The sequence below is a fragment of the Hemiscyllium ocellatum genome, chromosome 13 (assembly GCF_020745735.1).
Source record: "Hemiscyllium ocellatum isolate sHemOce1 chromosome 13, sHemOce1.pat.X.cur, whole genome shotgun sequence".
Taxonomy (NCBI): Eukaryota; Metazoa; Chordata; class Chondrichthyes; order Orectolobiformes; family Hemiscylliidae; genus Hemiscyllium; species Hemiscyllium ocellatum.
Genome location: NC_083413.1, coordinates 45,668,435 through 45,729,382, shown reverse-complemented (window position 1 = coordinate 45,729,382; position 60,948 = coordinate 45,668,435). Strand labels below are relative to the sequence as shown.

The 60,948-nt window shown below is 39.0% G+C and overlaps 1 protein-coding gene across 1 annotated transcript; it reads right to left on the bottom strand.

Moving 5' to 3' along the window:
• Positions 1-10,350: 10,350 nt before the first annotated feature.
• zmat3 (zinc finger, matrin-type 3) lies at positions 10,351-48,762 on the bottom strand. The gene is made up of 7 exons (XM_060834135.1): positions 48,597-48,762; positions 46,125-46,193; positions 40,790-41,139; positions 30,720-30,839; positions 29,002-29,171; positions 15,381-15,481; positions 10,351-10,649 (listed from the first exon to the last, which is right to left on the bottom strand). Exons 3-7 carry the CDS (start codon positions 41,099-41,101, stop codon positions 10,441-10,443), a joined length of 912 nt encoding a protein of 303 aa, XP_060690118.1. The 5' UTR covers positions 41,102-41,139; positions 46,125-46,193; positions 48,597-48,762; the 3' UTR covers positions 10,351-10,440.
• Positions 48,763-60,948: the final 12,186 nt, after the last annotated feature.

Genomic DNA, 60,948 nt, shown 5'->3' with positions numbered 1-60,948 from the left:
AGCTACAGAGGGGGAGTATGGGACCTGGGCTGCTACATCAATGGAGGCAACATTGGTGAGGTAAGCCCAATGGCTAAAGTTGGCACCGGGAGAACAGCGACTTCGATGCTGGTGGGATCTGATGATGGCAGAAGCTTTATGGACTCTCTTTAGTTTTTTTTAATTAATTCTTAAGCTATTCAAAATGAAGCCAGATTATGGTCACAGTGGAAACTTTGCACCGTATTGTTTCACTATAAAATACACGCGACAATAAAATTATTCATTCATTCAAATAAAACCATTCATTACTTCTATATTTTAGGACTTGGTCCTTATTTCAAACCTATATGTGCATGTGTTGTGTTACTAATTCTTCTCACATTTAGTTATTCATGAATTGACCTTTTGTTCAGTCAAAAACACTGGTAAAATTGTCTCTTTTTAAAACATAATTTAATTTGATCTGGAAGAAAGATATCCACATGGATCCATTTTTAAATTAACCTTGTGACCAACAAAGGTGTTGGGTGAATATAAAAAGCGGAGCCTGTTCATCCCTCCTCTTCGGGCATTTCAATGATATGGGGTATCCCATCTGGAACTATAACAAATTAAGGAACCCCTCCCAAGATCTGGATATCACAAAGATAAACAGGTCTTCCAACTGAAATAGGAGTGAAGTCATCAAATTCAAACCAGACTAGTTGATCCTGATTGGTATAGGCTTTGCCATGTGGAATACTGCAGGAGATGTTTGTTCCTCACACTTTAAAAAATATTTTTAATGGATCTGCTCGGATATAACCTGTTAGGATACCTCTCTGGAGCAGATAGGACTGGAACCTGAGGTAAGGACACCTGCACTGTCCTACAAGTGGTCCTCCTAAGTTTTACTGTAAGGTGCAATTTATGGCCACACTCTTTGAATTTACAAAGGGCAGGGCAACTCTGAACTCTACCAATTCAGAGTCCACTCATCAACCAATCAACAGCCTCTTCACATGCATTGCAAATTGTTGTTCCCATTCGCAATTTGGTCTTCTTGCAACCCTGACATGATGAGTGCAAGATGAAAATGTCCAATGGCATACTTTTTTTTGTAGCGATACTCAAGTTCTATACTACCAAGTGGCTGACTATTTGAGCATTCTTTACACAATTTCTCATATCATTAAAACATGAATTAAATTGAAGTGCAACAATGATACTTGGGGTTGTTCCGTTTACAAAAGAGAAGATTATGAATCAATAGAGAGAAACTGTTCCTAATGAGGTGGCACAGTGGTTAGCACTGCTGCCTCACAGCGCCTGTAGACCTGGGTTCAATTCCCGACTCAGGCGACTGACTGTGTGGAGTTTGCAAGTTCTCCCCGTGTCTGCATGGGTTTCCTCCGGGTGCTCCGGTTTCCTCCCACTGTCACAAAGATGTGCGGGTCAGGAGAATCGGCCAAGCTAAATTGCCCGTAGTGTTAGGTAAGGGGTAAATGTAGGGGTATGGGTGGGTTGCGCTTCGGCGGGTCGGTGTGGACTTGTTGGGCCTAAGGGCCTGTTTCCACACTGTAAGTCTAAAAAAAATGTAAAGGTCAAGAAATCCAGGAACCCAAATTAAAATAATTGTTTCTAATTCATTTGGTACTGTGAAGAGAAACATGTTTTTTACAGAGAATGGATAAGATCTGGAGTACATGGCCTGTTAGTATGCTTGATTCACATTCAGTCATGATTTTCAGAAGTGAATTATATAATTACCTGAAGACAAAACATTGGAGGCATTTAGGGGAAAGAGTGAGATATTGACATACTTCAGTTGTTCAATCAAAGAGCTGGTACAAATATAATGGGCTAAAATATTGTAATTATTCTGCGTCCGTGAATTCTTTGTAAGGAGTAACAATTAAATGTAAACCTGAAAATACGTAGAGTCATAGAGATGTGCAGCATGGAAACAAACCCTTCAGTCCAACTCATCCATGCCGACTAGATATCCCAACTCAATCTGGTCCCATCTGCCAGCACCCGGCTCATATCCCTCCAAACCCTTCCTATTCATATACCCATCCAGATATTTTTTAAATGCTGCAATTGTACTAGCATCCACCACTTCCTCTGGCAGCTCATTCCATACACATACCACCCTCTGCGTGAAAAAGTTGCCCCTCAGGTCTCTTTTATATCTTTCCCCTCTCAGCTTAAACCTATGCCCTCCAGTTCTGGATTCCCGCACCCCAGGGAAAAGACTTTGTCTATTTATCCTATCCATGCCCCTCATGATTTAATAAACCTCTATAAGGTCACCCCTCAGCCTCTAACACTGTAGGGAAAATAGCCCTAGCCTATTCAACCTCGCCCTATAGCTCAAATCCATAATTCGGATTATTTTAAAACCAAACTATTGCTGAATATCTGAAATAAAAGTAGAAAGTGCTGGAAAACTCAGCAGTCTGTCAGTATATGTGTGGAATGAAACAGATTTAACATTTGAGTCCAATATTGCTTTTCTTCATTCTGACTCATCCAAAGTGTCACATTGTGTTTGATATATTAACTGTTTGTCCACAGATGCTGCTGGACATGCTGAGTTTCACCAGTATTTTCTGTTTCTATTTTAGGTTTAGATCAATTTTCAGTTAATAGTGTAAAAAAAAAGACTCTGCCAGTGTAATATTTTGAAGATGGGTTGTTGTTCTGAAACAATCCGCAATAATATTGGTTTAGTTATAAATGATATTGTTGTCTAACACTGCCATCTAATGGTGATCCTATGAATTGCAATTGTTCCTGTGAAGTTCGATTCAGAGATGCCGGTATTGGACAGGGGTGTACAAAGTTAAAAATCACACAACATCAACCACCTGATGAAGGAGCAGCTCTCAGAAAGCTAGTGCTTCCAAATAAACCTGTTAGACTATAATCTGGCATTGCATCATTTTTAACTTTGTAAAGTTCGAGTTGGTTTGCTGCTCACTTTTCACACTTGTATAATAAGTATAGTCAAAAGAAATGGAAACAATTCTGATCTAGAATATTTTCTGTGTTTAACATTTCTATTGCAATATTTTACAGGAGCAGCTCATTGGATTTCAAAGCTAATGTTATTATAAACTGATTTATTTTGACTACATAAGAAATCCTAAGCCAAGCATCTGAGTTTGAGAAAGTTATCATCACTGACTGTGCAATAATTGCAAGCAATTTCAGCATTGTCAGATCCTAGCAATTCTACTTACATTTTTGCATACAGATTAGCTACTTGTAAAGAATGAGTTCTATTTTTCCTACTCATTTAGTAATATCATGATTAGAAATTAAACTTCTTGAACAAATGGCATTCTGTTGCTCATAAAAATCATAATACATGCACATATTTAGGGCTGGGATTGATGCAGAACAAAAATAAAAATTATAATTTTTTCAGAAATCATTAGATGATAATGACACCACAGAATCATACCAACATGTGAAAATCAGAGTTGTTTGTGTACCACTTTACAAACATACCATAAAGAAACAAAAAGCACCTGTCTATCAGTACCTGACATGTTTAGTCAACTCTAAAATAAACCTTTTTCTTCCCTAAACACAGCAATCCTAATTTTAACTCTGGCCCCTGACAGGTGGGAGCTGAACTGAACACCACATTATCCTGAGCTCACCAGCACTAGGGCCTAGCAATTTTAACTCACAGGCATCATTTGCATTCCCCAATCAGCTATCTGTATAAAAACTTAAAGAGACAGCAGATTAGTGGTCTCAGATGAAATGATGGGCAGCAGGAATGGCTTATATTTGGGGAAGATGCAGTCGGGGATACATATGGAGATCTTGCGTTAGTTGTGGGAAGATCAGGCAGGATAGGTCTTTCATTTCACACTTCCTGTGACCCACCTCTTTATCCTGCTGGGTTCATCAATTAGGAATCCGCACAACTTGTTCACTCAAGCTATCTGATAAAGTAACAGTCAAGCCGCAATGACATACTGTAATCTGAATCATTCTACATTCTTGAAGCAGATCAGCGCTAGTTTGCAGCAAGAGTCCTCCCTCTTATTATCAGAGTAACATTTTAAGGTGGAAGATTGCAGAAATCGAAAAGAATGTCAGTGAATAATGTTCTGCCAGGTGGTCAAAAGTAAGAGTAGCCCTAGCTTTCCAACATTACTGAACCATTACCAAATTATATTTTTACATGGATTTGTATTGTTGAACTATTTACCATTCATTCTTAGTATACATTGTTCTAAAATTGTGGATTTCTTCTCATTCGTTCCCTTGTATTGCAACCTAATAGTTAATACCTTCTTTCAGAGTGCTTTGTTGGAAGGCACACATAAGGAAGCAGATCCCAAAGCCATCCCAGCCAGAACAGGGATTGAACTAATTGCTATCAGTACCAATGTAATTCACATAGCCACTCAGCCAACTCAGCTGATTGGCACACCAGTTTTTTGCTGTGGCAACATGTACTTTTACTTGTACACTGTAGCCTGGTATATGGATGGTGATAGTGGAGGTTCCAATTTTCTTTTTTCTATCACAAGCCTGATCAGAAAACTCTTCCCCCTCATGCCAACTGCTATTTGCACATGTTGGAAAAATTGTAAGTTGCTACTCATCCTGTTTGGCTGCATCGTGAATGTTTTCTTTACTGTCAAGTCCAAGCTGGGATTTGAACCCAGACCTTTTAGTTCGGAGGCAGGTATACTGTCATGTGATCTTCAACACTTAATAGAAGAGATTAAAAATGCATCCCCTTTTGTTTGTGGTGTTGCAACAGTAATCTGATTGTACCAATTCCTTTGGAAGTGGGCAACACCTGACCTTAGTCTCCCACCTCATTATTAAGATTTTAACATGGGGCCAAATTGCTTTTTTTTCGTACTCAACAGGGAGTGAATAGCATTGTGCTGAGAACAGTCAGCCTACTCTTCTTAAAGCAGTTGGTACTGCTTAAAGAAAAGTTGTATTGAAGAATATTGCAGGATTTTTTAAAATGGGAACTGAGACTGTGAGGATTGACATGAGAGAAGAATTCATGGTTCCAGTAGAGGCTAGGAGGCTTTCTCAGCCTAGCCTCAGGTGGAAGAGGAGGTAAGTAGGTCCGGGAAATCAACTCAAAGCCTCAATAAATTTAATTACCTCATGGAGGATGACAGGTTTCAGTGAATACATCTTTACCAGACAACTATCAACAATACCATGCTGTTCAATGCACTACACTCTCACCATTTATCCAGCAGCATTCTATGGCATTCAGAGCTCAGGCCTAACATCCAGAAGCTCCACCTCAACCACACATACCATCAGACTCTCACTCATTCCTCAGTGCATCCACATACCAAAAGCTATTCAGCTATTCAGCACATTACTCAAATGTTACACTGCAAAATCACTGACATTCCTTCACTCCTTTTGCAGAACAAGACGCTGTATAACAGACGTGAGTGGAGTGCAACTGACAAGATACAAGACGCAGCATCTTCTAAGTCCTACTTATGCTCCTTCTCAACTCAAGCTACTCTGTTAAGTTACAGTAGTTTCAGGGAGGAACAGAAAACAATAACATTCGTAGTAATCAGTTTAGATACTGCACAAAACTAAGCTGCTATTATCAGGTTGGTTCAGCACATGTGCATCCAGGTAAGAGTGGGCTGCAAGTGAAGTCGGGGAAAAGGATTATGAATTCAACAAAGAATGAAGTTGTAGATGAGTTTGACTGCAAAGGACTCTTCAATGGGAGTACATACAGGAGACCATCAATGTGTTTGCACACTGTGATACTGGGTAAATTATCTGATCTGCTAGGTAAAGACCAGTCACTGTCAAGAACAGAGGAATTGGCTCCAAGATGGGAGGGCATGTACAGAGCTTGCCCTCTCCACAGCTTTTGCTTCATCTCTGTATGCTGACATACAGGTACTGATATTACTCCCCTCATACCTTTTCTAATCACCGAGTGGATAAGCAAACTAACCTTTTGTTTTCACTGTGAAGATTCAGCAGCACTTACAAATCCAAGAACTGACCATAACAGCTCCAATATATTCTAGAATACATCCACAGTGCCAAATACAAACGTTTGCATAAATTATTTTATCTCCACGATATATGCTTGATCCTTTTCCTTAAAAAAAGGTAGCATGTGATTCATCATGCAGCTGAGTGCTTGCTTCTTGAAGAACTGTGAAAGTTTAGCTGTATTACTCTGGGGGACACAGAGCCATTAGTCACTTCCTGCAGAGCCATTAGTCACTTCCTGCAAAGCATGCACCAGAAACTATGAAAGAGGACTATCCTGATGAAACACAAGCTAATCAGCTGATGAAAGACCAGGATACCCAATTTGGATCATCTAGACAATTTCAGTATAATGAACTTAATGTTTCTGAGACTTAAGGTTCCAAGTTATGAGTTCATGAATCTAAACTTATCTTGAAAAACATTGATAGATGATATGGTTAAGATCTTTTAAATGACAAGAGCAGTAGACGACCTTATTATCTGTCTTGGATGAGTACAGAACTGGAAGATAAAAGATGAACATACAATTGTGCCAAGTTTATCAGAGTTCTTCTTTTCCTCAAGTTTTAGGTGAAACAAAGTAAGTTGAAGCAGTGCCAATTATTCCCTTAAAAATAATTTGAATACAGGTTGGATATAGAATTAGAACTGTAGGCTAGAGTGAAGAAGTTTTGATTGAATTGACCATATACTCCATCAAATAAGATTGTTCCTGTGTGGACAGGGTTAAGGAAAGTATGTATTGTCTGTAGTAGGTTCTTTACATAGACAGTGGTGGGTGCGTAGAATGCACTGCCAGCAGTGGTAATAGAGTCAGATACATTAGGGACATTTAAGCGACTCTTGGAATCGCACATGGAAAATCGTACAGTGAAGGGTATGTAGGTTAGTCTGATCTTGGAGTAGGATAAAAGGTCGGCACAACATCAAGGGCAGAAGGGCCTGTACTGTGCTGTACCGTTCTATGTCCTAATACAATTAGTCTAGGCTGAATACAAAAATGCATGAATGCCTAAAGATTCTGGACTTACACATATTTTCTTAGAGAAGGATACGCTTATGCAGTAATTTGAGGAAAAATAGTGAATGACCACTTAGGTTTAAAAGTTTTGCTTTAGTTACACAGATTGTTTTGGCATTCATACATTAGGACAAAATAGAACCACAAGTAAATGCTACTAAAAGAACAAGAAATTATTTTATTCCATAAATGTAAGTTTTATAGAAGAGTATTGTAAAATTGTCAAATAAAAGAAATTCAAAGGTACTTTCAGCAATCCATCCTTTCAAAAGAAAAATACTGTAAATGCTGGAAATTGAAAATTAAAACAGGAAATACTGTAAACATTCTGAAGATCAGTTGTGTGTGTAGAGAAAGACTAACAGTATTTATTTCAGATCAATGACCTTGTATCAGAACTGGAAAAACAGGTTTTAGCTAAGAAAGTAAAAGCACAAAGGGAAAGTGGGGGAATGACATCTCTAAAACATGAAAGGCAGGAGATTAAATGATAAAAGGGATGATGATGCAAGGCAAAAGAAAAATGATAACAGAACAAGAAACAAAAGATGGGTCAGAATGAGATGTGAATGGCAAACAGAATTATTTTGTCATCCAAAAGGAAACAAAATAGGGCAGAAGTAGTAGTTCTAAGGAGAGGCTGGACTTTTTCCTTATGGCGTAGGAGGCTGGGGAGTGACCACATAGAGGTTTATAAAATTATGAGGGGCGCAGATTGGGTGAATAGCCAAGGTCTTTTCTCCAGACTTAGGAAATCCAAAACTAGAGGGCATAGATTTAAGGTGAGAGGGAAAGATTTAAAAGGGACCTGAGGGGCAACATTTTCACACAGAGGATGGCGTATATATGGGATGAGCTTACCAGAGAAAGTGGTGGAGGAGGGTACAATTACAACATTTAAAAGACTTTGTACAGGTACATTGATAAAAAGGTTTAGACAGATATGGGCCAAATGCAGGCAAATGGGACTCAGTTCAGTCAGAAAATCTGGTCAGCATAGATGAGTTGGGCCAAAGGGCCTGTTTCTGTACTGTATGAGTCAACGTAATTGTTGAATTCAATGTTAAAACTAGAACACCGTAAAATGCCTAATTGTAAGTGTAGTTGCTGTTCCTCAAGCTTACATTGAATTCACTCAAACAGTCAGTGCATGGTGGAGCAGAGAATTAAAATGGTAGGTGACAAGAAGCTTGTGAACAAATGTGTTCTGCAATGCAGTCATGCAATCTGCATTGTGAACAGTGGGGGCATGGGCCGTGGAGAGGATGGAACAGGAAGAGATGTTACCTGCACATGCATGGACATGAGTCATTATAAAATGTCTGTTGGAGGTGACTTAGGAATTGTTCAGTATTTTAAATCTTTAAATATTTCTAATTTTGATGAAAAGTTAATTCTGTTTCTCTATCTACAGTTGTTGTTTGGTCTTCTATTTCCTGCATTTTCTGTTTTATTTTATTCTTCTAAATTAAATTTCTTATTTCTGAGATGTATGTGGTAATAAACTAAGAAAAAAAATTTTTGTGAAATATATATATCTTATAAATCAAACTGTCATCAAAATGTCACTGTATAAATTTATTTTTAGGTCTTTTCTGTGTGGCATTTTGTAACTGTTCTTGTTGAACAGAAATTATCAGTGAGGCAGAATATTAAAAATAAGACCAGAAGTGAATCCATGTTTGAAATGGAAATGCTAGCCTGCGGATTGTATCCACAGTCAACCCACAGTCCAAATAAATACACTAATGCAGTGGACACAGATTGATTTTTAAATGTAATTTCTTTTTCGTATCAATATCATTATATAAGCCTCAAAGGCACAATTTGACTATCTTTTAAAACTTAAGGCATTAAAACAGATTAATTTTCATGTAGAGAAAAATATGACAATGATTGGAAAATTTAGCAAAATTTAACCAGTGAAAAAAAAATGCCGTGGGATGGAGACTTAAATTTTTTAACCTTTTTTTTGTAAAGAAAATACAGTGACAGTAAATGACAAAAAAGTGAACTATAATTTGAGAAAGAACATTCATGAATAAATGTTGGTTTTATTAAAAGGTGGACATTGTTTTTTTCTTGAAGCCTTGGTAACTGGTGAAAGGGGCGAGGAGGTCAGAATACAAAAGGTTGCTTTGAATTAATGAAAATATTCATTTTTCATCAATAAAATGTAATCTTTGTAGCATATCTAACACAATTCACATTTTCACTCATTATTATTTTATCTTAGCTTTACTAGGTTTATTTTCCATAATGTAATTCACAAACTTACCTTTCTCAAACTCTGGCACAAACTCAGTCAGTCATCTATCTTAGGTTTGGAAAGAATTTTATCCATTAATTGCTGATATTAAACAGAGTGGCTCACTAAAGGATAGCATATATACCTTTTCCATAATTTTGGCCTTCACTTTTTATTTTTAAAGTTAGCCTTCAGTGGACTTTGTCAGATTTGGTACAGTGAAATCAGTCTTAAAAGGAACACATTATTATTAGGATCCTTTTAAATAAGACCAGGTAGTTTCAAGGTTCACAAGAACAACCACAATATTCTTTAATTTTTCTGATGGTGACTGTTTAGTAGTGCATGCATGCTAATAATGCAGCTGGTGGCTAAATTACTGAGTCCAATTGTGAAAAAGCTCAATTATATACATTTTATATGCTAATATAATAACATAAATTCTGGGATGCTTCAACTTTGTTGATTTAGCAACATCATATCAAGCTTATCAACTCTTCAAAGTTTGCATCACTCCACAAGTGTTATTGACACATTTCAAACAAAATTTTCAACAATGAATTAAAGAAAACAGAACAACAGGTATTAACATATTATTGCACTTTTCATATCTACCTTTTCCACAGGAAAACCAATGGTGAAACTCTCTATACAAAGATCATTCAACAATACATGAATGATTCAGCGTTGAACATTTATTTGTATACCACCTTTTGAATCAATTGCAGAGGGTCATTATAAGCTGCAAATCAAAAGGAAATCAAATATTAAAGAGACTGCTTAAAATTACATTAAAATTCCAAGAAAGCTGAACATTTTGTTAAAAAATATTCCATGAGCAAAACAAATGTTACATCACTTAAATGTTACCAAACCATCTGTAGAAGCAGCATGTGACCAGTTTCACAAACATCCCTTTAAGGGATAAATCTTAGCAACAGATGGAGGTTTTCTAGACACAAATTAGCATTAAACATTAAATTAAAATGTTAAGAGAATACAAAGTACATTTTGACAATTAACAACAAACCTCTGTACAATTAAAAAATGGATTCAATGATTCTTTTTCTTAATGATCAAGTCTTTACATTTTCTATACAGAAATTGTGAATGTGTCATCAACAATTATAACCATCTCATAAAGTTTCAAGATGCACTTATTTCCAAGGCTTCATGCATAGCCAAGATTTTCCATCTCATTGCGGTATCGTTGCTCTGACACCTTGCTCTTATGCAGTTTGCTTTCAAGATGAAGCCGAAATTCTTGTTCCTCACTTGCACCAATATTACACATTGAACAGTAGAACTGTCCACTTGGTGTTACACACATTGCTAGGTCACGTGGAATCCGTTGACGGGAGCGTGGATTAGAGTAAGGACCTACATAATGATAGCATAACATAAATTGATCTTCAATAATTTGGAGAAACATGTGACAACGTGCTTCCAACAACTTATGTTCTAGAATTAAAGAGTTTAAGATTCTTTAATTTGTTCTATTTCTATTAACAGTTGTGAAAAAACTAGCTAATTGTTACATAACCCTTTTTATAAGTTTTTTTGTGGAAGTATGATGCAGTTATCAAAACTGAACACTATGTGTTCACGTTGGGCCTTTGTGACATATCTGCTATTATGCTCAAATTTGAGTCTATGTCTCTGCAAAAATTCATATTATTTACCTTTTTTTGATATCCATTATTTTTTAAATACATAAAATTTTAAAGTTAGCTTTGATAGATACATAGTTTATCACCAGTCTTCCAAATTATATTCACAAACAAAAACTGCTGAAAAGCAAACTTAACATTTTGGGTCCAGTGACCCATCTTTAAAACCGGAATTACAATGACAATTCACGTCCTTTTTCAAATCCATTGTTGTGTCTTTTGTTTCTATTGCTTCCCCACTTTAATGTCATTAACAAATTTAACAAGTTTGCAGGTCCAGATCTTGAAACAGATTTAGGTGGTATGAAGCCCACTAGCATAGTAAAGTTTCTATTTGCATCAAATAACAGCATATTTTGAATCACTGCAGTGAGAAGTTCCAATCCTTTCAAACAATTATGCATCTTTTCCATGAGATACCTTGCAATAGATCAAAATAGCTCATCACAAACTTGTAATGAAGGTCAAATTCCAAGCCTAGTGCTAATAGTAAACAACTAGAAATTATATTTACTTGCATGAGACTTCCTTACTTAATAAAAAGACCACTATCTTTAAATAATGTCCTAATCCTGTCAAATTGGCATCAATGGTATAGATCTGTCAACATTACAGAAGTTATTCCAATGAAGCAATTTTGACACAAACTGACTGGTTTCAGTATAAATTATGGCTTGAACATGGAATAAAAAGCCACTCCATGACATGGATTGAAGTAAGTACAACGACAAATCGAAGGGACAAAATTCATAAGACCCAATGATAGGAAAAATATATTTTGAAGGAGAAAAATAATAAGCTTGTAAAGAAGCAATAAAAGGTACATATAGAACATTACAGCACAGTACAGGCCCTTCGGCCCTTGATGTTGCGCTGACCTGTGAAACCATCTGAAGCCCATCTAACCTACACTATTCATTTTTTTCCATCCAACGACCATTTAAATGCCCTTAAAGTTGGCGAGTCTATTACTGTTGCAGGCAGTGCGCTCCACACCCCTACTACTCTCTGAGTAAAGAAATATCTATCCTATATCTATCACCCCTCAATTTAAAACTATGTCCCCTTCTGCTAGCCATCGCCATTTGAGGAAAAAGGTTAAATGCAGAGGAGCCTCATACAGAACATAAACATAGGCATAAACAGTTAGTCCAAATGGTCTGCTTAATTTGTCAGGTGAATTGGCCATGCTAAATTGCCCATAGTGTTAGGTAAGGGGTAAATGTAGGGGTATGGGTGGATTACGCTTCGGTGGGTCGGTGTGGACTTGTTGGACCGAAGAGCCTGTTTCCACACTGTAATGTAATGTAATCTAATGTAATCTAATCTAATCTTGTATAACCAAGCAATTCTAATTATAATCCTATGTTAGGTAACTTTATCAGGAGTATAATATAAATTCCTCTCCTTCCTAAGAATTGGCAGAATTTAATACATTTCTTCTCTGAAAGAGGATAGTGAACCTGAAATTCCAGAGTGGTGTCACGGCTGGGTTGTTATGTATATTCAAGGCTGAGACAGATTTTTAATCAGCAAGGGAATCAAGGGTTGTAGAGAAAAAGCAGGAAAGTGGATTTGAGAATTATCAAATTAGTCATGACCTACTTCTGTTTCTACATCTTATGACTTCATAATCAGCATGTATTGAAGACTAGCCTTAATCATAAAATTCCTACAGTGTGGAGGCAGGCCATTCAGCCCACACGGAGCCTCCAAACAGCATTCCACTCAGACCCACCCCCTACCCTATTCCTGTAGCCATGCATTTCCCATGGCCAATCCACTTAACCTAACCATCATTGGACTGTGGGAAAAAACCAGAGTACCCAGAGGGGACCCACACAGACACAGGGAAAACATGCAAGCTCCATGCAGACAGTCCCCCAAGCGTAGAGTCAAACCCAGATCTCACAACACCAGGTTAGAGTCAAACCCAGATCACACAACACCAGGTTATAGTCCAACAGGTTTAATTGGAAGCACTAACTTTCGGAACGCCGCTAGTGCTTCCAATTAAACCAGTTGGACTATAATGTGTAAGGTGGCAAAGGCTATGGACTTGCCTTCTCTGAGGATTGAACTCAGGACCTTCAGATTATGAGACTGACGCGCTGCCTACTGCGCTGGTGTTGTGTGATTTTTAACTTTATACACCCCAGTCCAAAACCGGCATGTCCAAATCATCCACTGAAAAGGAATAGGGGACTTTGTGGAGGCAGGCCATTCAGCCCACACTGAGCCTCCAAACAGCATTCCACTCAGACCCACCCCCTACCCTATTCCCGTAGCCATGCATTTCCCATGGCCAATCCACTTAACCTAACCATCATTGGACTGTGGGAAGAAACCAGAGTACCCAGAGGGGACCCACACAGACACAGGGAAAACATGCAAACTCCATGCAGACAGTCTCCCAAGCGTAGAGTCAAACCCAGATCACACAACAGGTAGCAGTGTTAACCATTGAGCCACTGTGCCACTACAATGATAGGAAGACATAAAGGTAATACTCAATGACACATGCTGAGTTGGCTAATTTTATCTCAGATAGCAGTAGGTTACTAGAATTTATTTATCAGACCTCATTTTGGAACTGGAGGGGGAATGTAGAAAAAAGACTTAATTCCTGCTTGACAGTTAAGAAATGACTTTTTCCTTTAAAAATTACTTGATTGTAGGTGAGAACAGGATTGGGCTTCCCATTCCTATTATCAGAGACCTGCAGACATCTTTTGTCCAGGATCGCATGAAAACTATCTACTTGTGTGAAGTCCTAGAGTATTGGAAATCAATGTAGCAATCATTAAGTGAACAAGAGAAAAGGGAAGTTAATTGGGCAAGGAAAATAGGGGGATTCAAAAGAAGTGTGTTTTACAAATGTAATTTTATTGTTCCCTAATTTCTTTAGAAAATGGAAAGTTTCACAATCAATTATTTCTCTCACAATTCTTGGTCTATACCCAAATTGGTGATAGGAACTCTGCACAAAATGGGATTCAAACAGTAATTTATTCTTCACATTTGCAATTAATATTAAAAGAAACCAAAATTTTCATGACGCTGCCTTCAAAAGTATCAAATTAAAATCTATGGCTTTGTCAACTGAATTAAGCAAGTATCAGGTATCTGCCACATCCTTATGGTAGCACTTTCATCTCAAAATCAGAAGGTAAAGGATTTAAGTCATACTCCAGGGATTTGAGTACATAATCTAGGCTAACACTTCAGTGCAGCTTTAAGGGATACTGTGAGAAGTGCTATCTTTCAGATGAAACATTAAACCTAATTCCCATCTTGATTACCTACAGTGTGGAAACAGGCCCTTCAGCCCAACAAATCCACACCGACCATCCGAAGAGCAACTTATCCAGAGCTCTGTTCCATTTCCTTAAATCAGGAGTATTTCCATCCTTGGTGAACTCCCAGGAAGTTTCCCACCAACACGTGGCACATTATTGGCATTTAGATTCAGTGTAAAAACTTCCAAAAATGTCACACCTTGTTGAATGGCATGTAACTAAAATTTTAATGGCATACTTCATAATTACTGTTCAATAGCCTTACCAGTTCTGAAACATTCATTTTAAATTTGAGGAAGTTTCAAATTTTATCGTGATTAAAAGTTTTACACATTCACAAACGTTTATTCTGCTTTTAATTTTTGGTTTGATGTTTATGAATATTTCAATATGCTTGATTGTTTACCTGTTCACTGACATCCCTGCTGCTGTGTGCTGGATTTATAGTGCAGTGAAGAATCTAAGAATTTCTATCATATATTTCAGAAGATATTCATATAAAGATTTCAAGGCCACCAGAAGTTGCTAGTGACAAAATCTTAACCTCAGTCTTTTCAAAAGTCTTTTCAGCAATTAGCAGCAACACCAATGAGTACATTCTTGCTGTTGTGATGATACAAGATAGTGAAAACTGCAGCAAGTGTGTTCTTCTTATTGCAATGGTGCATAGCAATGTTGTTTTTCTCACTGATAAGTATTCTAAAATGGGAAGCAGTAGTGATTGAACCTGGACTGAAAGCCATAATTTGAGTGCATAACATGGGCCTACAGGATGCGCAAATATCCTTTCGCTGTATTAGAATCACTAAATTTCAAATTTCAAGGATTCTGATAGTGTGTGTATATAAAACATATATGGAGGAAAACCTTTCTTAGTTCATGAATTAGCTACACAAGTCAAGATAGAGAACAAATGACCTTTGATTTTGACAAATTATGGCCCAAGAGTACATTTTAGATATTTAGAACTCCAGGTCTCAGCACCAGTCTTAAGACTACCTTCTCAAGTGGATGCAAAAGAGATTTGAACAAAAAGGGAGTTCTTGGATTGTACTGAACATGACTAAAATTATTTATCTTGTTGCTGTACGTTTCTATATTGCAAACATTTAACATGTTTGGAAACAGAAAGTAGTAGATACCTAGTGTATTTTGAACTCCATGTAGATTACGACGATTTGGCACAATTTTAAATTCATTCCCTTCTTTCCTTGGTCTTCTCTTTGTGAGCTCTGTTGCCTCTCTGCAAAATTAAGATAATTGTTAGTCAAATATTTAACAAGTGCACAATTTGTTTAAATAGTTCATAGCAATCCTCTTTTTATTTTATTCTGATTAGAATATTTAGCAAGTGCAAAGCTTTGACCTTTGTTCTGTTATTAACAAGGACAGTTTATAATTTGTGTAATTGACAGCACAATTTTCAATTAAATATCTCTTCAAATGAAGGAAGATATAAAATTTGCAAATAAAAGTGCTCAATCCAAGTGGTATCTCATCAGAGTTTAATGTGGATAAACTGGAAGAATGCTAAATTTGAGAGTTTCTGCATACCATTTATGATTACAGAAAATACGTAATGGCATGCATGCTCTGAATAGCACCACTTTAAAATAAGCCTAGTAATCCATTCCAACCAGAACCAAGTTGATGACAGGAAGAATCATCACCAACATACATATCTTCAGGCTTTTTAACCAAACACAAGCCTGACAGAAAGATTGTTGTTATGTTTTGCTGTCTTCTTTATCCCAAACAATTACCTTAGTACAAATTGGAAGATTCCGGGTTTGTGAATGTATATTTACAGGCCGTTTGACCACAGATAAATTGTGATCCTGTTATTATCCATATTCTGCAGAGCATGATTAAAACTGGGTCTCTTGACTAATTCTCCCCACACTGGACAGTGTCCAGCTTGAGATCACTTAAAGAAAATTATGATTGATGTAACCAGTGAATAAGATCTCTAAGTGATCAGAAGGATTACTATATTTTTCTAATAAATGTTCTGGGCTTTAAAATGATGCAGTAGGTTACAAATACATGTTTGTCCAAAAACCTGCTCTTTATCATTTTAGCAGAGGTGTTAACCTATGTTAAGCCGGTGTTACTACTCCAGGTACTAAAGCAAAAAAGTCTAGGTTAACACTCCAGTGAAAAGCTACACTGTTAAATGTACCACCTTTCAGATATTAATTTAAATCAAAGTCCCCTATTCCTTTTCAGTGGATGATTTGGACATGCCGGTTTTGGACTGGGGTGTATAAAGTTAAAAATCACACAACACCAGCGCAGTAGGCAGCGCGTCAGTCTCATAATCTGAAGGTCCTGAGTTCAATCCTCAGAGAAGGCAAGTCCATAGCCTTTGCCACCTTACACATTATAGTCCAACTGGTTTAATTGGAAGCACTAGCTTTCGGAGCGGCGCTCCGAAAGTTAGTGCTTCCAATTAAACCTGTTGGACTATAACCTGGTGTTGTGTGATTTTTAACTTTTCAGTGGATGTAACATATTCCATGTCACTATTTTGAAAACTAGCAAAAGAATTAGTATTGATATCCTAGACAATATTATCCCTCAAAAAACACCATGGAAACAAAATATCTGACCATTATCATCTTGTTGTTTATGGAAACTTGCTGAGCACAAATTGACTGCAGATTCTCCTACTTTACAACATTCAGGAGCACTTCATTGACTGCAAAGCCCATTGGAACAGCCTAGGTTTTAAAAATACAAATAATTTCAAATATTTCTTTCTTGCTTAGATATGAGGGGTTAAGAGGAGATTATTTTAAAATAAATCAAAGCTAAGTGGCTAATTTAACACCATAAAATGTATTTGAATAAAGTACTGGCAGTTGAATCATTTCCTATAAGATTATTCCAGCCGTATTACATTCTACATTTAAAAACAATTTCTAATTGGGTTGATCACACTGATAAATCTTTGGGCAAATTTGCATTTATGTTGTTCTGATTATCTCACAATTAGCAAAATCATTTGTTTTTCGGGAATGCTGATTAAAGGTGAATTGCTGGGCAGGTAATTTGGAGCATTGGCTTCAGGCCTTTTTTATGGTCAGGTGAACAGAAGGAAACTCGGTTTCATGTTCTCTCTGAAAGATGATGCTTCCAAAAGATGCGACATTCCTTTCTTGCTGTGATGAAGTGTTGTTTATGTGTTCAGATCCTCGAAAGGGGCTTCAACCCACAAATATTTGACTCAAGAGTTAGAATGCTGTCATTAAGCCAAGCTGAGACCATAAATTTTATTTAAGCTGTTGGGTAATTCGTAAAATGATAAGATATTTAATCACATGGTCACAAAGTTTTTTTCTGCTAGAACATGTATAAAAGTACAACCTCAAAAAAGATAACAAATAACTTATTTCAATGTGCAGCACAGAATTTATCAAGCAGTTAATCAGCAAAATTTACATTCTGTTGCAATACCTTTGTCTCATTTCCCATCATCACTCATGTGTGCTTGTTGTTCAGGTTAAAATGTACTCAAACTACTTTCCTATATTCAAGAAGTCCAAAATATAGGCAATTCACCATTGACAGGTCTGGTGTGATTTCAGCTTATTAATTCTGTATCAATTTATGACATAATTGCTCTTAATTGCCATTTTCAAAAGAATAAAGGATCGATTTCATGTATTCATCAATGCAGAAATGGCAGTTCAATGTTGGAGATTACGTAGCACACTAAAGCCCATGGGGAGGAGAGCATCTCTAGGAAGCTGACTTATTGCAGTTGCACACAGAATAACACAGCTATGTTCATTGATTAACAATCAGAGTAACTGACATTTTGATGACATCATTTCACACTTTAGACGATTGCAAAGTTTCCATCTGCTACTTGAATTTACTACAAATCATGAAAAAGAAATCATCATTTTCTAACAAGATGATCAATGAATTTAACTTAAAATGCTACTATTGGAATAGTTTTTGAAATGTAAGCCTTCATAAGAATTAATATGGATGCTTCACTCATAAAATATGATAATCATTGTCAGTTTTAGCAAGCAAACTAACAAAATACCCTTTTTATTGTCTTATACCTTCAAGATGCTGAAAATAGATATAAAGTAAGATTAGTTACCTTTGATCTGGTCCTCCTTATTCTTCAAATGTAGTTTATCCACCATGTACCTTAGGATATGCCTATTTTTTTTCTGGGAGAGGGTAAAAATCAATAGACCAGTGCCCCTTGGAGGGGTTTTATGCTTATTGAAATCATAACAGCCGACTAATTTTCCTCAGTACTCTAAAACAAAAAGGTATGCCTACAGACCAATCCTCAATACTGTAAGATTGAACTGAAGGCATCACTGCTCAGAGAGGAAAACAAAAACAGTATTAAACAATAAATATACTTGAGATCGAGTTAGGAGTAGTATCGGAGGTATGTTGAAAGGTATGTTGAAAATAAAATACATTTCAAGAATGAAGAAGATTACTCAGGAGGTGTGGTCTTAACTTCTTTCTTACTTGTTTTTCCTTCACAGACCTTAGATCCTCAGCCTAACCACTTGCAGCTGCTTGATCAGTGATCTCCCCTCCATGATAATGTCAGCAATGGGGTTGTTTGCTGTTGTTCCTACTTTTTTTTTCAACTCCATTCACAATGGCTCTGTAAATGAAGCAATCCATGCCAACTACAGTATGATCTTGGATATATCCAGGCTTGACCTGACAAATGCAGGTAATGTATATCACATAAATACTAGAAATGATCACCTTCAAAACAAAATGTCAGCCATTAACCACGGCATACAGTAGCAACTATTCAATTGCCAAATGTCTACATAATCAATATCTTGAGGATTATCATTACTCAAAAAAGCTAAATGGATTGATCAGATCAATACAGTGGTAACAATAGAAGGTCAGAAGTGGGTATACTGCTTTGAATGATTAGTTTCATGATGCATCTAAAACTCATAACTACCTCAAATGAGGAGTGTGATAGAATGCCGACAATTTGCCTGGATGATTGAAGGTAGCAGCAACAGGAAATAAACTCAACGATTCAGAAGAAAACAGCCTATTTGATCAACTCCTCTGCCATTGATATTCATCACTGGATCACAGTAGTTGTGGTATGTTCTGCCATAACTCACAAAGCTTACTTTGACAGCATTTCCTAACCCTGAAAACTTTACCATCAAACAAACTCCCCTCCAAGGCACACAGTATCCTGACTTGAGCATATATCAATGTAACAGCTGAGGGAAAAAAGAGCAAGGATAGGTCATTTAGAGTCATACAGATGTACAACATGGAAAGAGACACTTTGGTCCAAACTATCCATGCTGACCAGATATCCCAACCCAATCTAGTCCCATCTGCCAGCACACGGTCCATATCCCTCCAAATCCTTTCTATTCATAAATCAATCCAGATGCCTTTTAAATGTTGCAATTGTACTAACCTCCAATACTTCCTCTGGCAGCTCATTCCACAGATGTACCACTTTCTGCGTGAAAACGTTGCCCCTCAGATCTCTTTTATATCTTTCCCCTCTCACCCTAAACCTATGCCCTTTAGTTCTGGACTCTCCCACCCCAGGGAAGAGACTTTGTTTTTTTTTATCCTATCCATGCCCCTCATGATTTTATTAACCTCTATAATGTCATCCCTCAGCCTCCGACGGTCCAGGGAATACAGCCCCAGCCTATTCAGCTTCTCCCTATAGCTCAAATTATCCAACCCTGCCAACATCCTTGAAAATCTTTTCTGAACCCTTTCAACTTTCACAACATCCTTTTGATAGGAAGACCAGAATTACATGTAATATTCTAAAAGTGACCGAACCAATGGCTTGTACAGCCTCAACATGACTTCCTAACTCCTGTAGTTGAAAAATGTGGTGCTGGAAAAACACAGCAGGCCAGGCAGCATCCAAGGAGCAAGAGACTTGATGTTTCGGGCACAAGCCCTTCTTCAGGAATGAGGAAGAAGGACTTGAAGAAGGTCTTGTGTCCGAAATGTCGATTCTCCTGCTCCTTGGATGCTGCCTGACCTGCTGTGTTTTTCCAGCAGCACATTTTTCAACTCTGGTACTCCAGCATCTGCAGTCCTCACTTTCTCCTAACTCCTGTACTCAATACTCTGACCAATAAAGGAAAGCACACCAAATGCCTTCTTCACTATCCTATCTACCTGTGACTCCACTTTCAAGGAGCTATGAGGGATGTTACCATTATGTGTATAAGTCTTACTAAGCTCTGCTTTCCCAAAATGCAGCATCTCACATTTATCTAAATTGAACTCCATTTGCTGCTACTCAGCCCATTGGCCCATCTGATCAAGATCCCATTGTAATCTGAGGTAACCTTCTTCACTGTCAACTACACCTCAGCACCTATCCTTGTGGCTCTCCACTGGTCACAGGCCTCCAATCTGAAAAACAACCCTCCACCACCACCCTCTGTCTTCTACCTTTGAGCCAGTTCTGTATTCAAATGGCTAGTTCTACCTGTATTCGATGAGATCTAACCTTGCCAACCAGTGTCCCATGGGGAGCCTTGTCAAACACCTTACGGAAGTCCATATAAATCACATCTACCACTCTGCCTTCATCAATTCTCTTTGTTACTTCTTCAAAAAACTCAATCAAGTTTGTGAGACATAATTTCCCATGCACTAAGCCATGTTGACTATCCTTAATCAGTCCTTGCCTTTCCAAATACATGTACATCCTGTCCCTCAGGATTCCCTCCAAGAACATGCCCACCACCAACATCAGACTCACTGGTCTATAGTTCCCTGGCTTGTCCTTACCACCCTTTGTAAATAGTTGCACCACGTTGGCCAACCTCCAGTCTTCTGGCACCTCACCTGTGACTATTAATGATACAAATATCTTTGCAAGGGGCCCAGCAATGAGTTCTCGATCATCCCATGGAGTTCTAGGATACACCTGATCAGGTTCTGGGGATTTATCTACTTTTATGTGTTTCAAGACATCAAGGACTTCCTCCTCTGTAATATGGACATTTTTCAAGATATCACCACCTGTTTCACTACATTCTATATCTTCCATGTCCTTTTCCACAGTAAACACTGATGCAAAATACTTGGTTAGTACCTCTTCCATTTCCCGCAGTTCCACACAAAGGCCGCCTTGCTAATCTTTGAGGGGCTGAAAATGTGTTGCTGGAAAAGCGCAGCAGGTCAGGCAGCATCCAAGGAGCAGGAGAATTGACGTTTCAGGCATGAGCCCTTCTTCAGGAATCTCCAGCATCTGCAGTCCTCACTTTCTCCTCTGATCTTTGAGGGGCCCTATTCTCTCCCTAGCTACCCTTTTGTCCTTAATGTGTTTGTAAAAACCCTTTGGATTCTCAACTCTATTTGTCAAAGCTATCACATGTCCCCTTTTTGCCCTCCTGATTTCCCTCTTAAGTATACTCCAACTTCCTTTATACTCTTCTAAGGATTCATTTGATCTATCTTGTCTATACTTGACATATGCTTCCTTCTTTTTCTTAACCAAAACCTCAATTTCTTTAGTCATCCAGAATTCCCTATACCTACCAGCCTTTCCTTTCACCCTAACAGGAGTACACTGTCTCTGGACTCTCGTTATCTCATTTCTGAAGGCTTCCTATTTTCCAGTCGTCCCTTTACCTGTGAACATCTGCCCCCAGTCAGCTTTTGAAAGTTCTTGCCTCATACTGGCAAAATTAGCCTTCCTCCAATTTAGAACTTCAACTTTTAGATTTGATCTATTATTTTCCATCACTATTTTAAAACTAATAGAATTATGGTCACTGGCCCCAAAGTGCTCCCCCACTGACACCTCAGTCACCTGCCCTGCCTTATTTCCCAAGAGTAGGTCAAGTTTTGCACCTTCTTTAGTAGGTACATCCACATATTGAATCAGAAATTTGTCTTGTAAATGCTTAACAAATTCTTCTCCATCTAAACCCTTAACACTATGGTACGTCCCAGTCTATGTTATGAAAGTTAAACCCACTCTATTATGCTTACCGATGACCGAGATGTCCTTACAAATCTGTTTCTCAATTTTTCTTAGTAAGAGGGGTATAATATAATCTCAATAAGGTGATCATCCCTTTCTTATTTCTCAGTTCCACCCAAATAACTTCCCTGGATGTATTTTCACGAATATCCTCCCTCAGTACAGCTGTAATGCTATCCCTTATCAAAAATGCCACTCCTCCTCCTCTCTTGCCTCCCTTTCTGTCCTTTCAGTAGCATTTGTATCCTGGAACATTAAATTGCCAGCCCTGTCCATCCCTGAGCCACATTTCTGTAATTGCTATGATATCCCAGTCTCATGTTCCTAACCATGCCCTGAGTTCATCCACCTTCCCTGTAATGTCTCTTGCATTGAAATAAATGCAGTTTAATTTATCAGTCCTAACTTGTTCTCTGCTTTGTCCCTGCCTATACCGACTGTTTGACTCACTTCTTTTCTCAAATCTACCAGTCTCAGATTAATCTCTTTCCTCACTATCTCCCTGGGTCCCACTACTACTCTCAAGGATCTCCTTTTTAACTTCCTGCCTAACTCTCTATATTCTCCCTTCAGAATCTCATTTTTCCCTTCCGATGTCATTGGTTCCAATGTGTACAATGACCCCCTGCTGGCCCCTCTACCCTTTGAGAACATTCTGCACCCTCTCTGAGACATCCTTGATCCTGGCATCAAGGAGGCAACATACCATTCTGATTTTTCACTGGTGGCCACAGTAACATCTGTCTGTGTCTCGGACGAGAGAGTCACCAACACAATTGATCTCTTGGAAGCCGACGTACCCCTCATTGCATTACAGCCAGTCTCAATACCAGAAACTTGACAGTTCATGCTACATTCCCCTGAGAATCCATCAACCCCTACATTTTCCAAAACAGCATACTTTATTGAAATGGGGATATAACAGAAGACTACTGCACTACCTGTCTACCTCTCTTACCTTTCCTGGAGTTAACCCATCTATGTGCTGCATCTGCAACTTTTTTCCCTTCCTATAACTGCCATCCATCACACCCCCTTGCTTTTGTAAATTCCTCATTGCCTCTAACTGTCTCTTCAACTGATCCATTCGATCTGATAAGATTCACAACCAACAGCATTTATTGCAGATACAATCCTCAGTAACACGTAAACTCTCCCTAAACTCCCACATCTGACACGAAGAGCATATCACTCTACAAAAGACCACTTTTGCTTTTTCCAGTCTACAGACCCAGAAAATAGCACTGTCTTATTCCTCTATAAAACACTGCTCCGGGTTAAGTTAATAGTTATGGTTTATGTTTTTAAGTTTAGTCAAGAGACATATCTCAATAAAACATATAATCAAGAAAGAACCAGCTCTACTCACTACTGCAGACTTTCTGTAGGCCACACACTTAAAAATATTCACTTATCTGTTTCTGTGCTGTAACCTCTCCCAAACAGGTTCCTTCAAGATTAGTTGTGAATTTCATTGTTTTTGTTAATTTTCCCAGATGCACTCTGATGTCCAGCGATACATGAATTCAAACAGCAAAGGCAGTAACTTCGCAGGTTTACTGCTCTGTCAGTTAGCAGTATGGGTTTCTTTTTCGTTCTCTCTCCTGCACTGGCCTCATCTTGTGCTGCCTTTGTCTGTTCCTTTCGCTTTTAAAAGTGCTGTTATTTTGACTTTTTTTTTCTCCAAAGTTCCAAACAATGCAACAGCATATAAAACAGTAACTGCTGCTCCTGGAATTTGAGGAAATCATCTCCAACACCTAAAATACCTCAAAAATGGCACAGCCTGTTACAGCCAGAAATATTTACCGTCCTCCATCTTGGATTACCTAGAATTCGCCCTTCAGTCATCCAATATGATCATAATTCGTCATCTACCTCAACTCCACTATCGCACAGTATCCCCACAACCCTTAACACCCAAAAATCTATTAATCTGTTTCTTGAATATATTCAATGACTGAGGACCACAGCTCTGGGGTCGGGGGTTCTCAACCTTTTGATTAGGAGAAATCTCTTCACTCACAGTCCTAAATGGTCAAAATCTTATTCTAAGACTCTCACCCATAGTTCTATACTCTCTAAACAGGGAAACATCCATCCAAAATCTGTTCTGTTAAATCCCTTAAGAATTATACACGTTCTAATTAGATTGCGTTTCATTTTCCTTAGTTTGAGGAAATGTAGGTTTACTCGACTCAATCTCTCCTCATAGAACATTTCTCTCAATTTAGCAATATCCCTTCACTGTTGTTGGGTGAAAAATCTTGATTTGCCCTAATTACCGCTCTCCTAAGAACATGCGGTAAAAAAATTACCATTCTCAAAAGGCATCAAAGGCTAGGCAATACACATCCCTTGCCAGCATTGCCTCTATGTCAATAACAAAAATTACCTTAGCAATTAGAGACAAAATTACTTTGATTTAAGGTGACAGTTTATGAATCAACTTACAACAGAGGGGCTTTGGATAAAACTTCACTGAGTAATAAAGGTGTTCACTTTAATCAAATGTATTCCCTCAAAAACAATCTAAAACATCTATACTGATGTTAAGCCATTAAGATATATGTGTTGAACAGACCTTTTCTCACAAAGATAAATTTTCTATGGTCCTTAGCTTTATGAAGTGGTAATCTCAAGTTTTATTGATAGAAAACCTAAATGACCTTCATTTAGCAATTAATCCTATAAAATGTAAAAGCAGTAAGTTTACACAGAATATGTGCCTTCAGTCATCTGTGATATTATCAGTTTTGAGGCTTGAGTGAAATAAATATTGCAAATATATTTTGTTAGAATATCATAATATATGACTGTAAGATCTCACACAATTAAACAACTATCATTTGGTGGTGAATGTTTTGAACTTATTTTCTACTTTAAAAATTATTTGACAAGCATTGATTTGAAAGTTTGTTTTCTCAACAACAAAATTATCTGTACCAGATCATGTAAAATGACAAGATTAACTGACATTCTGAGACAGTGTGCCGAGCTTACGCTAAATTAAATAGAAAAAGGACTTGGTTTTGCCTGCTAACTATCTAAAGATCTAACAGGAATTATTTATGAGAAGCAAACAATTCACGTGATGCAAGATTATATTATGTCCTCCAATGAGTTCACAATATTTGCTGCATGTAAAGTTACATAAATTTATCACAGCAAAGCTCCAAGAACAAATACCACAATTTACCATCTGGCCTGACTTGCAATTTGTTTCTTAAATCTTATATACAAGAAGTTGCTCCTGAACTCTGAAGTAAACGATGGTTCAAAGCCATTCATAAAACATTTTTTTGCAAATACCATGGGAATAATTACTGTGGTGAAGGTTCTGATTAGATCAGGAAACCTATCTATGACATGGAATAAAAATGATGAAGCAGAAGCTGGCCTTCCACTAATAGGTAAGTTTTCTTTTGCATACAATACTCCTGCATCTCTTCATATTGCTTTCCAAAGGGGTGTTTGTCAGAAAGGAAACTGATGAAAACTTATAGGTGACGGTTAATTACAATACCTTTGAAATTGAGGCATTCAGGTAGAAAAAGGCTTGTCTTTGGAGTTAAATTGCATTAAACTGGCAAAGTTTCACCCATGCAATTTCCAATATTTAGTTTAACTGATTTTAGTAGAACTAAATATGGGCTGGATACATAACACGTGCCCCATTTGATACCACTCAACACAAATCTGTAATCCATTTCATGATATTGCAAGAATATTAGACATCAATAGCATTTGCATCTACATTGGCGGTATCAAAAGGCAATTTACACTTAGCTCTTCTCATTGTTAGAAGATTACAGTGAATGACAAGGATGTCAAAACCTCTGAGCAAATCAGATTAAGCAGAATGAATACTACAAAAGTAGATATATTAGAGTAGTAGCTGAAACCAATATGAAAATTTTGAGGCCAACTTTCATCAATAAAGCATTTTTTATGACAGACGAAGAAGATTGCTGTATTTACCAGACAGTACAACATAACTAATTCTAGCTAGTTATGATCTGGGAGTTTTGAGCCTCAATCAGGACATCAATTTAAAGATTTCTCAAAGTTGACACACTAACACCTGATGGATACTGTGACAGCACCGCCTTGACCTGGGACCTCTAACACTGAGAAGCATGAAATCAAGGATCCCTTCCAGTTCACAAATCACTTATTTTAAATTATACTGCTGTTCTTTCATCTCAATGTTGGAATTACATTAAGATCATCACTATGATGCATATGAACTTCAGAGGTTCAAGGGAAAGGCCTCATCAAGGCAATAGGTGTGGTCAGCAAATACAGTCTTACCTGTGTTGTTTATATATCATTTTTTTAAAATTCCATACATGTAAGATTGATTACTACAGTTCAAAGATATGTTTAAGTCATGATCATGAATTGTGGTCATCACAGTTCCCAAATCAGATTGAGTTCTTGGGTTAGATTAGATTACTTACAGTGTAGAAACAGGCCCTTCAGCCCAACAAGTCCACATCGACCCGCCAAAGCACAACCTACCCTGACCCATTCCCTTACATTTACCCCTAACACTACGGGCAATTTAGCATGGCCAATTCACCTAATGTGCACATTTTTGGACTGTGGGAGGAAACCAGAGCACCTGGAGGAAACCCACGCAGACACAGGGAGAATGTGCAAACTCCAAACAATCGGTCACCTGAGGCAGGAATTGAACCCTGGTCTCTGGTGCTGTGAGGCAGCAGTGCTAAACACTGTGCCACCATGCCAGAGGCTCTATCTCTATTAGAAATCAAATCAAAAAAAAGCTTAGAAAGTACTGAATGCAATCGTGTGGCAGATAATCTGTAGTGACTGTAACGAAGTCAGCCAGGTGGGCCTCATAGAATATGATTTCCCTGACTGGGGCTGTTATTCTGGTCCATTCAACGACCCCTGTCTGACAGATAAGAACAAGTATCAGACATCCTGTTCTCTCTGAGGGAGCTGGATGTCAAGGACTCTCTACGTATAAAACCTGCGCCCACACCTCCCCCCTCAGTCCAAGGCCCCAAAGAATCCTTATACATCCAACAGAAATTTATCTGTACTCCATAATGTCACCTACTGTATCCATTGCACCCAATGTGGTCTCCTTTACATTCGGCAGACTTGCGGATCGTTTCAAAAAAACATCTCTGGGACACCCGCATTAACCAACCCCACCGCCCTGTGGCTGAACACTTCAACTCTCCCTCCCACTCTGCCAAGGACATGCAAGTCCTGGGCCTCCTCCATTGACAAACCCTAACCACCTGACGCCTGGAGGAAGAATGCCTCATCTTCTGCCTGGGGACCCTCCAACCACACGAGATCAATGTGGATTTCACCATTTTCCTCATTTCCCCTTCACCCACATTATCCCAGTCCCAAGCCTCCAACCTGGCACTGCCCCCTTGACCAGTCCATCGCCTTTCCCATCTAACCACTCCACCCTCCTCTTCGACCTATCACCTTCTCCTCAACCTTCATCTACCTATCGCATCCTCAGCTACCTTCCCTCCAGCCCACCCCCCTCCCATTTATCTCTCAGCGCCCCCAGCCCACAAGCCTCATTCCTGATAAAGGATTATGCCCAAAACATCGATTCTCCGGGTCCTCGGATGTTGCCTGAGCTGCTATGCTTTTCCAGCACCACACTCTTGACTTTGACCTCCAGCATCTGCAGTTCTCACTTTCTCCACGTATAAATACAAGGTGACTTGGTGACAGGATACATGCCTCTGTGAAGTTATTTCGTAGTGCAAAACTACATTGTACAAAATGTTCCATGGCTCTTCCTGATATAAGGTTCAGTTGTGGCAGAGTAGTAGTGTCCCTACCTACAGACTGGGAGGTCTGGGTTCAAGTCCCATCTACTCCAGATGTGGAGCATCTCTGAACAGGCTGACTGTAAAAATACATTAAAGACAAAAATGAATTTAGTGGACAAGTTGAAGAAAGTTGTGACAATTGGAAACAAATACTGGCTTTGTTTACAGTCATATTCATTTCTCCAAAACAAATATCCTTTAAATGGGTCAGCACCACAATTAAGTTCAATGTCTTCTATGAAAGAAAGAACTCTCTCAGCAATTAATTACCTATGCTTATTTCCAGAATTAGATTGCAGAGATCTCGATTCCTAATGAAAAGTGTTCAAACTCTTTTCTGTGATCTGGGAGAAAATTTGACTACTGCATATAAAATTTGAACCCTAGCATATTTCTCATGTGAAAAATTCTATTGAAGGTTTCTGAGATAAGACGTGAACCATAGTTCCAAAGGTTGGAAATGCCTAATATCAAAATAGAATAGTTTACAAAAGCTGTTCCTACTGACAGCGTAAAAATGCTCCAATGTTGCTGCCAAAATGAGAGAGAAATTGCTGTGGATTGGCATTATTTGTAATGTGCAATTGGGGAGTGGAGTTGGGGGTGATCAAAATACCAAAAAATTCAAAATTCCCAAGAGGGCACTGTTCCAATGATTGACTGCCAGCTGGATGATAGGCCTGTCCTAAGGTATGTAGAGGATGAACGCAAGAGGAAGAATCACCTTTGTCTGTAGACAGTAAAAGAAACAACTGATATTTAGATGCCTATCATTAAAACAAAAATTATTTAGGTTTCTATGTTTAGAGGTGAATTATCTATTTACTTGTTTCAAAAAAGATGATGCAACAAAAAGTAGATATCATATAAAAAACACATTAAATATCCTGTTAAAGAATTTTCAACTATCAGAATACATACAAAAATGAATTGGATTTCTGAGCCTCTGCTAGCCGCAGTCTCTTGGCATGGTTCTTTCCTTGATAATGTGCCTGTGCCACAGCTGGGGAGCTAAAAGAAGCATCGCAGAGTTTGCAGTAATCATTTGCTGTGGCCAGTATCACACGACCTGCCGTCTTGGAGGATCCTGACTGAACGGAAAATAACATATATCGATAAGGATAATAATGAGGATAACACAATGAGTCTACAAAGGGATATAAACAGGCTGAATTGGTGGGCAAAAACTTGGCAGATGCAATAAGCATGTTGGCAGGAAGAATAGAAGAACGGAGTATTATTTAAATGGGGAAAAACTGCAGAGGGCTTTGGGAGTCACATGAATTATGAAAAGCTAGCATTCAAGTTCAATGGGTAATAGGAAAGACATATGGATTATTGATCTTTATTTAAAAGGGAATATGCATAAAAAATGTTTTCCAAAAAATTTGCAAACTACATCTGAAACACTGAATAGTTTTGGTCTCCTTATCAAAGGAAGGGTATACTGGCATTGAAGGCAGTCTAGAGGCTCACTCAGTTGATTCCGGGTATGGAGGGATTTTCTTATGAGGAGAGATTGTGTAGATTGGTCTTGTACGTAGGGGTGTATAGATGAATGAGAGGTGACCTTATTGAAACAGACAGGATTCTTAGGTAGCTTGGCAGACTAGATACTGAGAGGCTGTTTCCCCTTGTGAGAGTGTCTTGGACCATATGGCATATGCTCTGATTAACAGATTGCCTATTTCAGATAGAGATAGGAGGGGCTTTTCTGTCCGACCGTAGTGAATCTGTGGGAATTCTTTACTGCAGCAGACTATCAAGACTGGATTGTTAATAAGTACTATGGTAGTTTTAGCTACTCAAACTAGATTTTGGATGAAACAGCCCATTATAATGGCCATACTGTGGTTCAAGTAGTGCAACCACATTATAGCTGGTCTGTGTTAATAAGAAACCTCCGAAGATAACTATTAAAATGAAGTTTTAAGTAAAGATTTATCTCTTTTGAGAGCTATGAGATATCTGTGCTAAAAGGAGGGGGATCTTGACACTCATTGTATGTTGAAAATGTGTTGCTGGAAAAGCGCAGCAGGTCAGGCAGCATCCAAGGAACAGGAAATTCGACGTTTCGGGCATAAGCCCTTCATTCCCAATGAAGGGCTTATGCCCGAAATGTCGAATTTCCTGTTCCTTGGATGCTGCCTGACCTGCTGCGCTTTTCCAGCAACACATTTTCAGCTCTGATACTCCAGCATCTGCAGACCTCACTTTCTACTCATTGTATGTTGAAGCACATAATAATGGATTTACACTGTAGTTTATCTGCAATGTGGATAACGATTAATGCAAGACAAACGTGAATGCTGCTTTATTTTTGTTGCTGAATCACACTATTCAGAATCTTTTTTGTACATGTTAGATAATTTAACACCTATTGTTGCAGTGGGTCTCTGGAGGTTTGGAACATCCTAAGTGAATGAAAGATGCTACATGTAAGGGCAAGTTCCTTGTTTTTGAAGGTGTAGCAAATGTTGGAAATTGGCTACATGATCATAGTATGAATGCATAGTTTAAATTCAATTACAGTGGTGATAAGTGACTTATACAGTTTGGCAGGGGAGAAATGACAGTTATATTTTCAGCAATTTCTCTAAATCTGGATGTTCTCTACTAATAGCATATATTTACATTACCTGGGATGCTGGTGGGTGAAGTTGTATGCCTGGTTGATCTACAAAATGAGTCAGTTTGGGAGTAGCCACACACTGATGCCCAGCGTAATAATTACGAAGTTTCTTTGAGTGGTTTTTGCCCTAAGATAAACAAATATTCACAAATTATTTGGGTTGGGGGAACATAAACACTCCACACAGGGTAATATACTGATATGATATGCCCAAAAATATCTTCACCTGTGAATAGCAAAATACTTCTCTCAAGAAATAACCAGTGTGTTGTTTCTGTCATCTTTGCCTTTCTTGCCTGTAGATCATTGACCTAAAACAACTTTACAGACCCGTTTCCCCATTTTAATATCTTCCTAGTGCTTATCTCCATTAGCTCCAAAATGAATCTGACAAGACAAGTAAAAGAAGCTATGAAGACATCTTTTACTCTTTAATAAAAAAGCATTTGTCAAGTCATAGAGTCAGAGATGTATAGCACAGAAACACACCCTTCGGTCCAACTCGACCATGCTGATTAGTTATCCTAATATAATCTAGTCCCATTTGCCAGCACTTGATACATATCCCTAATCCTTACTATTCATATACCTATCCAGGTGCCTTTTAAATGCTATAATTGTACCAGTCTCCACCACATCCTCTAGTAGCTCATTCTAAACATGCACCACCCTCTGGGTGAAAACAGAGGGTGATCCCTTTTATATACTTGCCCTCTCACCCTGAACCTATGCACTCTGGTTCTGGACTCACCCACTCCAGGGAAAAGACCTTGTCTGTTTATCCTATCCTTGCCCCTCATGATTTTATTAACCTCTATAAGGTCACCCTTCAGCCTCTGACACTCCAGGGAAAACAGCTCCAGCCTATTCAGCCTCTCCACATAGCTCAAATCCTCCAACCCTGGCGACATCCTTGTAAATCTTTTCTAAATGTTTTCAAGTTTCACAACATCCTTCCGATAGGAAGGAGACTAGAATTGCACCAGTGTCCTTTATAGCTGCAACAGTACCTCACAACTTCTATACTCAATGCTCTGACCAATAAAGGAAAGCATACTAAATGCCTTCTTGACTATCCTCTACTTTCAAGGAACTATGAACCTGCACTCCAAGGTCTCTTTGTTCAGCATCACTCCCTAGGATCTTACCATTAAGCAAATAAGTTCTGGTCTGATTTGCTTTTCCAAAATGCAGCATCTTGTATTTATCAAAATTAAACTCCATCTGCCACTCCCCAGTCCATTGGCCCATCTGATCAAGATCCCATTGTAATTTGAGATAGCTTTCTTCACTGTCCACTACACCTCCAAAGTTGATAATCAATATAACTGCTAAGCTGAGACAAAAGGCTAATCATATATTTCTCTGTCTACATATTACCTTATCTGCTGAATATTTTCAGCATTTTCTGTTTTTGCTATTAACATGAAATATAGTTTGTTTACAGGAATGTAATGCCAGTGCAATTTCCATAATTAAATATCAAAAAAAAATGTGTATCGTGCATTGTTTATTGTTATAACATCAAATTCTGACCGACATTTTCACTTGGTAAAGCTTCCTGCTTGCAGCATAGGCCGACATGGGCTCCTGGACTTAATCAGTCACAATCATTGACTGAATACCATTGATGTGCGAAATCTCATCGATAATCCATTCACGACTAACTGAGAGGTAAGGTTAGGGTAACATGAATAAAAATGGAAAGGAACCGCTAACATCAAAAACCATTTAAAAACCATTTTGAAACTGGGAATGCAATCTTGGTCACATTTTGACCTACCCTGGAGACAGTCATGGGATACAACTGATCGGGAACCCTTCATTGTCCAGTACTTCCCAGGAACGGAGAAACTACACATTGTTCCTCTAAGCCTGCAACACATTATCGATGATGATGAGCATCTCGCCAAGACCTTCACTATGCCTCCACTTCTCACCTCCACTGCCAAACCTTAAACAGGTCATTGTTCGCTGCAAACTGCCCAGGCTTCAAGCCAACATCAACCACACAACACCATACAACCCTGTCATGGCAACCACTGCAAGATGTGTTAGATGTCAGCATGGATACCACCATTACACTTGGGGACAACACCCACCATGTATGTGGCAGGTGCTCATGTGACTTGGCCAATGTTGTCTATCTCATACGCTGCAGGCAAGGATGCCCTGAGGCATAGTACGTTAGTGCGACCAAGCAGACGCTCTGACAACGGTTGAATGGACACTGCACAACAATCAACTGACAGGGGTGTTCCCTCCCAGTCGGGGAACACTTTAGTAGTCAGGGACATTCGGCCTTGGATCTTCGGGTGACCGTCCTCCAAGATAGACTTCGGGATACGCAACAACGCAGAGTGGTCAAGCAGAGGTGAAGGGCTTATGCCCGAAACATCGAATCTCCTGTTCCTTGGATGCTGCCTGACCTGCTGCGCTTTTCCAGCAACACATTTTCAGCTCAAGCAGAGGTGATAGCCAAGTTCAGTACTCATGAGGATGGCCTCAGCTGGGACATTGGGTTCATTTCACATGACAGATGACCTCACTACACCAGACACTCTCACACACACACACACACACACACACGCACACACACGCACACACACGCACACACACGCATATATACATACACTCTCACATACTTACACATACTGTCTCTCTCACACACACACATACATCCCCCACACTCACACCTTCTCACAGGCTTATACTTCATCACATTCACACACACATTTTACCAAGCATGTACACACACACTCACGTGCACACGCTCACTCTCTCTCATGCATGCACACACACATATTAGTCTATGGGATGAATTTGCATTTGAAGAATTATATTTGCAGATACATTCTATTTTGCTCAAAAAGCGCACAATCTGTAGGCAGTCAAACCACGTAATATTTTACAAATTCTACCTTGGAAACAGAACCAGTCTGGCTCAAGACTGGGATACAGACAGTCTCTAACCTCTTACCTTTAATGCATTGTCTGATCTGAGATGCCACCATTTTTTATAAAATCTTACATTATCTCAAGAATGTGACTTAAAAGAAATTCTAGGATTTACATATTAATGAACCTAAACCTGCAACCCATTCTAAAAGTTGGGAGACTGAACAGCAATCTAGGTTTATAGAACATAGAACAATACAGCGCATGTTCAACATATCATTTCAGTTGCAAGGCACTGTAATCTTCTGCTATGAATTCTGTGTCTTATGGTCCACAGCTACTCGACGAAGGAGCAGCGCTCCGAAATCTAGTGCTTCCAAATAAACCTCTTGGACTATAACCTGGTGTTGTGTGATTTTTAACTTTGTCCATCCCAATCCAACGCCAGCTCCTCCACATCATATCTTGGTATTGTTCAAGTTGCTATTCAACAGAATGTGTGCTACTTGGCCTCCTTTGTATTAATTCAGACAGAAGCCATCAGGATTTGAATTCTATAGTTCTTTCAATTGACTTGTTTAGGAAGCCTGCCACTTTTTAAAAGTACAAACAGGAACCTTCTGCTGTGCTAACAGTTATGCTTACAATGAAAATTATTTGCTTTACTTTTATAGTAGCATTTCAAGTAACTATGCACTTTTGTCACAATCAAAATAATACAGGTTTTCAGCCATAAAGGGATTTCAGATTGTGGAATGTAGTTCTTATAACAGTGAACCTACATTTTCAATCAATACTAATCTGAATTGTGCAACTGCAAAGGACTTTTATTTTTATTATCTCAAGTTTAAATGTTCACATGCTTACATAATAAAATTGCATTTTCACATTTATAACAGAACTCCATATTTGAGGTTTTCAAGCTATAACCACAGCCTACTGCCAATAATAGCATTTTAGCTATTTGGTTACGAATTCAAAGAATCTCTTATGCTGGGGCTAACTCTACTTTTTCATGTCCCTGATTAGGTAAAGATTTGCTATCTAACAATAAGCTAATCATTAACTAAGGGAATTCCAAAGGCAGAGTCAAGTTCAAGTACAGTTTTCAGCTGTAGCACAGGAAAGAGAGGAAGGCAAGATAATGGATTGAAGGCCTGTGATCAGTAATGTTCCACAGGAATTGGTGCTGGGTCCACTTTGATGGTCATTTATATAAATGATTTTGATGAGAATATAGAAGACATGATTAATAAGTTTGCAGATGACACCAAGATTGGTGGCACAGTGGACAGTGAAGAAGGTTATCTAAGATTACAAAGGGATCTTGATCAATTGGGTGAATGGGCTGAAGAGTGACAGATGGAGTTTTAATTTGGATAAGTTGCATTTTGGTAAACAAACAACGGTAAGATTTCTACAATTAAAAGTTGGGCAGTGTTGTAGAACCAATAATTATTTAAAGTTTGCATCATATATAGATAGAATGGTTAAGAAGGCGTTTAGCACACTTGCTTTCATCGCTCAGACCTCTGAGCATACGAGTTGGGATGTTATATTTGGGTTGTATGGGATGTTGATGAGGCCATTTCTGGAGAACTGGGTCCAGTTCTGGTTGCCATTTATAGGAAGGATATTATTAAGCTGGAGAGGGTTCAGAGGAGATTTACTAGGATGCTGCCAGGAATGGAGTGCTTGAATTATGGGGCGAGACTAGACAGGCTGAGACCTTTCTCACCAGAGCATAGGAGGTTCAGGAGTGACTTTATAGAAGTTTATAAAGTCATAAGGGGTATAGTTAAAGTGAATGGCAAGTGTCTTTTCCCTAGGGTGGGGAATTTCAAGACCAGGGAGCATATTTTTAAGGTGAGAGGAGAAAGACATTTAGAAAAGCATGATTATTAAATGTTTGGAGGTATATGGGCCAAGCGCAGGCTGGGGGGACTAGTTTAGATTTGAATTACAGTCAACATGGACTGGTTGGACTGAAGGGTCTGTTTCCATGCTGCATTACTGTTTGATTCTATGATAAGAAAGACAGCAGATAGGGTGGGGTAGAGATAAACAAGGAGAAAGGGAAAGCTATTTTAATAATCCCCTTTTTCATATTCATTCATGGGATCTAGGCTTCACCAGCAAAGCTAGCATTTACTGCTCACTCCTAATTGTTGTTGGACCACTTCAATCCAAATAATATGGGTACAGTGACAGTGCTGTTAGGAAGAAAGTTCCAAGTTTTGACATAGTGACACTGAAGGAAAGACAATATATTTCCACGTTACAGTGGTATGTCAGCTTGCTTTTCTATGTAATGGTAGGTAGTGTTATCAAAGCAGTCTTGACAAATTGTACTAGTGCATCCTATAGATTGAACAAAATGCTATCCCAGTGCGCTGATTGTGAAAGGAATAAATGTTTAGAGTAAGGGATGAAATTCCAATCATACAAGCTACTTTATCATAGATACTGGTTACATTCTTAGTTTCAGAAGTGCTGCTGGAAGCACACTCATTCAAGAAAGGGGATTATTCCAACACACTTCTGACTTGTTGATAGCAGACTTTTGGAATTTAGGTGGTAAATTATTTGCCACAGAATTCCCAACCTCTGACCTGATCTTACAACCAGACATTTCTAATGGCTTGTTCAGTTAAGTTTCTGGTCACAACAAGATCTTGATGGTGGGGATATCAGGGATGAATATCAAAGGAATGTGTTAAGATTCTCCTGTCAGAGATAGTCATATCTTAAAATTCCTTCTCTTATTTCATACTATTATCTCTACTCTTCAATGCCTTAAATCTCCTCAAACAATGCTCTATTTTTCTCCTCTTCTCTATCTTCTCCTCCATTTCACCCCAGGGACTGACCCTTCATTCTTCTCTCACTTTCATATTTCCCCTTTTCTCTCTCCTCCAATAAATCCTTCCTCCCCTCATTCCTCCACAATCAATCGTCTCATTATCTCTCCCTGCCTTTTTCTAAGATCCTTGCGTATTCTCTTTGTCCCACAGTCTTCTTTACTTCTTACCCAACATGGCAGAACAATATCGCATAAGGAAATCTATCAAAGGTTATCCAGCCAGCAAGGTTGTAGAGTAGAGTTAAAGTGAAGTAAAATTTTACAGTTATGAAAGGGCCAAAATCACCTGATCATTATGCTAGGAAAGGGAGACAGAAGGTGATTTAGATCTTCTTCTTTTGCTCTTGCTTTTCCCATTAAGTGGGGTCAGGACTCACATTAGCTTTTCTCCATGTCCCCCAAGTTTTAAGTTTAGTGATTGTAATGAAATCAGCTAGGTGGACCTCATAGAATATGATTTCCCTGATTGGGGCTGTCAGATAGATAGTGTAGAGGGAGCTTTACTCTGTATTTAACCCCATCCTGTCCTTGTCCTGGGCTTGTTTGATGGAGACAGGTATAAACAGAAGTGCCAGAGGTTCTGTTCATTTGAGAGCTGGCTCTGAGGGAGCTGGAGCAGTGTCTAGGTTGCTCCGCATGTAAATAAAGGGTGACTTGGTGACAAGATACTGGCCTCTGTGGAGTTATTTCATCAAGCATCTTGAAGCCCTTCTCCTCCAGAACTTTTCAGATCGCGAGCATCCGCCTTCTTGTTCTTATCTTTCCTGTAGGGTTCAGTGAATATCTTTCTTAGAATGTGATTTTCTGGTTTTTGTTAAATAAGCCCATATTATCTCAGTCTCCTCTCCTGATCCTTCCTGAACACTTCTGTAACCTGGATTTTCTGCCGGTTGCTGCAAATCTAGGCCTTCTCAAGGCATAAAAAATCCATCTTAACATCCTCAGCTCTGCCATGACTAATCATCCTTCCACTTTCAAGGAGCAGGCTTTGTATCTACAAAACAGTACAGATATACACAGCACTGAAAGACCTGCCTCATTCACCAGGGTGGTAGATTCCCAAATGCAGAGGAGATAGCTGTCAGCCTCCACTAAATCCATTCAGCAGCTAACCAGTCAGTGACTTCCCCTCTAGCAACTAGCTTGTTGGATAAATCAGAATCAAGAACCTAAAGGGAGGATGGTACACACAAAAAGAAATTCAACTGTCTATAGCTCAAAATATTCATTAAACAATTTCATCTAGTTTTTTTTGAGGTAGGTGGTTTCCAACAAAACTGTATGAAATTGCTACTTATTATTTTGAGCTCTGGCTAACTGGAGTGTTGCTTTATTCAATGGATGTGATCTATATGAGCAAAACTGTGTATCTCTATAATCAATCAAAATGAAAAATTATCATTGCACAATGCAGAGTTTGAATCTGAAAGTGTCAGCAAGAACACTGAATTAAATGCCCAATCAAAAGGAAGGGGAAAGAAAGATAGGAAATCAGAAGGGATGTGAATCCACATTTGTAAAAGTTCATTTTCAGAGTTTCCTTAGCAGTAAGTAATTACCATGTTATTAATTGGAATTACACTGGAATTTGCTCAAGCCCAAACTGTTTCTGTAGATTTTAGTTGCTACTCACTGTCCATCTATGTTCCCCAATTTTGTGCCCTATCACATATTTTATTGCGGAGCTTCACTGCTGGATATTGGTGGAGCTTTGGAGAAGCATTCTGGTTGCTACGGTTAACTGCATATATGTAGTTGTCAGGAGTTGCAGTCCAATTTACACATAAAACAATGGTTGAATTACATCTGCTTCAATATTCCCACCTTCTAGTCTCACTTCACCTGATGACAACATGTAGAGTCAGCATTATAGAGCATGGAAACAGATTCTTCAGTTTGACTCTTGCATGTCAATCAGATTTTTAAAATTAGTCTGGTCTCATTTGCCAGGATTTGGCCCATATCCCTTCCTATTCAAGTACCCATCCAGATCCCTTTTAAATGTTGCAAATGTGCCAGCTTCCACCACATCTTCTGGCAGCTCATTCCATACATGCACCACCCTCTGTGTGTAAAAGTTGCCCCTTAGGTTCCTTTCAAATCTTTCCCTTCTCGCTTTAAACTTATGCCACGCAGTTTTGGACTCTTCTACCCTAGGAAAAAACACCTTGGCTATTCATCCTTTCCATGCCCCTCATGATTTTAAAAACTTCAATAAGATAACTCTTCAGCCTCTGATGCTCCAGTGAAAATAGTCCCAGCTTATTCAGCCTCTCTCCATAGCTAAACCCTCCAAATACAGCAACATCCTTCTAAATTTTTTCTGCACCTTTTAAAATTTAACCACATCTTTTTTATAGCAGGGAGACCTGAATTGAATGCAGTATTCCAAAAGTGGCCTAACCAATGTCCTGGACAGCCTCAACATGACATCCCAACTGTTACTGTCAATGCAATGACCAATAAAGGCAACCATAACAGACACCTTTACACTACCCTCTCTACTTACAACTCCACCTTCAAGGAACTATGAACCTGCACTCCAAGGTCTCTTTATCTGGCAACACTCCCCCCGGATACTACCATTCAATGCATCAGTCCTGCCCTCATTTGCCTTACCAAAATGCAACACCTCATATTTATCTAAATTAAATTCCATCTGCCACCCCCATCTAAGTCCTGTTGTACTCCAAGATAACCCTTTTCACTGTCCACCATCTCACCTATTTTGGTGATATTTGCAAATCTAATTTTCACATCAAAATCATTTACATTAATGACAAAAAGCAGTGGATCCAACACCAACCCTTGTGGCAAACCGCCGGTCACAGGCCTCCAATCCAAAAATCAACCATCCACCTTCTGTCTCCTACCTTCATGCCAATTTTGTATCCAAACCAGTTTTAGTTCCCAATACATAAATTTTCAAGATGACCTGTTAAAATAGTCAAGTTCAATCAACCTGGTAAGATCCAGTATTTTCTGGTCTGATTATAGATTTCCAGCATTCTTTGATTCCTTATGATCTAAATTTGCTAGCCAGTTTCCCATGCAGAACCTTGTCAAACCCCTTGCAGAAGTCCAAATAGACATTGTCCGCTGCTCTGCCTTCATTGATCTTCTTTGTCTCTTCTTCAAAAACCTCAATCAAGTTAGTGACACATGACACAATGTGTCATGCAATGCACAAAGCCATGTTTACTATCCATAATCAGTCCTTGCCTTTCTAAATATATGTAATCTTGTCCCTCAGAATCCTGTCCAAAAACCTTCCCACCATTGACATTCAGCTCACATATATAGCTCCCTGGCTTTTCCTTTCCACCTTTCTTAAATGATAGCATCATACAGCCACCATCCAGTCTTCCAGTACTTCAACCATGGATATCGATGATACAAATATCTCAGCAAAGGGCCCAGAAATCACTTGTCTAGCTACCCACACAGTTCCAGGATACACCTGATTAGGTCTTGAGGATTTATCGATCTTTATGTGTTTTAAGGCTTCCAGCACGTCATCTTTTGTAAAATGGACACTTTTCAAGATATCACTATTGATTTTAATTCTGTGCACAACCTGAAAGGTTAATTTTTTTATACATAAATTCACTTCTAACAGTTAACACATAAGCTATTAACATAACTGGAAAGAAATTCAATACAAGGTAAATGCTACCGGTACATTTGAAAAAACTATTGCAAACCACGATTTGGTATTTGATATGCCTGCTTGATATCAAGCAAGACATCATTCACAATAACATACAAAAAACTGTGGATGCTGGAGATCTGAAACAAAAACACAAATTGCGAGATAATCCCTTCTGATGAAGAGTTACCAGACAGGAATGCTAACTGCTTTCTTCACACAGATGCTGCCAAACCTGCTGAGTTTCTCCAGTTTTTACTTCACTCACAGTGCCTTAACTTATTTGTGATATCTTTAGAATTAATATTTTAGAATTAATATTAATAAAAAATGCAAATCAATCTTGCCAGAAACAATTCTTAATCTCAAAGCACAAAAGGAAGCCTTTACATATCAAGAAAAGCAGCTAGGTAAAAGCAATGCATTTCAACATACTGGACAGATGGTATTCACAGTTCCAGATTAGGATTTAAATCTGGATTTTCTAATTAATTTTATTTTAATATTAGTATTCACTCATTTATTTTAAACAAATAATGCCAGTTAGAAATTTATGCTTAGAGTTCTATTCTTTTCCATACACGTTTATCTCTATATATGTATGTATCTATATTGTAATTAAAGATAATGCATACGTATACACACAATTTCTTGCTAGCCAACTCACCTGATAATGTGCCTGTGCTTGCTGTGTTGAATTCAGGGATACATTGCACAATTTACAAAGTAATGGCCTACAGAGGTCTGCTAAAATAGGATCTTGGGGTGCATCAAAGGAAGGTACTTTCTCTTGTGACAAAAGAACAAGCTCTGATTGAGATGGTTTACACATCTGTGCGGGTAACAACTGTGAGGATCGTGACATCACTGCAGATGAGGTAGACTGAAGATTCTGGGGTTGCTTTAAGAGTAGAGGTTCAATAGCAAGAGGTTGCAAAGTCTGGGGCAGAGTTGTGTGGCGATATGGCTGTTGGCACATTGTTGATCCAGAAGCAGACTTTATCTTTGTTTCTGGGGCTAAACAAAAAAGCAAAATTAAATATTTATAATATACTGTGTTTGCATGCACTTCCTGTCTGTTAAAAAATTATCTCCACAGAAAGTCAATTGCTTCTCTCTCAGCAGAAATACTGCATAACCTATGTGCTTCCAGCATTTTCTGTTCTGATTATAGATTTCCAGCATCTACAATTTTGATCTTGTACTTGGTGTTTGCATTACTCGACTTTATGTTTGTCAACTGTACTCGTTATAAATTACAAGTACATTGGCATTGATACTGTTAAATACCCGATCACTCTGACTGCCAGGATTTTCTCGGCTATTTATCAGCTGAGATACCAACCTGACTCACGAAGTTTTAATCTGAGATCTAATAATTATTAGACAGCATATTAGTGGCTGGCAATCAATGCAACAAAGAATCGTAGATTATAATTTACACGTAGGAATTTATAATAAATAAAGTTGACAAAAAAATGCAACCATTAACTGGCATGGCCATGAAGTGTAACACCAAAATACTATATCTTGTTTTTTTCACATTTTATTTCTTATATTTAAAGTCTAAATTGCAGTTATCTCTTCGGCCCAGTTTATTTAAAAACCACAAGTTGAGATCTCTTGTAGCTCTCCTGCTACAACTCACTGTGATCACCCCATTTTCATCAGTGAGAAACCAGTTTTAGTTCCCAATACATAAATTTTCAAGATGGCCTGTTAAAATAGTCAAGTTCAATCAACCTGGTAAGATCCAGTATTTTGGAGGTCTCATGTTATCCAGAGTCTTCCCTATACTCCCAAATATTCTATAGCAATCTTTTTGTCAAATATACCGGAGCAATGCACTGCAAATCCCAACTCCCACCCTCACAAACTCTGCAATAACTTCCTCTCCAAATCCATCATCCTTCTTTCCATGCCCCACCTCATCCTCATACCCCCGCTGTTTTGTGACCCAGCTTCTCACTGAACAGGACTTCCATTTTTGAAGAAATTTACATTAAAGCAAGGAACATTTTATCCTAGTAATCCCCTACTACTGATTATTCTTCTTATGATAATAAATAATTTTTATTCATCTCTTTGGATGCGCTATAGCACTCTCCCATGCATGTCGGACTGAAATATGGACTTTCTGCCCTGAGGTAGGCATATCACAGTGCTCAAAAGACCTTTCTTCCATAATTATATGCTCCCTATAAAGAGCAGAATTTCCACAATTGTTGAAATGACACTCCATTACACTTGCATGGACAATGATGCCATGTAATTGCCATTCTAGTCACAGGGAAGTACTTACCTAAGCTTATTTGTACAACTCCTTTTAATATCCACACCCCTCTCCAACCAAATTATGTAACTTTGGCATCCCACCTCATGGAGGATAGGAAGGGCAAAAGCTGGGGGAAAATTGAAAATTAATATGGAGAGGAAAAGCATGAGATGGGAAAGGAAATTTCATGCAAATTACTTTGGGACATAACAGAACAGAGATGAATTGAGCTTCACAAAGACGGATGTGCTTCCTTGTGTTGTTTGAACGTTCCTGATGCTATTCATTTGTAATGCAGTTCAGAAATGATTGTACTTCAATGAGTACATGTCCAGATGACTCTGAGCAAACAGGGAGCTCAAGATATCTTTGCAGTTTTAACATTCCTAAATAGGAATGTGAATAGTATCCCCCAGACCTTATGTATTTTTGTTTTAGATTACCTACAGTGTGGAAACAGGCCCTTCAGCCCAACAAGTCCGCACCAGCCGTCCGAAGAGCAACTTATCCAGAGCTCTGTTCCATTTCCTTAAATCAGGAGTATTTCCTTGGTGAACTCCCAGGAAGTTTCCCACCAACACGTGGCACATTATTGGCATTTAGATTCAGTGTAAAAACTTCCAAAAACGTCACACCTTGTTGAATGGCATGTAACTAAAATTTTAATGGCAAACTTCATAATTACTGTTCAATAGCCTTCCCAATTCTGAAACGTTCATTTTAAATTTGAGGAATTTTCAAATTTTATTGTGATTAAAAGTTTTACACATTCACAAACGTTTATTCTGCTTTTAATTTTTGGTTTGATGTTTATGAATATTTCAATATGCTTGATTGTTTACCTGTTCACTGACATCCCTGCTGTTGTGTGCTGGATTTATAGTGCAGTGAAGAATCTAGGAATTTCCATCATATATTTCAGAAGATATTCATGCACAGATTTCAAGGCCACCAGAAGTTGCTAGTGACAAAAGCTTAACCTATACATTCAAAAGCCTTTTCAGCAATTAGCAGCAACACTAATGAGTACATTCTTGCTGTTGTGATGATACAAGATAGTGAAAACTGCAGCAAGTGTGTTCTTCTTATTGCAATGGTGCATAGCAATGTTGTTTTTCTCACTGATAAATATTCTAAAATGGGAAGCAGTAGTGATTGAACCTGGATTGAAAGCCATAATTTGAGTGAATAACATGGGCCTACAGGATGCGCAAATATCCTTTCGCTGTATTAGAATAACTAAATTGCAAATTTCAAGGATCCTGATAGTGTGTGTATATAAAACATATATGGAGGAAAAGCTTTCTTAGTTCATGAATTAACTACACAAGTCAAGATGGAAAACAAATGACCTTTGATTTTGACAAATTATGGCCCAAGAGTACATTTTAGATATTTAGAACTCCAGGTCTCAGCACCAGTCTTAAGACTGCTCAGGGTGTTACACTGGCAGGAAACCTGCTGAGGCTTGGGGAAAGAGCACACACATTACCACATTCACCTTATCCCCCACCAGTCCCTACAGAGGACATAACATTCAAAATAGTGCCATATGAAATGCAGAGATCTTAGTGGTTTATATATAGTCAATAAAGATATACTGTTCTTTTTCAAAATGTCTCAACTTGTTTTCTGCTAATTGGGTAAGTTACCCCATTAACAGTTTTTAAATGTTTGGCCATATAATCACTGAAGAGTCCATATTTTCTAATATTTTGTAGGCTAGAACTCTTTATGTCTTGCCTCTGTAAGGTAGACAAGCAGGAGGCTGGAAGAACACAGCAAGCCAGGCAGCATCAAGTGGTGGAGATGTCAACATTTTGAGTGTAACCCTTCTTCAGGACACTGAAGTTTGCCTCTGTGAGTACATGTTGAGCAAACCTAATTGTTGTGAACAAGGTTTAGTCCCTTTTCACCACTCATTAGCTATAGTTCTTTGGAACTTCTTAGAAAGTTAATCTGCAGATTATGGCTAAAGCTCAACTGCCCTTCCTTCGATCCAACTGAGCTAAATATTCAAGCTTCATGAAATGATTGATACCGTGTCAGGTTCTTTAACTCAAATAGATTTTTACAATTTTTTATTACCATTCCCAACTCATGATTTCTTTTTCCATGTAGTCAGGACTCTGCCTATGTAACAATAAAATATTATAACACTTGCATACACTTCTATATCACCTCTGGAGGTGATAATCTTGAAGTTTGAAGACTTCTTGGGTGGTTGTGTTGCTATGGTAGCACATTGAAATTTTTTGTACAGTTTTCACATTGGAGGTAGTATCACCAAGTAATTTGTGATATGCTTCACCTTCAGGAAGAGGCGCTTTTGTTTTATCTGGTTTCTGTCCATATTGCTGTTGCCAGCTTGTGATCAGGTATCAGGTATCCTCCCACCACTGTGGTTTTTAATGTCTTTCTTTTTCAGACAGTGACAGCACTCTTAGAGTGTCAAACAATTTCAAGGTTTTAAGATTGGCAGATTATAGCATTCATTATTCAATGCTTGAGCAATAGACATTTTTTTATTACATTAACAGTTTTGTGCATTCATTGAAACTCAGGAAAATGTGAACAAAAATTGATATCTAGTTGCCTATTCACTTTTAATTTGGTCCCAATAAACATTTTAGATTGGAAGTTGTTAACTTTCTCAATGCCTTAATTTCGCTTGACAGTCAGCATCCTGTGGACTGTTCAATGTAGATTCAAATCAGTTGCCAAAGTGTAAGATAGATTTCAGGGTGTTTTAGGTAAAGAAAGGTGAATTTATTTTTCTTTGTGTTTTTAGGGCTGAAAGTAAAGATATTTCTATGATGTCCTTGATTGTCATGATTATTTATTTCAACAGCAATCTCCTTGTATTTGTTCAGCAAAAAGATTAGCTGTGTTCTTAATCAGGTAGATTTTTGGTTCCCTCTCCTTGCTAGTTTGCAGCACATGAAGACAGTTCTTCTTACGACAGTTTGCAATGTTGGTGCTTAAGATTTCTGCAAGTACCACATTAGAGAGGTATGGCTGCTTTGGTTTTTTTGTAAGTACCATATTAAACAAGTCTCATATGCTGGACAGCAGCTCTGTAGCATACAGTACATTCTGTTCCAGTAAGGATACAATATACCTCCTTGAGGTGGTGGCAGGATGGGTTTCCAATGGCATCTTCTCTGAATCTCTGATGCAATGCCCAAATGTCTTAGTTGCCAACCTATTGCATGCACTGCTATGCATCCAGGAATTGCCATTAACCATGTCATGGGAATAGCTGAGTCCACACATTCAATGGTTTTGTTACCTATCGTATCTTGAAGTTGGAACTGTTGGCACATACAGGAGGAAAGTTTATTTGCTGTTGGAGGAGGGAAATCAATAGAACACCTGGAGTCAGGCCAATATATGGAAATCAGCAAGCTTTGTCATGATGAGGAAGAGAGAAAGCAACTCTCCAACATACCTCCTGCTATAGGCAAATGGAGAAGTTGCAAAGCATATTTGACAATGTGGCTCTGAGCCAGCATGGTGAGTGAAAGTCCAGCTTTTTGGTTGTATTCTTTAATTCCACTGCAGTTGATTAATTTTCTACAAAACTTTGTCACTAAAATCCATATGACATCATTCAGATATGCACAGAGAATTACTGGAGCATTCTGAAGTAATAGAGTTTTCTTTTCAGCGAAAGGTGAAATGTATACATATGAAACATGAAGGACTGCAACTTATCTGAATGTACCTGATATTCTACTTTCCGGATGTGCAGCCTTCAACAGTGTTTTATCCTCCCGTATCCATATAGTATTATCTGTTAAAGAAAAAGTAAATGATTTCCATTATTACTGGAACAACAATTCCAATAGTTACAATAAGGTGTGCAGAATTGTGAAACAGTATTATTTTATAACCCAAAAATAAAACCAGACAAGGCAAAAATTGAACTAGTTCACCGGTGTTTTTCAAAAAGGAGTATCTGCATCTACTGCTAGATCTGACTCAGCAGTGGTTCTATTCCATCAGTCTAATATATGGTTGATTTTGAGTACTCTGCAAAATACCTCAACTACCTTCTCTCAACAAACAGACATAGAGGTAAAAGAAACATTGCCATTTCTGGTATCAAAGTCCCTCTGACTCTTACCTTTTTCTGCTTCTCCCATTTTGCTTGCTGCAATATTTGTAATTATTGTTACTTTTCTTTGGATTTGATGGGTGATTTTACAGCTGGATGCTATAAGACCATAAGAATAAGGAGCAGAAATTAGGCCATTCAGCCCATTGAGACTGCTCCGCCAATCAATCGTGGCTGATAAATGTCTCAACCCCTTTCTCTCTGTAATCCCTTAATCCCCTTATTACTCAAGAACCTACTTTCCTGCATCTATTCCTGCCCATTTATTTGGGTTAGGGACTGACACTATTATACACTTTTGCCTGCACCAGTGGTTGAGTTACAAAGTTTATCAGGTTATTCTGTCTGTTTGATCATTATTAATTACATTATGGCAAGTGTTGCTCAGGACCACACCACAATTTCCCTATTTCCAATGTGCTCTCCTCTTCTTCCAGATCCCCAATAAGCCGAATTGAATTATTTGTCAGGTTTAATTTAGTTCAGTTTACATACTTCTTTAAAAAGTGTTTCTGATTTAGTCATTGTTGCCAGTTTAATTAATTGCTATCTAATTTTACTTAATAGTATTATTTTGCTTTTTAAAAATAAATTAAATCCTCCACTTTCAATGGAAAATATAGATATATCCAAATTGCATGTTGTGTTACAGTTCACTCACAGTCCAAGGTGCTGCAGCAACATGCACTTTTACAAGTATGTTGTAGGTTGGACCTATGAATACCTATGAAAGAGGCTCCAAAGGTCTTTCCATATGCATTTGACCATGAATTTCCTTTGTTCTTACCATCTGTCATTGATGTGTGTTGAAAGAATTTGTAGATTGTTTAGTTCTGAATGCAACTTCCTTGGCCATCAAGTTCTTAGGTGGGATTTAAAACCTGAAGGTCTGACTCAGATGCACCAAAAATCTCCCCTACTCCTCAATAATACCTGACAAAAAGTCCAGCCAGCTCTGTAACTATTTATTTAGTTACTGGCCTGGCATTCTTATTCATGTGTCTCTTATTTATTTTATTCCTGCTCCAACATTATTTACTTACCTCTGTGGCTGAAGGGTTCAGCTCTAATTTTTTTCATTCTACCAAGAGTAGCTTTGTTTATTTCTCTAACAAATTTTGATATTACTTCACTTAATATTTGTTTACTCTGTCAACCCAAGGATACCTGTTGGCCTGTAGTTACTATTTAACTAACTTCATCATTCTAAAACAATATATTTCAAGTCGCCTCAACAAAAGCACTTGTATCAGTCTTTTCAATGACGCCCACTTCAGGAAATGTCACAATTATTTCCTCTCATTACCCTCTGACAAACTGAGCAATGCGAAAGGATATCAGCTAGTATACTGTATATACGTAGATAATTTTTTAACTTAATTTAGGAACAAGACATTGTCTGGGAATGAGTGAGAAAAGAATCAATAATTTTAAGTGGTCTTCGGTATTTCCCGGATGATTTTTAAAAGATAAATGACATATTATAAAAGCAATAGAAACAGATAAATATTGACGTATTTTCCTAACCCGAGAGCAATTGGAAGCAGACTTGTTTTTATTAGAATTCTGACTTTGGAAATAAGTAAAACGGTGGGAAAGGGATTCAGATTCAATGTACAGGGAACTAACGTTGGCTTCCATAGAGCTCGAAAAGAAAAAAAGGCAATCTCATCTTTCGAGCAACAGTGCCTTCAATGTCAACATCTCTTGTTTTCTATGCATCAAAAATCCAATGTAACCAAGTAGTTATCAAAGTTAACGAGAGCGCTTTGAATATCAGGATATTACTTATTCAACGAAAATAAATGCTGCATTTTATGGGAATTTCTAAGGAGTCCTTAGATATACCCATTAACCTTGTCTGCTGCAAATCCTGGTACACACATATTTCTGCAGCTGGCAATTTCTGCAGTTATTTTTGCTTATAGCCTTGACTGCCTTACATTCATCGCCATTTTCCCCGTGCACCGTGCCCTCTGAGAAATTATTTACAGCTTCCAACAAACAGATCGGATGGCCGGCAATTACGGGGAACGCAGGGTGAGACCCCGTCCTCCACACTCACATCAGATCTCTTACCGTGAAGGGAAAGGGGCAGAGTATGATGGATGAAGGAGCGGCGGTAGCCTCTGGCAGCCGGGCACTGGCGGATTGATCAGACGGGGATAGCGTTGCCGCTTCCACCTGGCATCGTGCGGGCGGCCAGGAGGATGCCGGGAAGAGCACGCGGGCACCTTCCACATTCCATTCCTTTCAAAGCGATTGTCCGGGCTCGCGGCGTCCGAGCGAGCCCGAGGCTCCGGCTAACGGTGGCGCCGGGCGGCAGCTAAGAGCAGGCGCTGCCTCCTGCCACAGAGGGAGGGAACATGGTTACTATGGTGAAGCCTCAGTGATTCGTTAACGGCGCTGGGAGGTTGTGACTGACCGGGAGAACCTGCATGGCAATGGGGCTAAGGGCGTGCACACTGTTAGCGATGCTTGTGGCTGAAGTTGGTTGACAGCCTCCGCACACCTGAGACAATAACTTTTTGACGTATTTAATGTTACGACGGTATCCTCCAAGGAGGGGATGTAGATGAGTAGCATTTATTACATTTAACAGCTATTGGTCTCGAGCCCATAACTGATCTCGATCTCACATCAATGCGTCAGTTTCGCCATTAATATACAACTTGTATTTGAGACCCCTTGATACCAGGGAGCAACTTTGTTTCTTTGCCGGTGACGGACGGAATGTTTAAGGTGGCAGATAGGCTACCCATCAAACAGGTTGTTTCACCCCCTTTGGTGTTAAGCTTCTTGGGTGTTGCTGCAGGTGCACACATCCAGGAAAGTAGGCAAACTGTTATCAGACTATCGCCTTGTGCTTTGTAGATGGTGTTCAGGCTTTGGGAAGTGTCTCATTGCACAATTATCAGCAGATCAGCCCCTGGTCTGCTTTTGCTCTTGGAGCCACGTAATCATATAGATGCTTCAGTTTTTGGTAAATGGTAATCTCCAGGTGGATTCAGTGATGGTAATATTGTTCACATTGTATTATAAATGTTAAGGTAAATGTTTAGATTTTGTCCTGTTGGCGATCGTCATTGGTTTACACATATTTTACTTGCCACTCATGAGCCCAAGCCTGATTGTTTTTAAAAAAGGTCTTTCTGCGTGTGGGGACGAACTGCTTCATTATCCTATGAATTATGAGTGTTGTTGAAACTGCAATTATCGGCAAACATACATACTGCAGACCTCAGACAAAATTGAGTGTAGTTCTATGTTCACAATGCTTTTATGGATTCACTCAGCTGTACATGTATTTTACAACTGGCATTGATTTTGGCATCCTTGTGAAGTATCCTCGTGTAGCTGACGTATGTTAGGGGTGGGGATACATGTAATAGATTTTGAATTGAATTTAGTCTTTCATTTTCCATACAAGACAGAGCCACCAGCAAGATGCTATTCGATGGTAAGGGGAATGAGGCCGTTAGAAAACATTGTTTTTTTTTACTGCTGTCTGGGTTCGGTTGATTACTAATATAATCCATTTGTCAAACTTTCCACCTTTGTACAGGGCTGTTATTGGAATTGTTGAAAGCTCCAACAAATAATACATCTTAACAGAACTTGATCTCAATTCTTTGACTCAGAAATAAAAAAACCGTTTATATGAGTTTGTACATCAGCACCACTGCATCTTTTTCCAGAGATTCCACTACTTGCCCAATTTAATGGAGGCCCACTCTTACTTATACAGTTATGACCAAAGCATCTCTTTTGCAATGGTTTTCAATATGTACTGTCACTTTGGAGATCTGCTGAAGATTCATCCTTGGTCACTCCTCTTCCTGACAAATTATAGGGTTGGTTTCCATATATTCCTTGATGAGCTTCACTTGTTTTGACTTTCTCAATATCTCTGTCAATAAAGTTGTTCAGCATTCAGTATTGGATGAGTCTTAACTTCCTAAAGCTAAATGTGTGGAAGATAGAGCCCAATGAACTCAGCTCTAAATTCAAGCTCAACTCCTTTTCCCTCCCACTATCTCAGGCTGTACTAGACTTCACAACTTCTGTGTCCTGTTTTGCTCAAAGTTCAATTTCTACTCTCATGTTCTCTGTTACTTTGCCTCCCTATCTTAATTCAGCCCATCTCCAATTAAACCTTCATGTGTACTTTCACCATGTCTCCAAATTCAATTACTCCAATAATTTATGTGCTGTTCTGCTACCTTTCACCCAACATAAGCTCCAGCAGCCTTGATAATTATCCAAAACCTTTTGTCCCTTATTCTGTACTGTGTGGCACTTCTCCAGCACCTTCATCTTCATTCTCACTAGTCTGTGCTGACTTCCAATCCTCCACTGCTCATGTTTAAAATTCTTGTTTTTTTTTCAAATATTTCAATGCAATCTGTAATATTTTCCAATCTCACATTAGGATGAAAGGAAAGGCTGATAGGTATAGGGAATGCTGGATGACCAAAGAAATTGAGGGTTTGGTTAAGAAAAACAGGGAAGCAGATGCCAGGTGAAGACAGGATAGATCATGTAAATCCTTAGAAGAGTATAAAGGCAGTAGGAATATACTTAAGAGGAAAATCAGGAGAGTGAAAAGGGGACATGAGATAGCTTTGGCAAATAGAGTTAAGGAGAATCCAAAAGGTTTTTACAAATACATTAAGGACAAAAGGATAACGAGGGAGAGAAAAGGACCCCTCAAACATCAGCAAGGCGACCTTTGTGTGGAGCCACAGGAGATGGGGGAGATACTAAATGAGTATTTTGCATCAGTGTTTACTGTGGAAAAGGACATGGGAGATACATGATGTAGTGAAATAGATGGTGACATCTTGTAAAATGACCCTATTTCAGAGAAGGAAGTGAAAGTCATAAAAGTGGATGAATCCCCAGGACCCTGATCAGATGTACCCGAGAACTCTGTGGGAAGCTAGAGAAGTGATTGCTGGACCCCTTGCTGAGACATTTGTATCATTGATAGTCAAGGTGAGATGCTGGAAGACTGGAGGTTGGCTAATGTGATGCTACTATTTAAGAAAGGTGATAAGGACAAGCCAGGGAACCATAGACCGGTGAGCCTGAAGTCAATGGTGGGCAAGTTGTTGGAGGGAATCCTGAGGGACAGGATGTATATGTATTTGGAAAGGCAAGGACTGATTAGGGATAGTCAACATGGCTTTCTGCATGAGAAATCATGTCTCACAAATTTGATTGAGTTTTTTTGAAGAAGTAACAAAGAGGATTGATGAGAGCAGAGCAGGAGACATGAGCTAGAAGGACTTCAGTAAGGCATTCGACAAGGTTCCCCATGGGATCCTGGTTAGGAAGATTAGGTCTCATGGAATACAGGGAGAACTAGCCATTTGAATACAGAACTGGCTCAAAGGTACAAGACAGAGGGTGGTGGTGGAGATTGTTTTCAGACTGGAGGCCTGTGACCGGTGGAGTGCCACAAGGATCAGTGGTCCATTACTTTTTGTCATTTATATAAATGATTTGGAAGTGAGCATAACAGATATAGTTAGTAAATTTGCAAATTGGAGGTATAGTGCACAGTGAAGAAGATTACCTCAGATTACAACAGGATCTTGATCAGATGGGTCAACGGGCTGAGGAATAGCAGATGGAGCTTAATTTAGATAAATGTGAGGTGCTGCACTTTGGAAAGCAAACCTTAGCAGGACTAATACATTTAAAGATAAGGTCCTTGGGAGTGATGCTGAACAAAGAGACCTTGGAGTGCAGGTTCATAGCTCCTTGAAAGTAGAATCACAGGTAGACAGGATAGTGAAGCAGGTGTTTGGTAAGCTTTCCTTTACTGGTCAGAGTATTGAGCAGAGGAGTTGGGAGGTCATGTTGCAGCTGTAGAGAACATTGGTTAGGCCACTTTTGGAATATTGCATGCAATTCTGGTCTCCTTCCTATTGGAAGGATGTTGTGAAATTTGAAAGGTTTCAAAAAAGATGTACAGGAATATTGCCAGGATTGGAGGATTTGAGCTATAAGGAGAGGTTGAATAGGTTGGGTCTGTTTTTCCTTGGAACGTCGGTGGCTGAGGAGTAAATCATAGAAGTTTATAAAATCATGAGGGGCTTAGATAGGATAAATAGACAAAGTCTTTCCCTGGGTAGGGGAGTCCAAAACTAGAAGGCATACATTTAGGGTAAGAGCAGAAAGATATAAAAGAAACCTAAGGAGCAACTTTTTCACACAGAAGGTCATACATGTATGGAATAAGCTGCCAGAGGAAATGGTGAGGCTAGTACAATAGCAACATTTAAAAGACATCTGGATGGGTATATGAATGGGAAGGGTTTGGAGGAATATGGGCTGGGTGCTGGCAGGTGGGACTAGATTGGGTTGGGATATCTGGTTGGCATGGATGAGTTGGGCCACTGGGTCTATTTCCATGCTGTACATTTCTATGACTCTACGTTTTTCTCTTCCGCATCTTGTGTATCTCCAATCAGCTAGTCCTAAATTTCATCTGACTGCACATTTCTGTCTTTGCTTTATGCTGTTCCTTAAAATTTATCTCTGTAACCTAGCTTTTGTATTTATTTTTCATTTGTGGGATATGAGTGTCATTGGCTGGCCAGTATTTATTCCCCATCCGTGGTTGCCCTTGAGAAGGTGGTGGTGAGCTGCCTTTTTGAACCACTGCAGTCCACCTGCTGTGGGTTGACCACAATGCTATTAGAGAGTGGCTACCCGGATTTTAACCTGACAACAGTGAAGGAACAGCAATATATATCCAAGTCAGGATGGTGAGTGGCTTGATGGGGAACTTGAAGGTAGTATTGTTCGCATGTATCTGCTGTCGTTTTCCTTCTCAAATGCAAGTGATCATGGGTTTGGAAGGTGCTGTCTGAGGATCTTTGGTGAATTTCTGCAGTGCATCTTGTAAATTGTTGCTGCTTGAGGACTGGTGTTGGAGGGAGTGGATGCTTGCAGATGTAGTGCCAATCAACAGGCTGCTTTGTCCTGGATGGTGTCAAGCTTCTTAAGTGTCATTGGAGTTGCCCTCATCCAGGTAAGTGGTCAGTATTTCATCATGTTCTGGACTTGTGTCTTATAGATGGTGTAACAGGCTTTGTAAAGTCAGGATATGGGTAACTTGCCTCAGTATTCCTAGCCTCTGACCTGCCTTTGTAGCCATTGTGTTTACGTGGTGAGTCCAGTGGGGAATTCAGTGATGGTAACATCATGTCAAGGAGTGGTGGTTAGATTGTCTCTTATTGGTGATGGTCATAGCCAGACATTTGTGTAGTGTGAATGTTACTTGTCAGCTCAAGCCTGGAAATTATCCAGATTTAGTTACATTTCATTAAGGACTGCTTCAGTATCTGATGAACTGCAAATGGTGTGGAATATTGTGCAATCATTAGTAAACATCCCAACTTCTGACCTTATGACGGAGGGAAGGTCATTGATGAAACAGCTGAAAATGGTTGGGCCTATGACACTATCCTGAGGAACTCCTGCAGAGATGTTCTGGACCTGAAATGATTGACCTCCAATAACCATGACCATCTTCCTCTGTGCCAAAGAATTTGCCTGATACCCATTGATTCCAGTTTTGCTATGGCACACAGATGCCACACTTAGTCGAATGTAGCCTTGATATCAAGGGCTGTCACTTTCACCTGCCCTTTGGAATTCTACTCTTTCGTTTGAATCAAGGCTATAATGAAGCCAGGAGCTGAGTAGCCCTGTGGAACCCAAACTGGTCATCAATGAGCAGGCTATTACTTAGTAGGTGCTGCTGGATAGCACTATTGATGACACCTTTCATCATTTTGATGATCGAGAGTAGACTGACGGGGTGGTAATTGGCTGGGTTGGATTCGTCCTGCTTTTTATGAACACAACTGGGCAATTTTCCATATTGTCAGGTAGAGCCTGCATCTGAGTGGACCTGGGAGGACCCCCTGAGGACAACCAACCAAGTCTTCAAGGCCAACAGGGTCAACTACACAGCTGGATCCCTCCACCTCGGCTATGGATATTGGGACTACACTTAGACATAGTGGGAGAGGAAGACAGTAAACTTGTTAAGTGTATATAAGTGGTTCCGGTTGAAAAATAGATATCGCTGGAAAAGCTCAGCAGAATGGGTAGTATCTGTGGAAAGAAATCAGAGTTAATGTTTCGGATGAAGTGACCCTTCCTCAGATCTCTCTATTTCTATATTTGTCTCTAATCTACAGCACCTGCAGTTCTTTCATTGGTTTTAAGTGGTTCAGGTGACACTTCATTGTAAACAATCCTGCATTTCTGTTAATATATGTTCACTGACACTTTTGAACTTTGAGTTCCAGTTTCTTTGTGGACATTGGACCTGATGAAGTGGCACCCATTTGATAAGCAGTCTGTTTAGACATCAGAATAAAAGAAGTTGTAATGGCTAAGTATCCAATTTTTTGATTGCAGTTAGCTGTAGATGTCGGGGATCCTTGTACACGATTCTGAATACTATAGCTAAAGTGTTGCACTTTAATGTCGACAACACCATGGCTACAAGCACCATGCAAGGTGCTTAGTGCCTTAATTTGTAATGTTTATGGTTGCCAAAAGAACAGCCTTCCGAAAGACTCCAACTTGATGACAAATGAGTAGCAATACAAACTTATTTCATGCATGTTTAATACAATTGTCCCTAGCAACATGTCAGACACAAATGATTATATTCTGTCCATGAAGAAAAGTACAATAACTGACTTTACCCACTCTGCATGCAGTGGCATCCATTTTGTCCCCTTACCATATAGTTGTGTCACAAAGCTAGTCCCTTTTTTTCTAAAAGCTGTTCCTTGGCTCAAGGATACTCTGTTCCTGATTTTTTTCAGAGGGGTAATAAACTGGGCCGGGCTCCAATCAGTCTGGTTTGGTACAAAGGTGAAAAGGATTTTGAGAGGCCTTTTGTTTATATGTGAACAGATGAGACTTCAGGCCAGAATGGTTATGTTTTAGAAATGACCTGTATAAGGAAAGGGGAGTGGTCAGCTCACTGGCTAGCTGAGCTGAGCAGTTTTAGTTCCGTGTGACGTGCTGAGAAGTTCAACAGGAAGCTCTCTCTTTCTGCCTTTCTAATTTCAACCTGTAAGCATGTGTTCCATTTATACTGTTTTTTAAAGGGAGTTTGATTATTGGCACTGTTGTGTGTATTCAGAACAGCATAGTTAAGTCTAGTTGGATAGGTTGAGTTCTGAAGGAGGTTCTTTCTTCTGTTCTTTGTGTTTCATTGTGTAATTTTGTGAATAATTTTTTGTCTGTTTTAAAATCTATTAGTTAACCTAGTTAACTTAATCCGGGTAATTTTCACTGTACACTTACCAAAACAAATTGCAAAGTTATGGTCTGAGCTGCCTGCTTAAGAATGTTTTGAGTGGTCTGGCTTAGTCCATAACAGTGTTTGAAGTCAAGGTGGCAAGGTTTCAATTTTGTGTCCTTATGAATGAGTTGAAGACTCTACCTGAGGTTAATGATCTTCCCCATTCTTCATAGAGTTTGTACAGCATACAAAGAAGTCCTTGAACCTATTGTGTCAGCAAATATCAATCTATTCTAATCCCATTTACCCTGCAGTTTTTCACATTTTCAAGTGAATTCTTCCCTTTTAGATAGTGATTTCTAGATACCAACCACTCTCTGGATTGATTTTTTTCTCTTTTTAAACTCCACCCCTTAAATATCTTGTTCCCTGTTTACTGACACCTTTAATAAAAGGAAATATTTACATCTACCCTGTCTATCCCCTCCAGACGTTTGTATACCTCAATCAGATCACCCCTCAGCTTTCTCTGCTCAGAGGAAAACAACCCAGCCTATCTCGTCTCGCTTCATAGCTGAATTTCCCCAGCCAAGGTAACATCCTGGTGAATCTATTCTGCATTCTCTTGAGTGCAATCATATCCTTCCTATAGTGTAGTGACCCAGAACTGCACACAATACTTTAGCTGTTCCCTTTCATGTCTCCTTTTGATTTACTTTTTCTGCATCTCCAATCACCTTTCAGCTTCCTTCTGTTTATGTTCTCTTTTTATATATTGCTGTGATATTCCCCATTTATCTCCTGAGCCAGCGGTTTTGAGAATGGTTGGCCATACATCTTTTCATATTAAGGCTAGGGTGATTGTGGATTTTGCTACTAATGCCTGCAACTCTTCTGTCCTGTGCTATGCTCCATGAGATTCCATCTTTGTATTTGTATGCAAGAAGACTATGACTATGAAGCAAGTGGATCAATGATGAATGTAAGCTGGCTGAAAGCCCAGAAGAAGCAAGCATCAACATGTGGAACCAGGTAATTGCTGTGACTTTGATGTCAAGAATTGTTGCTGTCTAGTTTCTCAGGAGAAGGAGAGGAGAATCAGGACCTGTATAGAAATAAAGTGAGATTAGCTATACATGAGTTTCAAATGTATGAATTAATAAGGTAGTCCTAACTCATTAGTGAAATTTGAAACTTACCATTGAAACCTTAAGGAAAGATTCAGACATTTTTTCTTGACATTGCAACTCTATTCTTACCATATCTTCCCATTCAAGATGTGGCAAATTCCTGCCCATGGCTTATCACATGCAACAACTAGTTATATATTGCATTGATAGAAATTGTTATAGAAACTTTGAGAAGAACCAGATGTTAGGTCTCACTTCTTCAAGATCCTAAGCTGCCTGTTTAGGGGTTTGTTTATATTACATTATCATAATGGGTAGTGCTTATGGCAGTATTGACCCTTCAGACCCATATCCAACATTTGTGTTAATGTTCATTACATAAAATAATATGTGTCCACAGAACCAGGTTTCTATTTATATATCTCAGGGAGGTGGATGATGTCAAAGACCTATGACATCTGTTGGATGCAATCTGTGGTTTTTACATTTGAAAAGCAGCTACTTCTTGATCACCTGCAGAATTGTGCAGTTGACCCACTTCATCCAAATTTTCCTGACTCTGCCTAAACTGAGATGAGGCAAATGAAATACTGATCATAACTCACGGTATAATTCTAATCTTGCCATCTAAGTTTTGACTCTGCAGTTTTCAGGCTCATACGTGTAGCCCAATATTATTGTAATCTATTTTTTTAATGTGAATCCTTCAATTTAATCAATTAAGTACTTTCATTGTGCAAAAGTGATTGAGGGATCTACTGTTTACGATGTTGCAATTTTTAAGAACCACAAATGTTTGATGGCTTTCCATGATACCTCTTTGACTACATTTTTAGTTATTGAATACTCTTTAACTTGGTATCCAATTATTTAATTGTATTACCACTTCTCTAACATATTGCTTCTTGAAAGATTTTCCTGCATTTAAATTTCAATTATTTTGAGAAAATGCCTGTTTAATTTATTTCAATTCTGAAATATAATAAAGACCACCTTGTCTTTTACAAAACTCCCACAACTCATGAGAGGAATTGTAGGAACTCAGAAACTGCCAACCTTCATCTGCTCAAGTGATAACTTTGGCCACCCCTTAAGATTTGTCTTGTGATTGGTCCTCAGTGACCTTCACTTAATCCTCGGAAAACATCCTTTCTGCCTTCCCTCCACTTTTACCTAGACTCCTTCCACTTAATTCTCCATTTGATCCTTCATACTTGCCCATTGGTATTTGCTTATTTTCTCCCCGTCCACTCCACAACAAACTATATAACAAAGTTCCTGTCTGTGCTACATTTCATTTCAAATATCATTGAAAAATTCTTCTTTGAGTTTTGTCTGACTGATAAAATCTGTTTAAAAATTTTGCTTATAGCACTAGTGCAAAATGTCCAGATTACAGAGGAGGAAGTGCTGGATGTCTTGAAATGGATAAAAGTGGATAAATCCCCAGGACCTGATCAGGTATACCCGAGAACTCTGTGGGAAGCTAGAGAAGTGATTGCTGGGCCTCTTGCTGAGATATTTGTATCATTGACAGACACAGGTGAGGTGCTGGAAGACTGGAGGTTGGCAAACGTGGTGCCACTGTTTAAGAAGGGCGGTAAAGACAAGCCAGGGAACTATAGACTGGTGAGCCTGACCTCGGTGGTGGGGATCCTGAGGGACAGCGTGTACATGTATTTGGAAAGGCAAGGACTGATTCGGGATTTGGCTTTGTGTGTGGGAAATCATGTCTCACAAACTTGATTGAGTTTTTTGATGAAGTAACAAAGAAGATTGATGAGAGCAGAGCAGTAGAAGTAAGGCGTTCGACAAGGTTCCCCATGGGAGACTGATTAGCAAGATTAGATCTCATGGAATACAGGGAGAACTAGCCATTTGGATACAGAACTGGCTCAAAGATAGAAGACAGAGGGTGGTGGTGGAGGGTTGTTTTTCAGACTGGAGGCCTGTGACCAGTGGAGTGCCATAAGGATCGGTGCTGGGCCCTCTACTTTTTGTCATTTACATAAATGATTTGGATGTGAGCATACGAAGTACAGTTAGTAAGTTTGCAGATGACACCAAAATTGGAGGTGTAGTGCACAGCAAAGAGGGTTACCTCAGATTACAACAGGATCTGGACCAGATGGGCCAATGGGCTGAGAAGTGGCAGATGGAGTTTAATTCAGATAATTGCGAGGTGCTGCATTTTGGGAAAGCAAATCTTAGCAGGACTTATACATTTAATGGTAAGGTCCTAGGGAGTATTGCTGAACAAAGAGACCTTGGAGTACAGGTTCATAGCTCCTTGAAAGTGGAGTCACAGGTAGATAGGATAGTGAAGAAGGCGTTTGTTATGCTTTCCTTTATTGGTCAGAGTACTGAGTACAGCAGTTGGGAGGTCATGTTGCGACTGTATAGGACATTGGTTTGGCCACTGTTGGAATATTGCATGCAATTCTGGTCTCCTTCCTATCGGAAAGATATTGTGAAACTTGAAAGGGTTCAGAAAAGATTTACAAGGATGTTGCCAGGGTTGGAGGATCTGATCTACAGGGAGAGGCTGAACAGGCTGGGGCTGTTTTCCCTGGAGCGTTGAAGGCTGAGGGGGGACCTTATAGAGGTTTACAAAATTATGAGGGGTATGGATAGGATAAATAGGCAAAGTCTTTTCTCTTGGGTCAGGAAGTCCAGAACTAGAGGGCATAGGTTTAGGGTGAGAGGGGAAAGATAGAAAAGAGACCTAAGGGGCAACATTTTCACACAGAGGGTATTATGTGTATGGAATGAGCTGCCAGAGGAAGTAGTGGAGGCTGGTACAATTGCAACATTTAAAAGGCATTTGGATGGGTATATGAAAAGGTTTGGAGGGATATGGGCCGGATGCTGGCAGGTGGGACTAGATTGAGTTGGGATATCTGGTCGGCATGGACGGGTTGGATCGAAGGGTCTGTTTCCATGCTGTACATCTCTATGACTCTATGGTTAGTTACACCTGAAGATGGTGCTCTAATGTTTCATGCACATTAATTGGCTTGTCATGGCTATTTTAGCTCCCAATTTATTAAGAGAATTGTGGAGGAATGCACCTACCTTTAACACAATCTCATGTTTGAGAAATGAATATATTATATGCTTTTTTGATTCATTAAAATAACCTAAAAATGAATATACTATATGCTGTATTGATTTATTAAAATGATCAAAATACAATCTGAAGAAGAAAACATGCTTTTTCAAGTCAGCTGTGAGTGCAGCCAATCAACACATTTTATACGTTCTAATAAAGGGGCAGATCTCCATTGCTAAGCTTTAAATTCTCTGATTCAACCAAAGAAATGCTCTTGTTTCCCAATGCTACCCACAGAAGAGTATCACTCTGAAGGACAACCTTCCTGGTCAGTCTCTTCAGCACTTCAACCATTTCACTGTATAGACCTCATTCCAGCCTATGCTGTCAACTGAGTTACACCCACCACCTATCATCTGCAATACAATTGCCTGTGACATTTTGACTTGATGGTTTTTCAGATACCTTCTTTTGCATGATGTCTCAATCTTTCACGAAGGACTACATACAATGATTATCTGATAGAAATAATGGAATAGATACATAGGAACATAGGAAAGGAGTAAGCCATTAAACCTTGAGCTTGTTCTGCCATTCAATAAGATTATGGCTGATATGAGACCTAGTCGAAGAGTGTGGTGCTGGAAAAGCACAGCCAGTCAGGCAGCATCCGAGGAACAGAAGAACCGACATTTCAAGCATAGGCCCTTCATCAGAAATGAGGCTTGTGGCCCAAGGGAGCTGAAAGATAAATGGGAGGGGGTGGGGCTGGGAGGAAGGTAGCTGAGAATGCGATGGGTAAATGAGGTGGGGGTGAAGGTGATAGGTCGGAGAGGAGGGTGGAGCAGATAGGTGGGAAGGAAGATGGACAGGTAGGACAATTCAAGGGGATGGTGCCAAGTTGGATCTGGGGTAAGCTGGGGGGAGGGAAAATGAGGAAACTGGTGAAATGCACATTGACCC

Excerpts from the sequence above, each read along its gene's own strand:
- zmat3 (XM_060834135.1), bottom strand. The coding sequence starts at position 41,101 with ATGTGCCAACAGCCATATCGCCACACAACTCTGCCCCAGACTTTGCAA. Across the intron at positions 29,172-30,719 it reads TTCACCCACCAGCATCCCAG|TCAGGATCCTCCAAGACGGC; the intron begins GTAATGTAAATA and ends TTTTCCGTTCAG. Across the intron at positions 10,650-15,380 it reads TGGAGTTCAAAATACACTAG|GTCCTTACTCTAATCCACGC; the intron begins GTATCTACTACT and ends ATCATTATGTAG.